The sequence below is a fragment of the Polistes canadensis genome, unplaced genomic scaffold, assembly GCF_001313835.1.
Source record: "Polistes canadensis isolate GaletaPanama2010 unplaced genomic scaffold, ASM131383v1 scaffold_9, whole genome shotgun sequence".
NCBI lineage: Eukaryota > Metazoa > Arthropoda > Insecta > Hymenoptera > Vespidae > Polistes > Polistes canadensis.
In genome coordinates this window covers 112,623-165,434 of record NW_014569556.1, presented here as the reverse complement: position 1 = coordinate 165,434, position 52,812 = coordinate 112,623, and the positions used below count along the sequence as shown (strand labels likewise).

General features: G+C 30.4%; 1 protein-coding gene across 2 annotated transcripts; it reads left to right on the top strand.

The window, feature by feature from the left end:
• The first annotated feature begins 14,748 nt into the window (after positions 1-14,748).
• On the top strand, positions 14,749-41,767 carry LOC106792437. 2 transcript variants are annotated; one of them, XM_014758859.1, is made up of 8 exons: positions 14,749-14,811; positions 16,475-16,544; positions 22,459-23,024; positions 23,236-23,470; positions 26,513-26,775; positions 26,872-27,058; positions 41,426-41,569; positions 41,644-41,767. In XM_014758859.1, the coding sequence occupies exons 3-8, from the start codon at positions 22,779-22,781 to the stop codon at positions 41,751-41,753; spliced, it is 1,185 nt and encodes a 394-aa protein (XP_014614345.1). In that variant the 5' UTR covers positions 14,749-14,811; positions 16,475-16,544; positions 22,459-22,778; the 3' UTR covers positions 41,754-41,767. The 2 variants fall into 2 exon arrangements, with proteins under 2 accessions (XP_014614345.1, XP_014614354.1); XM_014758868.1 differs by lacking the exon at positions 14,749-14,811 and adding an exon at positions 16,069-16,086.
• Positions 41,768-52,812: the final 11,045 nt, after the last annotated feature.

Below are 52,812 nucleotides of genomic sequence, written 5' to 3'. Positions count from 1 at the left end.
GGGGGGAAAAACTTAAAACTAAACCCATACCAACCGTTTCTCACCCATACGTGTAACACCTGGGCACACGCATAGATGAGAACGCAGAAAGTATGGGGAGGAGAAACGGGAGATTAGTGTATTAGAAGTTGAAAATCCTGATCTAAAAAAACATAATTAACATACATAAATACATTAAAAAATTTAAAAAAAAATCATCTAAACGGGCTAAGACTCTACAAGTCATTTAGATTTGACTGTTTAATTATACAAGAATAGTTAAATTTAATTTGTTTTAATATTTAAGAATTTTAAAAGAGACAACTAAATATATATAAACAACCTCGGACGACTCCTTTVATTAAGTTGGCTGTTCTAATAAAAGAACTGGGCTTTGAGCCACCACTTAACTGCTAGAATCTATCCGTCGCGAATGGGTTTGTCTTCTTGCTCATTTATTTATAATATCGAAGTATCGATATATCGAAAATAATCGCGATTAGATAAACTAAGTACGAAGCAATGCATGTAAGACATTTATTACTTGCTTTTCTGGACGAAAACGAGTAAATTAATGCTCGATTTCACCACTACTAGTCACGAACAAAACACGTAATAAAAAAGAAAGTGCATGAATTAATTGCATTCTTAATTAAATGAATTTAACCGGTGAGACAAGAAAACCTATCCTGAACTAATATCAAAAAACATACAATACAATATAAAATACAATATACAATTTTCATGAGTAACTSCTAGAAAGGAATTACTCATGTGCTCGTCATTAATTTATTGAAATAATTACAACCAGTAACTCGTGCCGATTAGGACCTTTCATTCTCGACATGAATGAGCACCGGAGGGACTTTAAATTTTTTTAGTCACTCCGTAAGAAGTTCTACGATGGCTCCAAAACACTCCTACTTCCCAGCAAGTATTGTAGTCTGACCATCAAAGAGCTCCTCGATTTGGTATGGAAGAAGATGATCCATCGAAGATCCATCGAAGATCCATCGATGATCCATCGAAGAATTCATCCCACATGAAAGTCCGTTGTCATATCTGTAAAATAAAATAGAACAAAATGATAAGTTATATTTAATATGATCCAAAATTATATCAAACAAAAACGAATAAAATGTTAATAAAAATAAATACTTACAATGCATTCCCATGGGATGAAACTCAATTGCACCATGGCAATGCACCTCGCGTGAATCTAATAACGCGGTATAAACGAAAATAAGAAACTATAGATGAGTTTCTTATCGCGAAACCGAAATTAAATTATACGGCGAACAACACTGACTCTAATTCGCGTTTGATTTTAATTTTTTTTACGACCGTTCACTGACTCTACAACTAATTCAAAGACTGCTTTGCACACAGTCTATTGAAGCAAACAAATTTCACACTTTATTTTAATCCCGAAACGCGTTGAATTTWAAATCTTCATTRATGCACTGACTCTARTACGCGAACAGTCTGTGCGACTGTTTAAAGATAAAAATACAACTTTACTCGAACAAACTCTAATGCAATTACACTGCATTAGTCGCAGTTAATTTAATATATAAATTTCAAAAATAATTCGCGAACGCGACGGAATTGAAATTAACGAACGAACGTGCTTGTAATCCGTGATTTTAATTATATTTATAAACGATCAAACACTCCCGTATATTGCTTCGCGCACGATTGCAATGCACGAACACTTGCAACACTTCACAAACACTATTCACAACACTTCCAACGCTGTAATATTCCCATGATGATCTGAAATAGAAATAATAACAAATTTATGAATATCATTGTTGTAAGAAAATATTATTATAATTATTAAGTAAGTGTTTAAAATAAAAATTGACTTACGTTTATTCTTCAGTGATGAATGTACGATGGATATCCTATCCTTAAGATGACGATGAACACACACGTTTAAAACGAATAAAAGAAACTTACGGAGTTTCTTTACCCGAAAAAACGAAACTTTTACATACGACGTACAACACTGATTCTACTTTCCGATTCTTTTATATTTGATTTTAACGATGCAACACACGAGTATTTCATTGCCTACGCGCTCGATTGTAATGATGTTCTGAAACAGAAAAAGAAAAAGAACAATTAATRTCATYGYYRTAATAAAAMAYCATTRARRWTATCATAGAAATGTTTAATAAAAAAATATACTTACTTTTAGTCTTCATTGATGACTGCAGGATGGGTGTCCTACCCTTAGGAATATAATAAAATAAAAGAAAAAATCTGTAAAAAGCTGAAACATACTAAAGATCATATTATAATACAATATTTCCTGTGAATCACACATTTCTGAAGGCATAGCACACTTTAAAAAATATTCTATTATAAAGAATTAATGTTAGATATAAAAAGTTGTCTAGTCAGTGCAGTTGTCGAATATTTTAATTAGATAACACGTTAAAAATAAAATTAATCAATAGTTTAATACGTTACACGTCGCGTTAGATCTTAACTCGGTGAAGGACGGGAGGGGAATGAGATACGTTACTGCTTATCCTTCGACTAACGTTCGACTGTTTACGTTTCGTTTCGGCTGTCTTTCTTCTGTTTTCACTTCGAGGAAGTCCTACAAATATACATACACATTCATAATTGCCTGTAGATGAATTTTTTGTTTACTTATTCATTCTTCCTCTTCACTCTCGTTCGCACTCTTTCTATATATTTTTATATAGGTTAAAAAAAGAATAACGCTTACCTCGATGAATATGAAGATAATAAAGAGTAACCACAATTGTTTGACTGAGTATATGTATTCGTTCTAAACTTTCCAATGTTTGGAAATCTAAGAGAAGTAAAAAATAAAATTACATTAGTACAATATAAAGAAAATCAAATATATGAGTGTATGTGTACGAGCTACTTATACTTACGTATATATGTGTATGTAATCACTCACGTATGAAAATCTTGTGTGTAGCTATCGTTTGATATATAATAGAAAGGTGTAAAATACTTTTAAATTATCTGGATTAAACGAGATGATGCAGCAAACTGGACATACACAGTTGACAGATTCAAAATGGTGGTCGCCGCTGCAGCGCTGTAGTCTCCGCAAAGAAACGTAGCGATATCTGCTGCATTGAGGCTGCTTGATGCATTTTTTCCATTTATTATAGAAAAACATCGAATATTTATAAATAGTATATAGGAATATAACAATTGTCGAAATATATACTTTATTAACCTAAGCAATAAAAATTGATCATTATAAGTCGATATCTATAGAAATTATACTGTAAAGCAAGCTTGTGATATGATAATTTATTTATTAAATAAATTAAAAATTTATTCTATTTTTCTATTTACGGTACACGTATCTTGTTAATATTTAAAAAATAACGAGTAAAATAAAGACAATATAGACTAAAAACTTTATCACATTGCAACGTTCTGATTTAAACATTCCTTAATTTTTATGTAATTGTTTAAAATAATGTACATTTGTTTAATTAACGATCCTGTGCAGTGGTGACTTCGGTGGGGGAAATTTTCATCGAAAATAATATCATATCGAAATTATTTAATATTCAAACTATGTTAATAAGTATATGTAATGCTTATACTAGTATATATATGTTTAAACAATCTGAAATATAAAAAGAGTGCATTAGAATATTAAAATAATTGTTAAATAATCGATAGAAGTGTCTATTACTGTTAATAAGCTCGGAGTATATGTTTTGTCAACCGTCTTCCTCGAAATTCTCCTTGAGACTGGCACTTTCTCTTCTATGAAAATTCTTTTATTAAAAGTTGTTTATATGACTTTCCGAACGTTGCGCATGTGTATAAAATCAATAATCCACCTAATCAATAAAATTTATGATTATAACGTTCTCATTTTAGTATTTTTTTAATTTTTATATAACTGTTTAAGCTAATATATATTTTTTTTAACGTTCCTGCGCAGTGGTGACTTCCAGGATAAAATTTTCATTTAATGAAACATAAAATCGAAATTAATTACTATTCAAAGTACGTTAATAAATATGTAATGCCTAAATCAATATATATGTTTTTAAACAATCTTAAATTTAAGAAGAGTACAATAGAGTATTAAAATAATTGTTAATTAATCGATAGAAATGTCTATTGTTGTGTAAAAATTTGAAATATATGATGTATGTACCGTCCCCTTCGAAATCCACCGTTGAAATGAGGCATTGTCCTCTATGAAAGTACTTTTATTAAATGTTGTTTATACGATTTTCCGAACGTTGCGCATGTGTATAAAATGAATAATCCACCTAATCAATAAAATTTAAGATTATAATGTTCTGATTTCACCATTTTTATCATTTTTATATAATTATTTTAATGCTCCTGCGCAGAGATGACTTCCGGGGTAACATTTAGCTGGAATATAAGAAAAGTGCATTAGTGCATTAAAATAATTGTTAATAATTCGATGCTAGTGTCTATGCAATTTTACATTAAATTAACATTAAAACAAATGTACATTTGTTTAAACAATTACATAAAAATGAAAAAAATGTAAAATCAGAACGTTATAATCTTAATTTCTATTTAATACAATTAATATTCTCGTTGAACACACATGCGCAACTTTTAAAAAGCCATGTAAACAACTTTCTATTATAAAAACTTTTTTATGTGACAATGTATCAGTCTAACAGAAGATTTCGAACAGTAAAGTACAGAAGAAAGTACATCCATGTTTTTAAATTACAATATACATTTCTATCGATTAATTAACAATTATTTAAATATTCTAATACACTCTACTTATATTTAAGATTTTTAGTTATACATTGTTTTAAACATTACATACCTATTAAAGTACTTTTTAAAGAATTTTTAGATATGGATTATCATCTTCTAATATACTAATCTCCTGTGTCTCCCTCTATGCTTTGTGTTCTCATTTATGCGGGTGCCCAGGTGTTACACGTATGAGTGAGAAACAGTTAGTATTGGTTTAATTGTAATTGTTTCCATATTGGCAGCTGTAATTGTGTTAGTGGTTGCACGTTGTACCTTGCACCTGTGTGTGCGTATTAGGTAGTATTCATTGTACACCATTTGGGGATAAATATACCGCGAATTTTTAAAAGTTATTAATTAAAGATAAATTGTAGAGTCATATATAGATATGAACTTTTTTATATTTAATATCGCTTTGTATAGTACAATTACCATATTAATTTGTGAAAATTTTCATATACTTGATTATTACTAGTATGCATTTATACTAGTATATACCTGTATATTGGAATTAGTCATTTTTGTAAAAATCACTATCCTTGGTAACCGATTACAGCACTTAGTACGCATTGCCATTAGCATATAAGTTTAGAAAACACGTGGTTGAACTAGAGTGTCGGAGGTGCCCGGGGGGCATGCTCTCTAGATTAGGCTTTTTCACCTTGGTGGTATATAAGAGTTATATGCACTGTATAAATATGGAATGGTTTTTTTCTGAACACTCAGTATATGTTGCATATTATATTACATAATTTATAGCATATATTTATGTTATGTTGAAATTAAAAGCAACGAGTAGAAAATTACAAAGTCGTATATACAACATAATGAATCTTCCAAGTAAATGCGTGATCCAATTAGTATCGTTCATATCGTTTTCATTGCTGTATTATAGTCAAGAAGAGAAGTAGAGAAGCATCCTACGCCCATGGCAAATTCGGCCTCGGGAAAGATAGATGATCGAGGAAGAGGAATCTTTACTTTGTATGAGTTCAGAAAGATGTACGACGTGTGAGATCCACTGTCGGTGCAACGTCAGAAGAACGAAGTTATGCCAACATAAAAAAGTTCTCGAAAAGCGTTGCCACACCGTGCTGTGCCGAGAAACTTCCACGAGAATGCGCGCACCAAAATCATTCTGCGAGTTGGCTCCATTGGCGTAACCATTTATTATGCCCATGATTATGCATTTTTATACTTTCCTTTGAAAAAGAGAAAGTATATGCTATAAATATATTTTTCTTCCGAAGATAATGCAAGCAAGAAAATCATTCTGCAAGTAGGTTCCATTTTTTTCAAAAATTTTCCAATATCAAACTTTCTATCTTTTTCGCATATTTACATACGTGTATAATTAAATCAGATTTTAATTATTAATAGAATGATTTATTTGAGAATATAAAAATGTTTAAGAGATCCAGTATAGCTGGGGTAAATTTCGGAACTTTGTTAACAAATGCTTATCAATAAAAATTAAGTTATACTGAAGAGAAAATACGTTGCAACAATTTTACAAATTATACAACTGGAAATCATTGTCTGTAACTATAGAGAAACAATGAATAAATGATTGTAATTCCATTATGCGTCAGAGAAAATAAGTCATACAATTTACCGAATGTAAAATATAATTTCAATATAATTTCTATTGATTTTGATCAAATTCTTATTACGAAAAACTTGAGAAGTTGCCTAAGCCTGTTTACACAACACGCACCGCGTACCTGCTTAAAAAAGGTCGATCTCAAGAAGATATGGTCCACTGTAAAAGGGTTGGATCGAGTATATTTCTTTCTTTTTTTTTTTTTTCAATCTTACTCGACCGAAAAATCTTCGTTATTTTTTTCCTTTGTCGGGCACGGTTCTGCGCACAAGATTTGTGCCCTGTACTACTGTGTGTTCGTTTTATTAAAATCTTTCCACCGAGCTTGACAAGTTGTCCTGTCGTAATGTCATTGATTATTTTTATCGTAAAGTTGACATACAGTAAAAGACGTCTCTACAGACTTTATTTTTCTCATTTCTTATCTCCTCATTATTTAATTTCTATTAGATACCTAGATAACCAACTTTTCATACTTCTTTTTTCTTCGAGCATCTAACAATGATCATATTCGGTAAAACAAAGAAATTTTCATCAAATTTATAAAGTGCATCTTCTCGAACGTACGTGTATGCTTGATAGAAAAATGCGCGCGCGGTTCTTTGCATACGTCAGAAACTGACCGAGTTTTGTAAGAACTAAGAAAACTTGATATGTATCGGTTGATGGAACGATTGAAAAGGTGGGCTGCCTATGGAAAGAAAGAAAGAAAAAAAAAAGAAAATAAAAAGAGTAAAAGAAAGAAGAGGGAAGAGAAAGAAGAGAGTTGGTGACCGGTTATGTGTATACATGAAAGTAAGAGAGAAAAAAATGATTGCTCTATCTGTCTGTCTCTCTCTCTCCACTTCTTTTGTGTTCTTGTAAGATAAAAAAAGAACGACAGAGACAGAGACAGACAGAGAGAAAGAGAAACAATTGGTAACTTAAGATGCTATATTGACGCATATGAAAATCCTCATCCAGCGTTTGTTCTCCATGGAGAAGCACATAAAGTTATAAAGCATTGACTTGGTAACAGTATTTTACTTTTGTTTCAGTACACGAAGCAATTTGCAGTCGACTACTCTCTCTCTCTCTATCTATCATTCTCTTTCTTTTTCTCTCTCTTTTATTTTTCGCATTTGCAATCACGAAATCGCAAGAGTGTGGCTTCGTGGTCCTGTACCAAGGAGGCGGACGTGTGTCGGCTATCCAACGGCTCCAAGAAACTCGGATAAGTGACGTGAACCGATCATGGTGCGTATCGTTTTCTCATGCGTGAAACACGCATCCTTGCTAAAATACGTTTAACTTATTCTTCTCTACTTTCTTTCAAACCCAACCAACGTTTTGACGTTGCATTTTCGTTTTAAAGATGATAATAAGAGAGTCTCGACGCGAAATTGTTTCTATGTATAATATTTGTGCTGTATGTGCCCCGGAATAATTACCTGTCCTGTAAAACGTTATAGTTGGCACATTCTAGGTATCGTAAAATGCTATAATAACATTTGACAAGGACATATTTTATATTTTTGCATATTTACCATTTTTAAATACTTCAGCAATGATTTTAAGTAATAAGTATTCGATATTTTTCACAAATAACGTGAAGTATCTAATTATAAGGATTTTTGGTTATTTTTGAATATCCCTCTATCGCAAAGGATATTTAATACAAAGTCATTTATTTAGCGGAATTATTCACTTTTGTGAAATTCATATTTAATTTGCACTTAAAATATAATTAACTATCCTATAAAATTAACTATTTACAAAGATAATGTATAAGAATTCACCAATTGTTCTTTCACACTACATGGCTCAAGATCGTGCATTTCCACGAACCGATCAGCCAAGTAATTTGTTAGCTTCTTCTTTTCCCAATAATTTCATATAGACCCTTACACGCAAACCCGCTGGGGATAGTGCATTAAGTATTTTTTACCTTTCTTAACTGTTTCATCAATTTTCTTCGATTAGCGAGAAAAAATTAGGAAAGAAAAAGGAAAAATATTAAAATTTGTTATAATGATGATGTATAAAACAATGCTGAATATTAACAACAAAGCAGAAATATTGTATATTTTTTGATTTTGTAAATTCTAGTTGATGCTAACACATTCAATGGTAATCCTATGTTATTACGGGATTTCTTTTTTTACAATATGTAAGTATGTTTAAACGTTGATATATTCTATTTATCATTGTTTATTTTTTTTCTGCATTTGTCTAATTTCTAATAAAACATAGATAATATTATGTGCAAAAATAGGTAATACAATCACTTTGTAAAAATGAATTTAAAAGTAAGTATCTGTTTCTTTATAAGACAAGCAATATGAGCGTCACACTGTGTGTGTGTTCAATGTGTTAAACAATATCTCCTTTATTAGACATTGATTAATCTCTAAGAAAATATATTCTATCGGAAATGTTATTATTCAACTTTAATAAGCAAAAAAAAAATATAAAAAGATCTCTTTGAACAAATCATTGTTTCCCCTATAAGTAAGACGCAATTTATAGATTGATTCACATCAGATCAATATATTAAAATCAATAACATTAGCTGGTGATAATTATTTAAATTATCATCTTGATTCAATACGTATGTTAAACCGAGATAAAACTCTTTAGATTATTAAAACGTAACTATGAGTATTAGCAACGTATTCTAATATAGTCATTGATAATTTATTATCAATATATTTAAAAAGTAAAATCGAAAGTTTAATTATTATTAGTATCGATTGCATATATGTTGTATAAAATAATTAAATGAAGATTAGAGAAAACTAATTCTTGTCTACGTAGATATAATCATGAAGATTGTTGGGAATCGTGCAAAGTATCTAAATATATCTTTTACCAGGCTACCGTATAGGTATGAAGCTGGTTTTGCTACTCTTTAAGTTATATTGTGTTAGAATGCACATATTAAACGCATCGGTAAAAGGAATATACGTGTGGTATAAGCTACGAGCCTCAGTGGGACGAGATCAGATACGATCCGATCAGCCAGCGACTCGCTATTTTTGCCGGTACATTCTACGACAAAATTTTTCTGAGACTGTGCTAATTTCTTTAGGTAAGAGTCAGCTATAAGGCCATTCAATGAACATTGACCAAAAGCCACAAAAAATACATTTTACTCGTCTCGATGAAACCGCCACGATTACTGTCATGATATATTCACTTGACTTATTGAACTTTAATTCTGCTTCTTACCACTCCCACTTTTCCCCTCTATCTCTCTCTCTCTCTCTCTCTCTATCTCTGACATTTAATTAGTTTTAGATTCAAGTAGTAGAAACAGTTCGATAATTACAAACAGTATTTTTTATTATTTTTTTTTTTTCTATTGAATTTAATCAAACTTGATTGCATCACAATAAATTTTATACTTGTGATTATAAATTAGGAATATAATAAAAAATGTTACTTTGCACAAGTGAAAAATGTGTGAAATAAAACAAGTAGTTATTTTGTTCAGGTCAATGACTGAAAAGAGTTCACAAATTTACTTGTGAGTTAATCAATTTTATAATGGACATGTTGATTAACTTTCTTAAATTTTCTTCATCTTTTTTTTCCCCTCTCTTCTTTCTTTCTTTCTTTCTTTCTTTTTCTCATATTTATCTCTTGACTTTAAATATTCGAGCAAGTTCTTAAAAGTCGACGTCCATCACAGAATATACGTGCATAATAAATAGCGATTCAAGCGATATATTCAAATTCACGATTTTTCCTTCAGATAAATCGAGGGAAAAAAGAAAAAAATTTTTAATGTAATTCAAGATTGACAAAGAATTGCGCGATTGACTATGATAAAAAGATGAAAAAATTGTTAACTATAATTTTTTGTTATCTATTTCGAAAATATTAATAAATATTATCAAGATTTGTTTCATGAAAATTTGATCTATCTATAATTTATCGATTTATCTCAAATTACTAAAGTCAATATTGAATCATCTATTGTGATCCTACTAAAAAACTTGAATCATTTAATGCCCGTCGTTAAAACCGCCCACAAAATGAAACGCGAAGAAGGTTGAGATATACAAACTTAGAGCCACTTATCAAAACGATATTAAGTCATTATTTTTCTGCTAAGTAGAGTGAAATTGTTGCTTTTACCATCGTTTTCACAAAAAAATTCGTATACAGAACTTCTCATCAAAGGGCTTTCACATTGATTGAATCCTTTATTCTGAATAATCTCACTTAATATATCATGTATTTATCAGTAAGGTAGAATTATCGAACGGATCGGCCCGGTTCTCGTAATTCTTAAGCAGATTTTCTTGTAACTATGTACATGTCAAGAGGCAATTTAAATTTTACACAAGATAGTTTCTATTTAAATAAATAGAAACTTTCAAGTCTAATCTAGGAAAATTAACATTAATATTACTCGAAGTAATATGTAGAATGTAAATGATTTGTTTGTTGTTTTTAATTTCACAGTAACACGGATTTTTACAAAGAATCAAGGAAAACCAGAATATGAGTGAACCGGATACGAGAAGTTTTGTTTTATTTTCAGTAATTGAGATTTCAACCAAGATATAATGCATAAGTTCATATTAAATCGACGTTCGACGAATTGTTCAGCTTACGTGAATTGTTTACTCTGTTAAACATCGATGAACTTAATGTATGAGAAAACGAATATATACAGGATATTTAACTTGATTGCTCACAAGAGCAAGTTTATTCAAACGAAACGAGCGTTAAAAAACACGTTTTATTATACGAGGAATCAATAAAATGTGTGTTCAATGTGGACAATAAATATTTTATATGTTGTGGAACAGATGTATTAAATTTACGATCGGTTGAACCTCTTTATTTTTCTCTGAATATCTCTGAATTGCAACCAACTTCGATTTTTATCGTTTGACGTAATTTTCATTATCGAATTAACGTATAACTAATCATTAATCAAAAACAACATTTTTTATATTTTACAATCTTTTTTTTTGAAATAATATTTGGCAATTATATCATTGCTTACGACCGATGTTATTCTATCATTATTATTATTATTTTTTTTTTACTAACTCCATACATATTTACAATTTGTCCATAGACATTTGGTAAATTGTTATATAAGTGAAAAAAGATAGCACGTGGACGGTTTCTCCAATGAAATAGCGTCGCTATTGTCATTTATTTCGATAAGGTTTAATTTTGTACTAGGTCTCCTGGGTGGATTCTTTTGAGCCTTCTAGGGATATATTGGTTGTAGTTATCGTTGGCTAGCGGGTTTATGTGCGTATCAATTCTTCTTTTTTATCTGCAGGTTGTCTTGGTTATTTCTTCTTCTATCATCGGAATATTTAAGTCCTTCCTTATTTCTTGTTTACGGACGTACCATGGAGCATTCATGATTGTGCGTAGGGTTATGGATTGTTGAGCCTCAAGCTTGGCAATGTGACTTTTCGCTGCTATACCCAATAGCGGTAATCCATAGGTCCACAGATTGGTTTTATTATTGTTTTGTAAATTATTAGTTTGTTCTCTATGCTGAGTTCAGATTTTTTACCAGTAAGCCAATCCATTTGTCTCCTTTTTAGACGAATTTGTTCAATTTTGGCATTTATATGCTTTTTCCATGTTAGTTTGAAATCTAGATGTAGTGAAATACTTAACCGAGTGTACTTTAATTTAATATAAATTTCATTAAAATCCATTTGCAAAAAGTATCAAAAATATTTACCAAAACTTTTCAAAGAAATTGCAAAGATGCACAATTTACAGCATTGCATTCTCTGATATTATTTATGAAAAAAAACTAGAAATAATAAATTTTTTAACATCTTCCGCAAATAATAAAGGAGAATTGATTACTGATTTTTTAACAGGTATATTATACAACCCTGACGCCCCCGCCACCCCTACCCCTTAATTCTTTAAGGTGATATTTACTACATTATTTTGTACTACGCAAGTAGTTGAAATTTTCAATAATTAACTACTTTAGTCGCCAATGATATTAAATTTTTTAACTCGGCATACTTCAATTCGTCTACAATTACTCATTCATACTATACCCATTGTCTACACCAGCGCCATTCTGGAAGGTTTTTGAACCATTATTTATTGCATACAACTGGATACTTTTTCAAATTTTCTCCCATATGAGGTGATTCTTCTTACCTCTACACTCCATAACAATCGTGCAACAACGGGAGAAAAAAGAATTAATTGAAGATCTATCAAAAGGAGGTTAGGCAATAGTAACGACGTTGAACGATTGTTTGGGGAACTAGGCAGCGGCTTTTAAGCGCCCAGCAGCGGCTTTTAAACGCCCAACAGCGCGTTCAGGATTAGTAGACGATAGCAGCGACGTTGAACGGTTGGCTGGGGAACTAGGCAGCGGCACTTAGATGCCCAACAGCGCGTTCAGGATTACGATGTAACGACGTAATGACGATGAAGATGTAAAAACGTACGACGTAAAAAAAGATGGATAGTTCAAAAAAAAGTTTAAAAAATGACGGAACATTCGGGGTCAAATGTTGTTGCAGAGGGGTAGAATGTGAGACGAGCGCCTCCATGCCAAATATTTAAATAGGCATTTGTGAAGAGATTGAACGGTGGGCCCCTGAATGGCTCAATGGATAAAGAGGAGTCGCTCGGAAAGCGAAAGATCCGTGGGTATGAGTCCTGGTTCAGTCAGTCCAATGGCCCAATTTTTTCACGAATCCTATACTATTGACATCAAAATAGTTTAAAAAACATCTTGAGAACGATTATCTTTGAATATGATAAGAATTTAAATTATTTAAAAATTCAATCATACAAATGACACGTATATGAATACATTTTAATTGATACGATAATAGGAGCAAGTTTAAGTGAAATTAATCGCCTAATTCGTATCAAATATTTTGCTATTACCTATATTTATGTTTACTACTTTGTAACGATCGTACTATTTGTTGTGTATCAAACAATTACATTGTATTAATGTCTCGTAGATTTTAAGTAAATTATTAGACTGACTATTAAATTCTTTTCAATTTATAATTTGTACTTTCACGTATGTTTACAGATATTTATATATCTATATCTATATATATCTTAATAATCATTTTTTAGAAGTAAAAATATATGATAGTGTTATTTACACGATACTGGAATTCGGCGTAAATTTTCTGATTTACTGAAACACATTGTAGAAGTAGTTATAGAAAGCTCCACTTATAAACTAATATAAAATCTCCCTTCTCGAGAGAACCAATTAAAGGAAACTTTAGAATCTCCAAACCTGTTCGATCATTTGAATCCATGATATAAAGCTTTTGCAGATCACGATGGTGATCTCTAGTCTTAGCTCTTAAAATTAATAGATCTCTGTCAGATATTATCCTGAATGATTAATGTTTATAGAATGGGTGTCTTATTTAGACTTATATTAATTCGAAAGCTACTTTTACGTCTTAGAATTAGAAAATAAAGTATATTATTATTATCCTGTGGTAAATAAATTGTCACCCACTAAAATATGTCAATTTTAAGGAATGAATGTAAGACCTCGAGTTCAAATGAGACTTGAAACACGTAATCAATTTTCTTAAAATATGTATATTTTCCATTAAAGTGTATAATTCAGTTAATACATGAAATAACTGGATATTACTTGAAATAACTACGCGTTTTGGGAAAAGCACATAATTATAAAGAATTTTACTATACATTTTAACTAACAATAAGTATTTTATAAAATAACTTTTAGTAATATTGTATATGTGAATTCACGAGAAACTGATAATTGAGTATGCAATTGAAATTTGATCTGTCCTCAAAGTCTGCTCGTAGTTATCACTTTATATCACTTTTATGCACTTTGAAAACAAATGTTTTATTATTTCTTCTATTTTATCGGATTAAATCTTCGGAGCAAATATGTCAATTTGATATTATAACTTGTCTCTCATGAATTCATATACATATTACATTGTTTAAAATAAATAATTCTGCAATATTTCATACTTCAACTGCTCGGTATAATTATTTCATACAACAACTAATTATTTCATGAATTAATGGATTTCACACTTGTAACATGTTCATTAGATCTTTTATCTAAATACAAATGATTAGGGTATTCTTTAATAATTAATCTTACATTGGAACATATATTTGAGATTATCATTAGGCATAATGATCATTTTTTGAATAAACACCTATCTATGTATAAAATAAAAAAATCTCTCATAATATGAAAAAAACAGACCACCTCCGGCGAACACCTCCGGCGGTGACACTAGCAACGTTGCTGACGCGCACGCTATGCTATGTTCCCCTTCTCGTTTGTTCATTGAGTTCCCACCACCCGTAGAATGCTCCCCCACTACTGTTACTCGATCCTCACTCGCTCGTCATGCACTTCGTCGACGTACCACTGCTACCACTGATTCTTACCAGTAAGTTACGAACCGTGCGGAGACGTATATCGTTTTGTTAGTATTTACTCTTTCATATCTTCTTTCTCGCTTACATTTGACCCACAAATATTCTATTCTCGTATTAGTACCTTCTTCCTTCCTACTCTTCATTTTCCTTACTCTTACATTTGCATAATATTATTTTTCTCGCGTATTATAATTGGCTTATCAAATTATCTTTTTTCTCGCTTTGTTTTCCTATCTGCCTGCCTGTTTATGTCTACCTGTCTGCCTGGCTCTCTCTATCCATATATCTATCTATCTATCTATCTTTCTCTCTCTCTCACACACACACACACTCTCTCACTTTTTATCAGTGTTTTATCTATTTTTTAACATCGAGTGTCTCTTACGTGAAACGTGTTTGCGTGAAGCGAATTACATTCGGGTCCTTACTAGCAGCAAACTGAGGTTTGATTACTGCGGTCTCTCGTCGTTTCCTAATCGCAAAAGACAGTTTTGATTCATATGACTTATCTTTTGGCAAGCGCAGCATAAAACCTGTCGCGTGGCAATACAAAAACGTTTCGTGTGTTGTGTTTCCCCACAGTTATAGCAGAAAACATTTGGTTTACATCGGGAATAAAATCTGGTTTGTGACCACGACGAACGTTCGTTCCCCTTGTATGTCCGTCGTTATTTAATTTAATTGTATTTTATTTATTCCAGCAATACGAACAGCAAAGTTCTTTTATAGTTTTTTCCTAGTCAAACTTTTAAAGTGTTTTGACGAATTCTTAGGCTTCCGCGTTAACGCATTTCCGTCTTCCCTCTCTTTCGTTCGTGTTTCATGTTCGTCGCGCGTTTTATCTCGCATACATTTTAAATTCGTTCTTGGCTGAACTATAACGTTGCTTCTTTTGAGTTTCCGCCAATTAACAATATTTAGTCGAAATATTAATAAACGATACGAATTAATGATTATAAAAATGTAAACGATACTAATAGTTGAATTACTACTAATTGTACAAGTTTCAACAAAAAAAACGGATCGCGCTAAGACGGTTTTATATAAGTCTAATTATATGAGAGAGATTAAAAATATTTTTAAGTAACAACGCAAACTCAAAGATGATTATCGGTGAAGTGAGGTTTTTTCTCGATATATTAATTAACAATTAGGATTTCAGTGTACGCAAATCCGCGAATTAGGTGTCCGCGTTATTCTGCTTTTTCCTCAGGCATGTCGATACATTGCCAGTCATTGTCGATAATAGGAATCAGCGCCGTCGATAGCTGTAATATATATATATTTAAGAATAGCACGGACTATCACAATTAAAATAATACGTATCCTTTCATAATGCAAATTTTTTACGTTAGCGCTCAAGGTGTTAAAGCGAGCGCAGCGACGTCGAGAAACATTCCATTCCATATTTTCCTGTTACAATAGCGAAAGAATTGAAAATGTCGAATGTACGTATAGAGTAGTTGCTGTCTATTTCCTTCTCTTTCTCTCTTTCTCTCTCTCTCTCTCTCTCTCTCTCTCTCTCTTTCTCTCTCTCTCTCTCTCTCTCTNTCTCTCTCTCTCTCTCTCTCTCTCTCTCTCTTTCTCTCTCTCTCTCTCTCTCTCTTTCTCTCTCTATCTCTCTTTCTCACGCACATACATATGTAATTATATTTACTTTCCTTTGTTTTTTTTACTCTTCTTTTATATTCTTCCGATTTTTAACATTAGTTATAGGAGGACATTTTAGTCATACCCAATTTTCCTGCTCGCACTACGTATATTGCTACGCAAAAATATGGTAAGTTTAATTACTAATTATTGTTGCAATTAGATAAATTAACCATTTATTCATATCAGTCGTATATCGTCGTATTCGTTCGTATCACGTATCAAAAATTTTTATCTCATTTATTTTTAATCGTGAAACCTTGTATGTGACCATTATCAAGTCGTAGTAGTGTTTTTTTTTTGCATCAAGTTTTCTAATGAAATAATGGAATTATACCAAGTGGATTTATGAATAGTGTGAAAGTATATACAACGTTTCATTTTGAATATAAAGTCAGTCGTGTGAACAGGTCAATATAAATAATCGAAGTAACGTGAATGGAAAGATTTATTAAATACGACGTGTTAGTTATTTTCTAACATAAGTACAATCATTTTCAAATATTTTTTTGGCGTCTTTGGTTACTACGTTTGCTTTTCGTTGGATGCGCGCGCCTGATACTACGAGAATGAAGCTCACGTGCTACATAAATCTTATATTCTTAAAAGAGACATTTGAGTCTGACTGAAGGTTAAGAACATTGTATTGTATGTAAAATGTATTAGCTAAAGTATTATTTTTCTTCTTTTTCTGTAATTATCTATGCGCTTCCTTGTTTGTCTTGTTCGCAAGAAAATTTTAAATTCTTTTTACGAGAAAATTTTTTTATACATTTTCATATATTCAAAGTATTAAGATGCGTCTTATTTAAATAATTTGCATATAAGTTTCATTTATAACAGTTATTTAATCGTTATTATCAACACGACTTTATTATAGTATTGAAACATTAGCATATTTATAACAAAAAAGATCATTTTTATAATTAATTGATGATGTCAATTTATCCTAATGTCCTCATTATTTTTTTGTTCGCTAATAATTTTACTTACTATTATCACAATTAATTGTTAATACTTTTAACTTTAATATTATTTTGATATAAATATTTTTTCGTTTATTTTTATTTTTGTTGTTATCTTACCGCGTTGCAAAATCATACTAGGCATTACTGTATCTATGTTCAATGTGATCTTACATATCTTCGAAGAGATTACAAATGTGAATTAAAAGAAAAAAGAATATTTTTGAAAAAACTTATTGCTTAGTTATGATAAGGAGAAATGTTGAGTAATGATACTTAGTTACTAGGTGCTCTTAACGCTATTTTTCGAAAAGAAGGAAAGTTTGCCTCTACTCTTTCACGTTGAAATATAAGAACTACATAGAGGATATAATCCAATATATATATAAACATAATCAAAGAGTATGTTTCTATTTCTCTTTCTCTCTATTTTTCTTTTATTATCGAGAATTTTATTGCAATACTACAGATCGATCCTATTGCATGGGTTTCAAATTCGTGCTTTTAAATCGATTTTGTTTTGTTTTGTTTGAGAAAGTATATTTTTATTTCAGTCTCTTTTTAACATACATAAAATAAGTCAAAAACAGTGTATAAATCTCATCATAGTGTTTAACGAGGATAAACATCACATCTTTGCAAATATTCTATTCTAGGGTTTGTTTGCCACTGTGGCATTATAATATAGATAATAGTATTATGGGAAAAATTTAGTAAAGAAAACCACATAAACCTAACATTTGCTTTTAAATCGATTCGTTCGTGTCACGGTCTCAAGGACAATGACTATCTCTTGAACTTTTGCTGTCGATTCGATTCTCTTTTTCTCTCTTCAATTTTTTTTTTCATTTGCTTGAAAAAGAAGGTCGTCCTTCTATTCTTTATGTTGGGACTCGTTGATCTTTTGAACCTTTGATCCAAATAGCTTGATAATCAGAATATCTTAAATCATTCAATTTTTGTATTCACACACACACACATTCGACAAAATTTCTGAACAATTTATCTTTTTATAATTCTTGAGTTTCTTCTTGTTCTTTTGCTGCCTTCTTATCTCTCTTGTATTGAACATATCTGTATGTATTCGTTTCTTCTATAACTTTTTTTCTATATCTCGCTTTCTTTCTCTCTGTCTCGTTTCTATCTATCTGATTACGATTAACTAACATAAACTACAAAACTTTATGACACAGATTTTTACGCTATAGTTGGTTATGTTTCATCATTGACGTTACTTTATAACTGTAACAAACTGCCATATCCGAGATTGAGAAAAGTTGTAGTTTCGAGAGTTGTATTTTAAATGTCTCGTTAAAGTATTACGTGATTACCGGCTTGGTCGAGTTGTATTTTTTAAAGTCCCATGAATAATTGAGAAGTTTTTAACGCGAGCTCAATAGAACAACATCGTCAAGATTTAATGGTTCAAAGCATTAATGGAATTCTTGTTCAATAGCAACAAATCATTTACTTGGTATTGCTTAAATTGTCGAATACGATGGTGTAAATATTGTGGAGTGTATTAAAATGAATTTTAACTGATATAACGTTAATGTATAAAACGGCAGATGAAAAATTTGGCAAGTGCATCCAAAATTAATTTCATATTTAATGATCAACGGATATACTATCGAGTTTTACGTTTATCTGCAGATAGTGATGAACCGTTTACATATTTTATATATTATAATGATAAGTAATTTTGGCGAAAGCTCGACACGATTTAATAAAACGATAATAATTACTCACAATTGTTTTTTTTTTTTTTAAATAAGAAACATGCGTTTACACTTATTTTATATATTCTCTTCAAACTGATACTTTTTATTATTTACTTAGATTTTTCTTGCAAATTAATTCTTCATTCGCTCGTATTATATTCAAAATGTAAACATAATGTATAAATGTTAGAAATTATTTTATTCGTAATTATTGCAAGCAATGAATAATTTTGTTGTTTTTTTTATTTTTTACGTATGTAATTAGTGATCTACATGAATTATTTGATTTGAATCGACTACTAATTGTATCATATCATGTGGTGCATGTAATAATTTCGTAAAATTGATAAGATCTGAGGGATAAATGTGATATACTTTTATAGTACACTTTCCAATGAGATTATAATAATCGAAAATAATGAGTGCCAGAGCAGCCGTTACTCATAATATCAGCGATGTTATTATAGAGGAATTATACACGCATAATAAATAACGAATAGTAGGGATACGTACGAACGTTAGTTTTTATCAGTTCGACTTTTTTTTTTTTTATCTCTACAATATCTACGAAAACGTTTTGTTCTTCGGCAACTTGAAGTATTTCAAATAAATAAAAAATTTACTCTCGAGTAGAATAAATCTACTAGCCAAATCGAAATAATGTCAATCAATTGCGTAGTAAACTTTGTATTTGAAATTATTATCTACAGTTATTTGAATTAATTAACATTTTTTACTTGCTTGTATTCAACTTTAACAGATTAATTTGTTAGTTTTCTTGATAAATCTCACGGTTGACGTAACAGTTAATCCATTAAAATGTTTTAATGTGTTAGATTCGAAAACAGATAATACATCTCTACGTTTCTTGTAGGTCTAAAGGCCAAGGAAATATAACATTATAATGATTTGAATTGAACCGATATAAGAAAATGATAATTTTTCATTAAAATCGACCGACAGTAGCTGAGAGTACAAAGTTCGAGAATTATGCAGTTATTGATGCTGTGTTTATGTAAACGACAATCACAACGTTATTATAAAGTTTACCTTTATATTTTCCACGTTGGAAATGGTAGATAAATTTGCAACTAGTATTGTTTAATATATGAGTGCATAAATTACATGTAAATTTATCTATTTAACCTGTACAGATACATTAATTTACTCACTTTTAATTTATAAAACACATATCATATGCTTACGTTTTATATAATACATGACAGTAAGTTCTAATATAAAACATTATGATATTTATGTAGTTTTATATGAAAAGATCAAGTAGAACACAATCTTGTAATACATATACATATATGTATAATTTTTATTGACACACTTTTGTTTGTTATGCTCGGTCATAATTTTTTATCTCATTCATCACGTTTTTTTAAAGGATAGAATAAAATATTCCTTTTAAAAGAAATAGAAAGATAAGCGCTTTACAAGAAAAATAATTTAATCGAAATTCATGTTTTTTTTACTTCAGTTTTTTCTTTTATATTTTTTAATGCAACCACATAAAAATTCCATTATGTAACATCAGCAAAATGTATATTTTTATTCATACAAAAATAACATTAAAAATAAAAAATAAAATAAAAAATAAAAAATAAAAATTTAATTTATTAAAAACTCTGGCGTGGCAAAATAATTCAATAATAATAATAAGTAAAGAGAGTGTTTTATATAATAATAAGAAAAATTTAATTTAGGCATTATTATTTGGAAAATATAACGATTCCTTATAAGACTATTTTACTTCTCATTTCTTCGATTTTAGTTGTAGATTGATAATACTCCTTAATTTAACATTCTCGCATCTATTATGTCGTAATCAGTAAAGAAAGTAATTATGTCGCTGTTCGCTTGTATTGATTTTTTGTGAATAACATATTACCATGAGAACATTGTCTAAAGACAAAGTATGGGTCAATCAATCGATAGCGTTTTGCAGGACGTATGGTGTTGCCGTCTTTCTGTTGTGTTTGCATTGTAAGTGAAGTTAATGTAGCGTTTGTGTTGGATAATCACGGTTTACTTGCTACTTTCAGAAAAAGCGTTTAAACCACCCTAACTTTGTGTCGATTTCTTCGGCTGAGTAATGCATTCTACTTACTTCCCTTTCTCTCTCTCTCTCTCTCTCTCTCTCTCTCTCTCTGCTTACGAACAAAATTTGTAAATAACTTAGTATGTCTTCCTTCTTTGAATGCTATGCACTTGGAACCCTTTGAATGCCACGCTCTTGTACAAATAATACTTTCATTCTTTTATTTCATTTTCAAATAGAACAAAAAATTTAAACGAAAACAGATTAATTGTCAAATTCGGTACGTTATCAGGCTAAACGCAATCCCGGCGTATTCTTATCTTTTTATTTTTATTCTATGTGTTTTTTTTTTTTTTTTTTTTTTTTTTTTTTTTTTTTTTTTTCAAATTATTCTCGTTAAATATCAACCATCAAGAAAGAGTGATCGTTCACGGCGAATAAAATGATCGTTACTTAACGTCTCTCGAAATTACAAAGTATCTACTAAGAATAAGGCTAGTTCATTATTTACATCTGAATTGCATGGTACGAAAATCGTATACGGATATTGCAGCTAATGTATGAATTTAATCTTATAAGGAAAAGAGTCAAACCTTCTGTTTTTATTAAATGCCAATGATTCATTTGAAATGATCTTTTAGAAGTAACTATTGTTTCTCTACAACTTTATTATAGTCGATGAAATATCTCTTTTACTTCGGATACTTCATTTAATCCTGCAAATTTATTTTGATTTGCTTTACTATTATGAATAATTCAAGGTACAAGAAATGAACGTATGTATGTACTTTAACAAATATATTCATAAATCATACTTCTTCTCATTGTGCTCATTTTTCAGATGGTTATTACTTTTCTTCTCATTTTGAAATATACTTTTCGAAATAAAATCAACAGTTTGCAAAACATATAAATATATATAGGTATATGTATGAGAGTAAATCGATGAATCTTCGGCATGATTCTAATATCACGTATGCAACAAATGGATCGACAAGATTTATCAGAGTTTTATTTTTTATTATAGAACGGTGATAACAACTTGTTGCCTTTCGAGTATGTTTCAATATTGATTGACATAACAAATCAGTAATAATAATATCGAGTCGCGTCATGTTATGTTTTAAATTTTAATGTTTATCTCATAAAAGTTGTTATTCGATAAGATTTGAAAGTAAAATTAGTCTATCGAACTAGTTATATGATTTTTATTATACATTGGAAAGAATTTTATAAGAAAATCGGTGATTAGTTACAAGATATCACCGATAATAGATGGATTATATAAGATTCTTTACGAGTTTGTTTCAGATCTAAAAGAAGATAGCAAGGATTGCTATCACTGATATCTTATGTACGTTTGATAATACAATATTAATTACATAGTGCTTATGAATGACAATAAAGTTCGCCTAAAAGTTCTTTGTTAGTTTTCAATTCGAAAGTAATCGGTGAAGCGTTAGGCAAAAGAAGAACTAGAAAAAAAGAAAGTTGTGGAAAAAAAAAAGATAGGAAGAATAAACTAAAAGTGCAACGAAAAAAATAAATACGAATAATCGTGAAAAGAATGTGAGAGGCAAGAGGAATCGGTGAGTCCAGGTATTGCCCTGTGATTCACGGTCAGTTTTAAAATGGATCACGCGAATCAAGCTGAAACTGACCTTATGAAAAATAACGCGTTTTCGAACAAGTCTACAGGCTCGCGCATAACGAGAAATTGTTCGCGATGTCGAAATCATGGATTAAAAGTTTCCCAGAAGGGCCACAAGAAGGATTGTATGTACCGAAATTGTGTTTGCGTATTTTGTAAACTTTTTTCGCCTCGACGGAGCACGAAGTCAAGACGTATTCGACTAAAAACTCCCACTTTAGACAAGGTAAGACAACCATTTTTATCAACTTCTTTCTATCCTAGGAAATTATCGTTGCTATCGTCCTGCAGAATTTCAATATTTCTGTCAAATCATTCCAAAATAAAATTGTATAAAGTATTTAATTTACAAGCAATTGAAACCAACTCGTAAAGATTGTTATTCCTGTTTTATGATTTTATAATCAAATCGGTGAAGAGTTTTTTTTTGCTGACAGGATTCAACATCACTCTCAATAGACTGGTGGTCCTTTGTCGGCTCGTGGCCACAATCCGCGAAGAATCTCAAGGGAAGTTATGACAGCAGCAGCAGCGACTTGTCGGTCAGCAATCACGAAAGCAACGAAACTCAAGACGGGAACAACGATGTTACCAGAATTACTTCCTCAACGAAACCAGTATCTTCTAAAAAGTTGCCTTCAGCAACAAAGTCCTTGCCGCAATGGCAGAACGGTGAGTTTAGTTAAAATCTTTTTTTTTTTTATCGATTCTGTAACATTGTAACAATGTTATATCGTACAACGTATCAGTCGTGTCTTTAATTTTTTTTCTATACTTTTTTTCCTATTACCTTAACCATGTCTAATCTTTTTTCGGACTAATTATGATTTTAAATTTAACATGTTGATTTGCAATCATGCACGACGCCATCGTGTGATTGTGAAATAAATAATTTTTGATGAAAACATTTGGAGGTTAATAAACATAGTAGAGGTTGAACATTTGAACAAGTTTGAACTGTTGTTTCTCGATTGTTTTAGATTGGCCAACTGGCTTTTTGCCAGTAGCGAATGAACGATTTAGCACTTAATAACATTGTCTACTATTTGGCTACGTTACTTTTTACCCTACTTCTTTATGTTTGTTTATTTTATTTCTTGCGATAAATTACATTGTCTTGTTATTTTTTATTACTTTCGGTTTTGCTTATTAGTCTGTTATTTTTCAAATAATATCACATTTTTTCCAACCTATTTTTCTTTCTTTTTCTTTTATATTAATTATGACTCTTCTCTCTGTAGAAAACATAATAATAAGATAGTCGTATAGTAGAAAATAAAGGCTATCTCATATTGGATAATAACACAGCGAACGGCATGTAATAACTCAAGAATTTGCATCCCAATTTCAAACTGTTTTTGAGCGTTACTTCCTTAATTAACTTTTGAATTCATATGCTCGCCATAACATGGCAGATCTGTTTAATTTCTCTTCTCATCCGTTTATTACCATGCACCTGCTTATCGATGAATATACATATATAGGTTGCAAAGCAAGTTTACCTACCTGTTGCACGCTCTGATTCATCTATTTGCTCTTCTTCCTTGTTTAGCTTCTTCCTCAGCTTATTTCTCTTTGCTTCGATTTAAATTTACCTTGAACCGAAGATCTTTTTCTTCTACTTTATTTTATTTCTTTTATTAGTTTTAATTTTTATTTCGACCAACGCGTTAATAATCTTTTCATAAAAAATAGGAAAGAAAGAAAAATTTCAATATTCCAGATCCTTAATTGCCTAAACATATTAGAAACAACTTTGAATATTTTTCTAAAGATTGATCGATGATGTATTAGATTAAGAATTAGTAGTTTTTCTTCTAATTGGGTACTTTCATACGTTTAAATGGTTGTACTATGATTATTATAATTTGTAACACGATTTAATCTTTTTTACGATCTACACAGTTTGCACGGTAATCGTTCTGAATTTTTTTCTATGTAATCTGTCGGATTTTACTGTACGACTTTACGGTCTGAATTTACGTTCTATGTAATTAGTTTATTGCGAATTAATATTACGAGCAATGCGTACGATTCGTTTGATAGAAATTTAAAAATACGTCAAAAACATAATTATGAATAAAGAGAATATCTATGAATACACTTAATTCTGTTTTTACACGATAGATACGTTCCCGAAGACTACGTGTAAACAAAAATTCATGTAAAAAAATATATTTGTAAACGTCACTTTTGTTGAGAATCAAATCCAAAAGAAATTAGAAAGTTAGAGGAAAATTAAAAGAAATAGAATTAAGCGAGCGTTATGCATATATTTACTTTCGTATCGTTGAGCTGCATAATTCCGTTGGTAAAAACTACATATTTCATCCGTCTCGTTAAAATACAAATTAGGAGCTGCAATTTTTCCTGCAAATCCGGTCGTTACTTAGTTTTAAGGCATTCTTACTCCATATATATATTATAGTTTTCTTTTTCTCCTTCTAACGTTCTTTCTTAATCGCTTATCTCTTTCTCTATCTCTATTTTTTTTCTCTCTATCTTCCTTGTCTTTTTTCATTTCTCAATCAAGCCATCCAGTACGATTGGTGCAATTGAAAATAATATTCTACTTCAAGTCAGTTTAATTACATTTTTCGGAAAAAAATTTGTCTGTAAATCATATCGCTATACTGAAAAGTATAATAATAAAGTCAAATAATTACTGAATTAATTATAATGATGGAGATAGTGAAATTTCTTTCATTACAAACCAATCAAGAACAAAGGATAGTATTCAAAGAGTCTTTTTTTTAGTTAAAAAGATTTCATAATTTGCATGCAAATTCATCGTTATATATGATGCTCATAAAATATTTAACTCAATTTTATCAACTTTTTTTATTAATTGTATTGATAAAAGGAATTTTAGATATGTGCGGATGCATAAATTTCATCTCTGTGACATATAACTATTATCGTATAACTCAACATCATAAGATATAACTCATTCAATTCATAAATCAATATTTGCAAGTTTCAAATAAAACGTGCCTATTTTATAAATACTCACATCTTTAATGAATTGCTACATACGAAATATTCTGTAATGTTGGACGATCTCAACTGAAAGATCATCATTATTCAATGAACAACGACGTCTTGTTTGTCCTCATTCAAATGTGAACTCGGTTTCGTTTTTTCCTCATTTTCTCCACATTCAATCAGCTATTTTCTTAATTTATTTCAATCGTCTTTGAGTCTTAAGAAGGGAAAATATTATGCGCGGTAATCGTGTACGATGAATGATTTAGTTCCCGTAGAATAAAAATGTTGCAGTTTTACACTCATATTTGCCGCGTGACGAGAGACAGTTATCGTTTTTTCAATCTTTTGAAATCGTTTTCTCAGATCATAAAAATTAAATAACATATTTTAACGTTCATCATTATAATTGTTATTACTAGTATAATTAAGGTAATCAAGGTTCTTTACAACTAAACACACACCAAATTTATACAAATTAACATAATTAAGAAATTGCATAAAAATATATTATGTACAAAGTAAAATTTTGCAGTAATTCTGTAGCAACGAATTCGGTGTTTCTTTAACAAATTTAATATTTATCTATAAAGTGTAATATCATATAACATTTATTTTGTATTATTTAAATTTTTCTTTGAATATATTTAAATATATTAAGTAAAAATGATATAATTAGTTGATGTTGATAGAAACAAGATCGATTTATATCGATGATATTTAATTCAGGGACGGATTCTAATGTATCTTCGGATGCATCTTCTTCGACTTCGAACAACGGCAACATCTTGCGTACAGCAAAGACGTGCTCACTCTGCCGCAATCACAATATTGTCAATATTTATAAGGGTCACAAGAGGTATTGCCAGTATCTATATTGTTTTTGTCCACCTTGTTGTAAAACCCGTAAGAACCGGAAAATAATGGCGGCACAAACTGCAGTTAACAGGGCACGTATCCAAGACGAGGCACAAATAGAAAAGTTATATAAGGTGAGTAACGTATTGATTCGGTTTTTTTATCTATCCAATTTTATTCCTATTAAAATGTACGTTAAAAGTGTATATTGTTTATTTGTTGACTTATAGCTGATGAAGCCGAAAATACCTCCGCAACAAGTAAATCATGTACCAACTATTTCACAACCAGCGTGGAGCGTCGAAGGCAATTATGGTGGCGATGGCATTAACAATTTAGTTAATACTCCGACTCTGAGAAAAGTGCCAATTGATCCAATGAATCCTTTTTTGATCGATTCGATTCAATCAGAACCTGGTAAGTTGATTTTTTTCATTCTTTATTTTAGTGCTTTTTTTGTTCTAAGAAAAAAATATTGTTTATTTGACAGTAATCTGTTAACACTGTTAATGTATATATACTTTGGGTTATGAGATAAATTTTAATTTTTGTTATGATCAGTATATACTTGTCATACGAAAACAAAACTACCTTTTGATATTTTACTAAAATCTGAGGAAAATATTCATCAATTTAAGAAATTTTAAAGTATTTCCGATAACAACAAATTAAAAAGATTTGTCTCCTGTTCTGTTTTATCTTGAAATTTCATTAAAAATATTATTAAGTATATGCCAAAAATTACAAAGTTTTGCATTTATTAATAAACATAATTCAATTCTAAAACAATTGCACATACATATTATGTGTTTGACAAGTATATTAATTTTATATTATAAAACATAAATATATATTTTGAAAATAGAGCTATAAAGTTAACAAGTAAACTCGATACGTTAAATAATCGAGAAGATCAAGAAATTAAAGATATGTATTTATAAATAGAAATCTTGAAGAGTGAACAATCGGTTTTAATTCGTACGGAAGTTCCAAACCGTGCTCGATTCGTGCGAGTTTGTTGAGGAGGGAGGAAGGGTGCACACTTATAACGTCGTTCACAGTGATCCCAACGAAATTCAAGCGACTCTTTCACTTGACAACCCGACCGAATGTTAACCCTGCTTTTACGAGCGTCTTCATTGGTTGCGGAGTCGTTCGAAGCCGGCTAATATAATACGAACTTATAACCAAAGCCGAAACCTAGGAGCCTCGATTTTTGCTTTTACGAGCAGGCTCGTTTTTAAAAGTTATCGTTATTTTGCTCGTTCTCGGTTGAAATAGTTTGTTCACGGACATATAAATGACCTCTTGAAGAAGTAGCAAGCGTGGAACCCGTATTCGATGGTGGCTTCGTCACGATGTCACGGAATCTTCATTTCAAAAAGATTCTTCCCGTCGCGTTTATCCAATTCTTTTTATGTCGACGATCGAAAAGACTTTTTACTAAAATCAAGACGTTTCGATGGGTAGGTGTCCTCCCATGAGTATCTTACTTTTTTCTTAATAATTACAAATTAACAGATAAGTTTCATAAATCTTTATCAAATATTCAAGATTTTATTCAAACTAATACGACCAATTGAACAAAAACGCGTGTTAAACAATGAAAACTTTATATACCCAACTTATAAATTTTAAGTATTTGCGAATGAAAATATATCAGTTTATTTCCTTGCATATATTAACGAAGTAAGAAGATCATTTAATGTTATACCTTAAGCAGGACATTTTCAGATTCTTTTCCGTCTGGTTTGTTTTTGGTCTTTAAGTTAGCTATCGGAAGAGATTTTATGATAGCTGTTCGCAGGAACCCTCGTAAATGGCTAATTGATTTACAATCGACGCATTTACACAGATTCGCGATAATGAAATTGATGCGAAGTCTCGATGTCTCAGTTTTTGACATCGTTGGGCAAATTTACCTTTAGGTGGAATACTAATAGTAGTAGTAGTAATAATATTAATAGGAAAAGTGCCATGAACGTAGATAATACGTCGAAAAGTGAAACAAAAAAGAAAGGAACAAGATTATTCTGAAGTGTGCTGGTTTTATATGTGTAATAATTGGATGTGTGTGTGTGTATGGGGTGGAGTTCAACTTGAGTGCTTGCTAGTGTTAGAAGGGTGTCGTCGCTGAGGAGATGAGAGGATTTGAGCGCGTGAGGGGTGATTACGGGAAAGTATATGGGACTGTAAAGTTTCCATTTACGAGCTTACATTTCGAGACATCGAGTAGGCGCTTTTAATAATGCAAGAGTCGTTTGTTATTATGCGAGGAATGTCGCTTTCGCGTAAACGTTACTCATGTTTGTGTGTTGGTACTAATCTGTCGAGTGCTCGATAAGTATCGGAGAATATTTTTTACTTTTCACGCTATTCGCATCGTGGAATAATCGTTTATGTCAAGACAATGTTTCTTTTTTTCTTTTTTTTTTCTAGATTAGATATCTCTTATTTCTTTTTTTATTTTACACCTTTATACGCAGCTAACAATTGCCTTTTATTTACATTGTTTCACATATTGTGCTTATTCGACAAACATTGTTTATCGTTTTCACTTACCAATGTGTTCATCTCTTATGTATTTTCTTAGAAATACACACGTTTAACTTTCTTAAAGTGAAAAAAATGAAAGTATAAATGGCATTTGTTTATTTAATTACATCCTATTGTTTTTTGTGTAATATAATGTCGAGTTTATTTAGTAGTTAAATCAGAGAAAAACGGTTAAAATCGTTTTCTAGTTTTATTTTCTTTAAACTATCATGGAAATTTGTACAATAACCGAAGAACACTCTTTTCATTCTTCGGTTTTCAAAAAAGGCTCGCTCGTAAATCACTACAAATCTCATAATCGGCTTCCTTTTTACCCCAGTTTGATTATCGAGGCGATGGCTTCTCGTTGACAGGCGGTTAACTTTCGAAATTTCTAATTTATTTTATACGATACTTTCTGTGAATATATATAAAAAAGAAAACGTTAAAAAAAAAAAAGAATAGAAAGAGGGAGAGAGTGTAAAAAAAAATTAAGTACATTTAGTGTTATACGATACGATAGCCTAAAGTTTTTGAAATCACAGGATAACATGGGGTATTATTTATGGTCTTCTTGAATTAGGGACGAACTATACACAAAGAGTTCACGAGTTTGTTCGCGGGTAGGTCAAGATCTTAAAGGATGAAACCCTTAGGTTATCGTTCTGGTCAAATGACTTATTATATGTCGCACAATGTAAAAATATTTCATTGGACTGTGATAACATTAAAGCCAATAATTGTAAGTGACATTCGCTTTTATTTCGCGTTAATTATGTAATTGGGATAAGTGATCAAACGAGTTTTTCTTGATATTTAAATATAATACTTTACTAGTGTAAATTATTTAACGTTTTTTTGGCTTTTGAAAAATGTAAAAGAACAAAATTGTAACATTTCCTTTGAAAAATACCTACATCCTTTCTTGTATCAACATATTTTTCTAAGTTAAGCGATAAGTGAACTGACGTTTGAATCACTAACAATAAAATAGAAATATTTTTCGATACATTTCTTGTTTTTTTTTTTTTTAACGATAAATAATGTCAATATATATTTTGAAAAATAAAAATCTTTATGAATAAATAATACATCCCTCTATAAATTTGTTTTAATCGTATTTGTCCATTTAAAAATACAAATTCTTATCGTTTTATCGCATTTGTATGATTGCTCGGATAAAATTGTAAAAAAAAAAAAAAAATTATAAGACTCGTTTATTTCTATATAAGAGTATTGCATACATTAGTTCGTATATTTGTGTATAAATATATAAATATATGCGGTTTTTATATGCTCATATGATCGTTCGAATTTTTCGACAAGTTTAGTGCGTTACTCTCTTTTCCCTCTTGTCTCGGACTTTGCTCCTCCGATAGTGAAATGGTTCGTTCGGCTTCTCTGACTTGGTTTATCCCAGGAATTCAGTTTATAACCGCTGACTCCACTAAGTTTTATTACATCTTTCTCTATCTGTTTCTTTATCCTTTGTGCTCCACCTACTTTTTTACTCTTTTTTTTTCTCTCTCTCTCTCTCTCTCTCTCTCTCTTTTCTATTCTATTCTATCATCACCGTTCCTTTTCTAATGAATAGTTTTCTCCAACTTATCTCTCTTATTTTTGTTCGCCGAAATGAAATTGCTTAACCTTAATTTAAAATCAAATAGTGATCTTACCGAACGCGTTTGTGTTTAATTTATGTATTTACCTTTCCATTGAAAAATCGTTGTTTTTTAAACGAAATCGATACCTCATCGATAATTTATATCTCATAAAATAGAAACAATCAAGCCTAATAAATGTGTTTAGATAAAATAAGTAATAAATTATTTGAAAGAGTTTTAATAAATCTATCCTACGTAATGTATAATTTATTTAAATAAATAATAATATTATTACAAATTTTTAATCGATAACAATAATAATAATAATAATAATATTATTATTATTAAATTATTATTTATTAAATTTATTCGACATTTTGTTTATTTAAATCTCGATCGAAAACGTTTTTCAATGAGGGTCTAAGATTATAATGGTTATTTAAAAGTAGATATTTTTATAGAAGAACGTCATTCGTCTATGAGACATCAATTTGATTCTCTTCGGTCTTTAGAAATATCGTCCGTTTATTTTCAAGACGCGTCGTATCTTCGCTTGGAAGCATAAGATAGTCCAGGATCGTTCAGTCGAGCGTGAGAGACACGATCGTAGCCTGCGTTGAGGTTTTTTCTTTTTTTTTTTTTTTTTTTTCAATTTTACGACGTTGCTTCGAAGTAGTTATGCGAATCCGTAGTGTTAGTCACTTGGCCGGGCCGGGCTGGGCCGGGCCTTTCTTCTCCAGCTACTTCTCCCTTTCTTACTCTTTTTGCTTCTCTCTTTCTCTTTTCCTTTTCCGCGAGTCACCCTTTGTCTGATTCGCCATCGGCATCGAAAACGAAGAAGACGACACCGGCGTTGGCACTGATGCGTAAGTTACGATTTTCCAGAGCATCCTGCGATACAATTCGCGAGACGTAAAGAAAATTCACGGCTTTTAACGGAATAACGAATAATACCACGACGATGGTTCGACGACAACGATGACGTGACCTTTCCTTTTCTCTCTCTTTCTCTTTTTTCTTTTTTTTTTTTTTGATTTACATCCCGATCGGTCGTCAATGCTCCTTACTTTTTACCTACCGCTGCTGCATCTTTTTTTCTTAACTTCTTTTTTCCATTTTGATAAAATTAGAAATATATTATGCATGTAATATGTATTTATTTATTATATAGAATTTATTCCAAAATAATTGTACTATTATATTACATTATATTTAGTTATTTTATACCATATTATAATATTGAAATTCTGTGAATAGCAACAGGACCTCCTTATTAATGGTTTACGTTGAAGTTATTCTCAATTGGCAATCCTATCTGCACGAAAGCCAATGAAAAATTGTTTCCAGGGATCGTTATTACTTTCGATATAATCTGTTTGAAATTTCTATAAGATGTGTATACATATTTTCTTTTTGAACTTATCACGAGAGATGGACCTTTTTTCTCTACACGTTTTCTTGACACGCAACAAGCAGATCTTCGCGTTAGTCTTCATTTTTAAGGGGGGAAAAAACAAAACAATAAAATACAAAGTAAGGAAAAAATAAAATTGCAAATGAACTTCGAGTTGATTTAACAGCAGATAAATTCTCTCGTTGTGTTAGTTGTGAATCGTTTCCACGGAAGCAGGTAATTTGAAAGGTGAGTCAACTTACGCGACACCCAGCGAGGTCAAATGAGGAAGGAACAAAAGGGAGGCCAAATAGAAGGGGTAGAAGTTTTTCGAGGGTTAATAGTAAGATGGCTATGGTCTAACAAATTGCTACTTCCTCTCTTTCTTCTTCTTTCTTTCACTTTTACGATGCACGGGGCTAAATGATGTGTCACTTTTCTTCCCCTCGTTTTATCCTTTCTACTTTGACGAACTTATTACTATTGTTACAAAAATGTCATAAAATATTATGACATATTCGGCATTTTCTCATAATAATCTTTGTTGACGTACTTTTTGTTAACGTATTGTAATATTGTCTCATATCTAAATGAATGAATCTTTTATCGGAAAAATGTGTAAGTTTTGTTAACTCTCCCTTTTACAAACTCGAGTAATTCATCTACGAACACTTTTTCACATTTATCTAATAGTATCAAAGAGGTCGCGTCTTTTTATCGTCTTTCTCAAGTCAATAGCACACAGTTTTTGTTTTTCCGAACGGGTAACCCATCCATTTTACTAACCTTCCCATGGAAGCTAGTAAATCCAACGTAACCAGGCAGTTGACATTTTATCGGCAACATAATAGTTAAATTTGCTAAGTTTAAGAAAAGAGGATAGTAGTAAATAATTACACTATTTATATTATAGAACAAGTTGAAGAAATTCTTGTTAAATCGAATATCTCTTCCCATGACCACACAAAGAGATTTTTTTTTTTTTTAGTCTCTCGCGTTCTTGAAAATCTTTACAGATCTTCTTTTTTCTTCCTCGCAATTTCTTCGAGAGGGCAACGATCTCTTTGGCATCTCGAGTAATCTCTTCAGGGGTGTTAATAATATTTGTCTTTCTTATTTATCTATTTCTTTTTCTCTATCTTTTTCTCTCATCTTACCTCATTATAAAGACACATGAATGCACACGTCTAAGAATACGAAGAATTATATGGAGAGAGAAAGAGAAAAAGAGAGAGGGAGAGTGCGTGACGCAATCGTTTTTCTTTTCTAGACCGGAGATTCATATTACAGAGAGAACACGTTTTCAACAAAGTCTCTTCTCGAACATGCAACGTGTTCAATATACTCTACTAACCTTTATGAGATTCGCATGATGTTCCTTCGAATCAAACCACAATCGAATCACCGTCCAATCCTTTTCGAACTTTTATCAACGTTTTATGTTACAATCGATGCATGCATCTGATGACTGTTCCGATAAATCTGGTCTCGTCTCGTCTCGTCTCATCTCTTCTATATTGTTTTTTCGTCCGTTCATTTTATTTCATCTGTTTTTTTTTTTTTTTTTTAAAGTATAAAAGTGTTATCGGTAATATAAGCAATCACATTGACAGCAAGTTCGTTATCGGAATAAAATAGATAAAAAAAAATATGTTGTCTTGTACATTGCTGACCACCTACGTAGCATATTTTTCTTTCCATCTTCTTTTTTCACAGACGTACACATATGTAGACTCGCACGTCGTGTTTTCATGCATGAAACGTCGCTTTGCTTGTTTGCTGGCCAGCAAGCAAGCAAGCAAGGATTTTATGGGAACGCATGACAGGATAGAATTTTACTGCTTCCGAAATGTTGTGTCTCATAAAAACCGACCACACTTCACAACCGTTCCTATATTCGTCAGCCACTTCCGTGGAAACTTATTTAGATTTTACATTGACTATTTTTATTATCGAAAAAGAATTGTTTTTTTTAAAAGAATCATCATTATTTGCAGTTTCTGCAATGCTATATATGTATATATATATATATATATATATATATATATATATATATATATATATCATTTTTCTTATTTCGACGTGTCATATAAAAAAATATCAAAATATTTAAAATGACTTATGATGCACAGGAAAAAGATAAATATTACATTTTGTTTTCTTTCTATAAGTAGCTTTAATATAGTACCATTTATTTTTTAATTAAAATTAATAGTAATAATAAATATTAACGAAGAGACTAAAATCGTAAGAATATAATTCAAAAAAAACAAATATTTCCTAATCTGTATTAATTTCGTTGGCCAGCGAATGACGGAACATTCTCTCGGATACTTTTTCCTCCTATCCCTCTTTCTCTGTCATCGAAACGATCCCTCTCCTACGTCCAACCAGGCAAGAAGGCTCCGATTACTCGAGTACACAACAGTATCATTGATACAAAGCACTGCTTCCAAGCACCGGTCATCCATCCATCCTCTGTCCTAGCATAACGCAATTCGCAGACTGTTCGAACAGATTCGTGGTAGGTAGGAGAGAGTTGCGAGGGTCAGGGGGCACAGTTTCTGGCTACGTTTATCTCGTGCAATATGAGCACCTTCCTCAACAAGCCTCGGAAAATAGTTCTCTCTCTCTCTCTCTGTCTCTCATTTTTTCTTATTCCTTTTATCTTTATCTTTCTCTCTTTTACGAATTTTTTTGCGATCGTTGATCCGTTTTTGTGTTACCAAGAGTGTACATTTCTATGTACTAGGAACTGCTTTTCCCCATTTACTTAGATCTCTTCTCATACGATTTTATTACATTTGCGATTAGAGACACGAAAAGATTATGATCTTTATATATGAATATATACATATGATTGTCTGATCAAAACTAGAATATATGTTTCGTATGTAAAACTAATTTTTTCCTAATAAGGAAATGTAGTCTCGTGGATTTGACGCATTGTTCATTTGGATGCTCGTTAAATAAAATTACGTTTCGGATAATATCAGATGATTAGCTATCTTGAATTTCTATACTTTATATTCATTTTTCGAGATCGTAAAATAAATCTTATATTTTTAAAGATCTTCTTCTTAATGAGTTGTTCTTAACGTATCGAAGTGTTACGTATCATAAGATCAAAGGTTATGCCATTTAACGAAGATCTAACAGAGTCAAAGTTGTATATCAATCAGGATGCAAGCGATGCACAATCAAGTTAACAAGTAATCTCCATCTTGTGCACTCGGCTGTAGAAACATGCGTGTAAAAGTTCTTTAACCTCCTTTGTACTGTTATCATCCCCATAAATATGTTTGAAATGTAATACCAAAAGTATTATCAATTTGATTTTCAATGTAATACGATTCGTCTTACCATTATATTATTTATTCTTTGTAACTTTAATCTCGATAATCAGTGGAAAAACATCATGAGACGTTATCGTAAAATATTGTACGCGAAATGTGGAAGTAATAATGAAATTTTCAATCATATCGATTCCAATTCGTTATTTTTATCCTCTAATACTCATCTAAATTTATACGAAATTATTATGTCCAGCTCTTTTGATAATAATGATTTTATTGCAGCCGATAAAAATGTAATTCTTACGTTACACGTTTAATATACTTAAATAGAAGCAATAGTCGAGATCTTTAGCATTAGTATATCATATTAAAATTGTTTTTTTCTCCAACAGGTCATGTCCTTTCAAAGTTAATTTTTGTTCGGTTATTATTTTGATTACAAACAAAACCCAATTTCCGGTTTCACATGACTTATCGTAGTTTCGGTTATCGGACACCTTCCGTCGAGTAAAACGTTTAACTTGACTCCGTTGTATCGAAAAGACCCACATTGAAGTCGATATACATATTTCGTTTCTTTTGGTCACCGTGAGCTTTTATTCAATCATAGTCGAACTTCATTTTCTTTTCCTTTTTATAAATGAAATGTGTACCATCGAAAAAATGCACAAGTAGCAAGTTTTGTGTTAGTAACAGGGGTTATTCGGTATAGCAATTCAGACACGATGCGATCAGTTTAACGTGTAAATACATATGACTCTAATGCAGGCAGGTGGATGAGTGCATGCGTGTCCGTTTACTTCCGTTATGTCGTATTTATGACGAAAAAACTTTCTAAGAAACTTCTTAACTCGTATAACTCGTGTAGAATATAATTTTATTATATTGCAATAATTTTATTTCGATACTTTTTTACGTGTCTAATATTGCATTTATAAATTAATTCAAATCGAACTGCAAGGCTACGTTAATATTTTCTTATTATGAAATGTGAAATAAAATAATCAAATGATAATCAATTTCTAAGAAATTTTCATGAGCACTTTTATCTACGAATATTGATTGCGAGTTACTTTTATCGCACAAACCTTGGAAACGACGTTTTCTAACTTCGTTAAAACGTATTTCTTTTTTATTGAGTTATACGAGTTATTACATCATCCGACAATTATAAAGTTTATATCTCTTAAACGTTATTCGAATAGAACAAATGCACATTGTCTTTTAATATTTTTTAACTCCTTTAATAGGAGTTAAATATTAATTTAATATAATATAAGTTTCCTTATAATATATGAATTTCCTTGACGCATATAGTAATTTAAACGGGTAAAATAATAATTTAATAGTTATTCTATTCTGTTTATTTTAGAAATAAATGTTATGTTTGTGTTTATAGTTGCTTATGTTCACATAGCTTATTATAATAATTTTGTAAGCATATACACATACGTGTGTACATAAGTACGTATAGCTATGCACGTACCGTCTCATTTATTTGTTTATCCACGGTCATACTATATGAAATAAGAGGAGCAAGCTCGGATTTTATCTTAACGAATTTTCATATCAGAGATCTTTCGTAAACGAATGAAGAAACGTATGCGATCAATTTATCATAATCTTCTTGGGAAAGTAAGCATCGAATAAATGACACAATTGTATTTTATAAACATTCTCTCACCCACGCAGTCTCTAATATTTATCGTCGAAACTTTTTCCAGTTAATCGTTTCGAGGGTGTCACGCGATTCTTAATTTACCTTCGGAGAAATGGTATATTTATCGTTCGTCTTTTAAAACTTTTATGACGAGCAATAGAATAAACTTTCCTAAGCCCTCTTTTTTCACGATAGGAAAGAAAATCAATGTGTGTGTTTATATTATGAGATTAATGTGTGCTCGACTAATTAAAGATGTACAGAAAAATTTTCTTCGATAAAGTTACATCGTTTGAAAGTAAAAAAGAAAGAAAGGAAAAATAAACAAAAATAATAATCGCAGAGAGAGAGAGAGAGAGAGAGAGAGAGAGAGAGAGAGAGAAATTATTTCTAGAAAATTTTCCGAAAAGTTATCGCGTATTAGTAGAATATTCTATAGAGATGAATATTTTAAAAAGGGGTTAAAACACGGATTACTATTGTAAGTTAAACGACGGAGGGTTGATTTACGGAGCGCACAAAGAGAAAATAATGTTCAACCTATGAAACTTATAATGCGAAAAATACGAAAGAAGAAAGAGGTGTGTGCACGCGAGAGAGACGTAACGTGGTTATAAATAATGAGCGACCAGTATTCAAGTAGGCAACAGCAGCGTGAGCACATCGTGTTGCATGTTTAAAGAAATGTGTAATAAGTATGGGGTATAAAATTCCTAACACGAAATGTAAAAAGAGGGTAGCGTGTATATTCAAATAATGTGATTGGCTCGTTTTACGTGTGCATACAAAAATGGTATGATTTTTTCAAAATGATTTTAATCTTTTGACCTATACAATATATACGAGAATGGTCACCAAGAAACTAAACTGTATTTTTTTCCCATAATATTACACATTATTAAACTATGTAATCACAACGGTTTAGTTACATTAGATTACTAGTTTCTGGCCGATCACTAAAGTTAAAACAAGGTGAGCACGGTTAGTAACATGGATAAGTGACTATTCATAGAAACAAAAGATGGAAATTGCATGCTGTTTGACTCCAGCGAGGCGGGAAAAAGACACTTCTTTGATAGTATTGAATAAGCATAGAGAAGTGATTCGATCCCCTAAAATTGAGAGTAAAAGAACAATATTATTGAGTTAGGTCAATTTTTTGTTGTTGCTTGATATATCATTCAAAAAGAATATATTATTTTTAATTATTATATTATTTTGGATTTATATGCTACATTATAAATTTAAACAAAAATATTTACTTATCGATTAAGCGCATCTATGTCATAAAAATCTAAATGCATTTCAAGTTTCATTTTAGCATGGTATCATTAAATTAAATTTTGTTCATAGTATAAAATGTCGACTTATCGATGCAATATGCTGTTACTTCAGTACCGGCAATGAAATGTTACTTGCTGCGGAATAATAAAAAAAAGCGTATATATTGGTTCGTATCGGTAAAAAAGTTAATAACGTGTTCGTTAAGTGACGATCTTATGTACAACAAGTATGATAAAGTCAGCTTGCTGTGTAAACGTGACACAAACGTATTTGTTCGCAGTTACTTTTTAGCATACTGAGTCGGTGTTTTTAAAAGCATGTCTAATTTAGAAATATATAATAGCAAAAAAAAAATTAGATAATAACTAAAGAATAAATTGTAGCTAGAAGGACGGGACGAATAAATATATATAAAATAAAAGAAACGACTTAAATATTTTTCACGAAAGCAAATCGACAAAGTTATTTCAACATTAATTTCAATATGCACACTCTATATAAATGTATCACTATAAAGGTACAAGATTATCTTTTGAAAAAAATACAGGAGGATGAAATAACAATGCCTGAACAAAAGTCACGAAATCCTGATAAATGTTTTCTCGTTAGTCGGGTTTCGTGACGAAAGGTATCGTTAGCTCACAAGATACTCGCACGACGTGTCTGCTTAAAAAATGCATTTTTATATCGGAGAACTGTCAAAATACCATAATTACAACACAGAAAGATGTTAAATAATGCTTCAGGGATTGAAACTCTCTGCAGAGAAAATGACACCGATTTTTGCACCTTTAATTCGAACTTGATGAATTCCATCTTAAGAATATTGAATATTTTTAAATGATCACTTGTGTTCATTTTTATAACAAATTTCTTCAGAAAATTAACATACTTATAATATAAGATTCGTGACTCTATTGCTAATATTCATTAATATTTATCCAATACTACCCTTTTTGATCAAGTTTGAGAAAGCAATTGCAGAGTCTCATTCCCTCCTTCATTATTTGACAAATGTTTAATATAAAATTAAGATATACAATAGGAAAACTAAGAACAATTGATCGAATATATTTAATAATTATAACAAATAACATCGCCGAATATCAAATATCTCTCGTACATTTATTATTCGATGTTTGTTAATCAATATTGACAGTTAGTTCGATGCCCCCCCAGTGTGATGTCATGTTTATAAAATATCACATGGCGTTAAAATAAAATTGCAAAATAAGAAACAGACTATAGTGTAGAGTGTATAGAATGTGTCGTAGTTGGAGATGATGGGGAAGAAACTGGTAATAAGTTGGTAGGAATAAAAGAAAGAGAAGAAAGTAAGTAAGCAAGCAGGTATAGAGGTGGATACTGAAAAAAAAAATGGACATACTGCAAACTCGTGTCTTTTCGTTGTCTCCTCCATGTTGTCTTTCTCCCCTCCTTAATCTCTTCTCTACTTGCTCCCTTCTCTGTAAAATTCTCTCTCACCTCCCTCCTTTTTACTATCTAGAAGGAAGAGAATGGATCTAAGAAACTTATATTAAAGAGAGACAGAGATGGAGAGAGGAGGTGGAGGGGGGGGGGAGGGATGTAGGGAGAAGTAGAGAGATTTCCACCTACTAAATGAAAAGGACATGGAGTAGGGGTTTAAAGCCAATAAGAGAGATACATATAAAACGGGGAAAAGAGAGAGAGAGAGAGAGAGAGAAAAGGGCGGGAAAGATCGTTCTAGCGCAACGCCGTCATTTATTCGACGCCCCTCGATGTGGTACCAACGACGAGTAAGTACGACATTTCCGCCTTTTCAAAAGGTTAGCAAGAGCATGAACGTAGGCGGAGCTACGCCACCACGCTACTTATTCATTGGTCGACCTAATATTTAATATATCATGTCATAACGATCGGAGTACTGTTGCTATCATTCCCTCTCTCCCTCTCTCTCTTTTTCTTTCTCTCTCTCTTTCTCTCTTTCTTTCTCTCTCTCTGTCTGTCTTTATTTTCCTCCCTTATTTTCGATTTTACTTCTTCCCTTTTTGTATTTTTCATTTTCCATTTCCACCTTTCATTCATGGCCTTATCCATTTTTGTTGGATTATTATTCGCAAATAAAATATTTGTCTTTGTAGATAGGGTGTTTCGTGAATATTATTTCGGTTAGTATATATCTATAGATATTTAAAGAGAGGTAAAAGTTGGAATAATAGAGTTGCGCGCGCAGAGAAGGTTGACTCGTCTGACGAGTACACGCCTTTTTCGTTTACAATCCACCTGGTATTTGTTCTACGAAGAACATGGTCTATTGCATAAATTTGTTTGTTTCTTTCTTTTTCTGTTTTTTTTTTTGCTGGAAAAAATATTCAAACAATTGTCTATTGTCAAATGTCGCCTGGTAATGTGACATATGAGGTTTGGTTTGGGTTGGTTTAGTTTTGTTTCGTTTAACTTTTCTAATAGAGGTCTGATCATTGGAGAATAAAAGTTGCGTTAAACCGAAGTTTAACGATAAGCCATGTAATTATTTTAAGTTCTATTTCTTATCAATTTTCTTTCTATTCAAGTAACGCGTTCTATTCTACGTTTTTTTTTTGTTTTTGAATGTTCATTGTAATTTCGCACAAGACCATAACTGTTTAATATTATTTCTACAAAGCGGTGCCAAAAGACACTTTTCAAATTTTTAACTTCAAATTATTCTTTAATTGTAAATTTAATTATTTCTTCGCGATGAATTTTTGGATTTTTCGTATAACAGTTGTTAAATTTATTTAATGATATCATTTTCCTTCAGCTCATTCTGGATTTAATAAGACACCTTTTTGTCGAAATAGATATATACAAAATCGCGATAGAAATAGTGTTCAAATACAAATTCAATATCTTTCAATGTATTTGTATCCTTTTCTCTTTTTTTTTTTTTTTTAAATGAGAATCAACGAATATAAGCAATGTTATTTGTATAGGTAAAAATATATTTTCAAAAAATATAAATTTAATAATCTTTGTTTTTGTTTTAAGGCGTCGACGTCGAAATTATATTAGCACGCAGCATGACTCTTCTGCAACAATTCCAAAATCCTTGGGATATTCTGACACTCTTGTATGTTACTGTGAAGTATGCCGGTGCAAATCTCTACGAGGCTATCAGACGTATTCATGAAGGTGAGATATTTATCGATTATATTTTGAAAAGTGTGAAACTTCATAAATTACAATAATTTTAATAACTTTGACAGTCGAACAATGGATACTGGAGATTTATTCTATGCTAGAAAGATATATAAAAGAGTATATTTTATTTGTTTTATATAAAATTCATACTATTTATATACTAGTCTTAAATTAATTCAAAATTTAATTAAAACTTGGAATGTGATTTTTCTAACGTTTTAAATAATTTATAAATCATTTTCTAAAAAGAACCATTTATATTTGGTAATTTATTTATATTTAACGTTATAAAAAGTAAATTAACTTTCATTTGAAAAGGTAAAATCCAAATAATTATATAAATTTATCAAGAAATCCAGTAATTGTAAATATAGAAAATAATATTTCATCGTTCTATTATCGCATTACTTAAAAGCAAACAATATTACAATTGTTGTTGAAGTTGGCAAAGTCTCGCGTAGAAGTGTAAACATTTCTGTCATTCGGCTAAATTTACTGGTGCACGTTAGTATATAATAATCAACTATCTTCACATATGCATATGTAGTCCAGGCAAATTAGGGTTTCACCTCGGAATGAGAAGATAGTCGGCTACAAACTTTTATAAACCGTATAGTCCAGGCAAATTAGGGTTTCACCTCGGAATGAGAAGATAGTCGGCTACAAACTTTTATGAACCGTATATTTCAACACCCTAAAACTTGTCTCAAAACCTACTTATCGTAGGGTGTCGGCGACTACAGATATTCCAAGGTCAAAGGTCAAAAAATCGATTTTTTGACCTTTGACCTTGGAATATCTGTAGTCGCCGACACCCTACGATAAGTAGGTTTTGAGACAAGTTTTAGGGTGTTGAAATATAYGGTTYATAAAAGTTTGTAGCCGACTATCTTCTCATTCCGAGATTCATGCCAAAATATGACTAATTTGCCTGGACTAATGATGATACTGTTCTTTCTGAACTCATATTCGTGCTTCGAGAGAGTAGTTCACTTGGTTTGAACGATCGCGTTTGTCACGTTAAAAATAACATTCAATCATGTATGTTAGCAAGTATGTTGTTATATACGCATATTTATAAAATGTATCAAGGAAGATATAGTTTAAATCATTGAAACTCATTGTTTTAATAGTCGCATTCCTATTTAGATAAATAAACGCACTTTAAGGTTTCAGTTACAATCTTAATCGTGATCTTTATTTTTATGATATTCTGTCTGTAGTAATTGCAGTCAGTAACGTTAATAAAAAATAACACTTTTATACGCTGTTAAAAAGGCGTAATTACTGAACAACTTATACAGATTTGATTTATGTAAATGGAATATCTTACGATTATTAAAAGCAATTATCTATAACGTGACAAACAAACATTCATATGCATTTACGTAAAGTATGTTTTTTAATTATTTTTTTTGTTCATATTTTTTTTATATATTCATGTATCGCTAACAGAAGCAGAAAAACATACATAAAAACGTAAACAAACGAATGGAGATATATAGATTCATAAATTAAAAACTATCGTTAAGATAATATTTTATACGCGCGTTATGTGAAACGTAATATCAAATGTTCAATATCGAATTCCACCGATGATTTCACGTGGATTTGACGAAAAATAATAATAAGTATATGAGCCAAATCTATTTACTTGAAGCGCAAATGATTAATTGACGATGAGTCTACTAAAGTGCACTATTTATATTTTATCGTTTAGACTTATGAATTTATTTACATAAAAATATGCAATAGAATATATTCAAAGGTCTTATTTAAACAATAACTATGCATTATGTTCGTTATTTCGCGTATACAAAATTTATTTCATAAACTATACTACACTATTTTCTATTATTTAAATAACACGAGTCACTGTAAATAAGTTTTAGATCAATGAAGAATTTATAACGTACATTCAATTTCGTTATTTTTCATTACTTGTAGACGAATGAACAAACGTTGTGAAGGTGTTTACTTTTTATAAACATTTAATTATTGGTTATTGAACGAACGATGATTGAGTTCAGAAAGCGTATCGTATTTTGTCATAATCTTTGTCATAAATCTTTGCCATAAATCTTTGCCAACTTCAATACGATTGAGATTTATATGTTACATTAATTTGTAACGTTTTCAACTGAAAAGAAACGAGAACGACATTGTCTTTGAATTCGTTTGTCGAACATGCGGATTCGTTTTTTCTTTTTTTTTTTTAAAAAAATTCGACGATGAATCAGTATTTTTGAAGATTCATCTTCTTCTGAAGATCAGCGTTAATCCAAAATTGATCGCTTGGGTTTATCATCACTGAAGAGACTCGATTATAAGAAGATTTTATTTAGGATTATTTCTATTCTTCTTTTACACATTTTTATAATTAATACTACTTCATTCATCGTACGGACTTGCATTTCATTAATAACTATTTATAATATACGTCCACAAATCGTTAACTTTCAACATTTGAAGACTGCGGATGCCAAAGAAATAGGTTTTTTAAGATTGGGATCAAGGTATGATATCTTTTGAGATAAAATAGGAGTACAAACGGTTAAGACATAATGGGAAATTATTTAACGATTAAACGAACTTACCTATGTGAAGTTCTATCCTAATTGTATTACGCGCCTTCCCCTTAGATCACTTGGTAGATGTTTTTAATCTATACGGCAGCTTAGCTACAGTATATCAAAATAAAAATGTATAACATTTGTACAATTGGGCAAACAATTTTTTGTCTTGTTCTACAATCTCTCGATCGTAAAACTTTGCAAAAGTTTTCGACTACGCAATCCATCCTGACGTGCTTCTTGATGAGATTTATATTAATTCCGCTTCTCTTGGCTGATTATGTTGCCGCGTGACGAGTGCTGTATGCTGCCAAAATGTCTGTATTAACTCCACTGTTTTTTAGAACAGTCTTTATCCAACGACTGAGTGTTTGAGACGTAACCGCCCTGTGCGGTTTTTTCCAAGATATGAACAGCTTATTTTCTCGACGTCTCAACTCATCAGTTTTGATCAAGTATTGCTTTATAGCACTAACTACACAGATGGAAGGGTCATCCCTGAAGATCGATAGAATTAATGACGGTTTTTTTTTTTTTATGCTTTAATTGATTTTAGAAATCTACATTTTATCGAAGGTCTCCGTTGACTTATTTCCTCATTTATTATAAAACCTAAATTTCTTAATAACTTACTGGTTTGGTTTAAATTATCTAAACACCCAGTATCTGATTCGCTCATAAGCCACGCATCATCTAAATATCACACAGAGATATAAGCCTGACTTTTTTCTCAGTATTGCAAAGACTGATTTTAAAATCTTTGTAAAAACGTAAGGTGCTGTACTAAGCCCGAAAGGCAAACACGTGAACTCATAAAGTTCACCATTAAATATAAATCTCAAATATTTCCTATATTTGACATCTATTGACACTAAGTAGTACGCATCTTTTAAATCCAGTGTTGCCATATAACAGTCCTAATATCTAATATCATCTAGTCGTGGTTGTCAACCGCTCTGATCACTACAATTATCACTAGATTAGCTAGTGTCATCTTCAGTAAAGATACGCGAATTAAACATCACGTCTTTAATTAATGCACAAAAAAAAGGTTTTTGATACAAGTAAAGTGTATTAGGAGTTTCAAAAATTCAAGAGATATACTGTGTACGTTGTATACTAATTGCGCGACGGCCAATTTATTAGCTGTGTATTGATGACTAGTTCATCCGTCGCAACAAAATTGAGGATTAAAAAAAATATGATGCGCGAATAAAGAAATTGAAATGTTTCACTATAACTAGTATCTATATAATTTATAAGAAAAGGTGATAAATGTTGATATCGATTATTTAAAAAACATTTGGAACCATCAAGTTAACATGATTTATTTTTTTTTGCTATTGTTATTTTAATTTTAACGACAATCAATCAATTCAATTCGATTTGGTTGATAGTTTATCGAATTATAATTTATATTGTTTTAAAATTTTCTTAGCCGTTTTCTCGCGGCTCGTATATCGTTGAATCTTATTTTTAATCATGAATTCAAGATTTACTTTACAATGTATTCATTGTAAGTTCAATGTGAGATTTTACATATGAAATAAAACATGAAAACATGATCTCTTTATTGATAACCATTATAAAAATAATATTTCATTCGTAATGTTACGATTATATAATTCCCTCTTCTATAATGCGATAATTATTGTTAGTCATAATAATTCTCGTGTTAGGAATAAAATGTACAACATTATTAATATTGATTATATAATTTTGTCTGAAGAAAAAAACAGACTTTGAAACGTATTATCATAAAAAAATATTTTAAGTAAATTTAAATTAATGATGTAATATTCATCGTCGATGATTCAATGCAAAGCAATTTATTGATAGTATGATGATGAATTATTAAAAAACTAAACGTCATTAGTTATTTATCGGCTGAATTAACATGTAAGAAAGAATTGAAAAGAATATAAAGAAGATAGTTGAGTAATTCGTTAGGACAGCTGGGTGAATGTTAGCTACTACCTAATGCTAAAATTTAATCGATCGTTAAATATCACTTGAGTAGTCGTTCTATTAAACGAAGTTAAAAAAAGGGACATTATAGATTATTTTTTGAAAATAATTGCATCCACGTAATATATTGTTTAATATTACAATTTATAGAGCCCATTGTGTGGTAGTAAAAAATCTAATATTATTATTAATATCTTATACATTATTTTTTAAATGAAAATACTGTTTTTATGTAATACGGTTAATTAACACAATTAATTATATGTAACAGAAAATAATACAATATGCTTTTCCTTTTGATAACAATTATAAAATAATGAGAATATGATAAACATTTGAATGGTTGTCTTATCAAGGTGTCAGAAATAAAAAATTATTATCTATTACGTATACACCGTTTATTAGTTTTTTTACATGCGCAATACATAAAATAGTGTGGAAATAATAATAGTGTTAGAAAATAAAATACCTTGTGAGAGAAAATAGAAATACGGGGTACAATTGATCTTTAAATGTGGAATGGACAAATACATTTTTTAATCAAATTAATTCACTTCGACGATGAATATTTTTATACTTTTCCAATCTTTCATACAAATTTCAATAAAATAGAATACAAAAGCGAGAATTTCAAATGATATCGGATTGGTAATAATGTTTGAATTAATTAATAGTAATTTATTAATTTTGATTTCATGAATTTTTTCGATAAACTAAATTCTGTTTATAATAAAATTTAAAATTTATTTAACAAATATCTCATGTCTAAAACTTGCAATACACTTGCATGAATTTATGAATAATTTAAAATGTAAATGCTACGAGGCAGGTAAAGTTATCGATCAAACTGACGGATAATATTGTCATATAAAATTTTCTTTAAATACAAGATATTTATCATGAATTTTTATTAACAAATTCCGAACAAATTTCAGAGCTAATTTAATAAAATATCAACAAACTTGTTCTTTATTTTTACATACGATCGATATTATTAAAAAGTAGTTTGTCAAGTGTATTTAAACTTTATAAGAATGAATCCTCAATGCACACCAATTCCATTTTGATGTAATTCGATGAAAGTAAAAAAAAATTCACTTTTACGTGAAGAAAATTGTAGCAAAACTTGTTCGTTAAAAGCTCAAAAATTATAGTCTATATTCTCCCTTGAGATTAATGGCCTTTAAATGCTAAAATACTAATATATATGTGGGACGAGTGCCTCCATGCCAAATATTTAAATAGGCATTCGTGAAGAGATTGGACGATGGGCCCTGGATAGCTCAATGGATAAAGAGCAGTCGCTCGAAAAGCGAAAGATCTGTGGGTATGAGTCCCTGGTCCAGTCAGTCCAACGGCCCAATTTTTTTCACGAATCCTACATATATATAAATAAAATAATATATTAAGATGCCGTGGTGCTAGCCACGCGAGATTCACGAACGTAAGGTGAAACGCGACAAAGTATTCGGACCAAGGCATCAGTTAATAAATTAGGCAAAAGTATACGTTTTTGGGTAACCGAGTCAATGATAGAGAGGCAAGATGATGGAAGAGTTTACGAACAATTTGTGGAAAAAAATAATGATCTTAATAACGAGAATCAGGGAGGGTTATGTTGCATGAGATCTAGGAATTTATTGATGCAGCTAAACCACGAAACCATGTTCCCTCAGGCGATGGCTCTAAGGATAATTTGGTCAAATTACTTACATTAGTATCTAAAATGAGACTACTTATCTTTGCTTGTAAGTAACGGAATTTTTTTTAATGAAAAGTTTTTTTTTTATTACAGTTCCCACGTGATTTGGTCGTATATTTCTTACCGTATCTCTTTTAATTAACGAAATATTCTTTCTTTTCTCTTTTTTTTTTTTTTTTTTTTTTTTTTTTTTTTTTGAAAAATTGTCGAGACAACAAACATTTCCAGCGATAGAATTAAACCAGTTTTTCAATGTTTTTTTTTTTTCTTTTTTTTTTTGTTAGATATGATCAATCGATCGCCTGAGCAACTATAAAAAGAATGATCATTTTTTCGAGTAATTTTATAACTTACGTAATAACTCATTTACCCTGGAAAAATACTGTGAATTCAATGAATTAAATAGATCTTAACTAATACTCCAATCCTTATACAAATAATGCAATTTAAATCAACGCCATAATTTTTCGTTTTATTTATACCTGTTTGAAAAAAACTATTACGACATTTGCCAATGCATTCTCTCTCGCTGACCAACACGTAGGCAATAAAATTGTACAATAATTATTTTGAAGAACTTCTTCTTTGCTCCATCTGTTTAAACAATTTTAATAGTACCTTATACGTGAGATACAAATATTTTAAATATTTCTCGTCAGTGTTATAAATTTTTTACAACAATTTATCTTAATCTTAAAATGTTTTTGCCATCATTTCATGGGTTCGTTAATTAAGGTAAAACTTCTTAACCGTAATTCATATACATGGCGTGTTTCTCAGGAATAGCATACGACGGGTTATTGATGTTTGTACCGAAAAATAACTTTGTCACGAAACATGAAATTTACGTGAACGTGTCTGAATGAAATAAAAATCATTCATCGATTTACATATATTTCCACGTCTTTCTAGAAAAAAAAAAACATGATACGTCGTGTTCGATTAATGTTCGTCAGCATTCTAATTGGTGTTGGTAGTAATATCTTGGGAAAATGCACGCACAGTCATTGTCCAATAGATATAATGTAAAGAAACGTGAGTTATCTCAATAGACAAAATAAGATTAATAAAAAGAGAGTGTGTGAGAGAAAGAGAGAAAGTAATCCTCTGTTTCATCTATTACTATTCCTTTCTCTCTCTGTTTTTTTTTTTGTATTAGCGGGTGTACACAGCAAAAGAGATGTAAGTGTCGTTAAATGATCGGATATTTTCTAAAAGTAAAAGATTCTTTAGCCAAAATATTACTTATTCATTTAAAAAGTTACTACACTAATGTGTGTGTGGAACTTATACAGGGTGAGTTACGTAACGTTTGCACCTCAAATATTTTTGTTATTTTTTAATAAGATACGTCAAATGTCTTAAGTATAAAATTGAATGGTTCAATGGGGCTCGCACGATGGTAATATATTTTTGTTTTTATGCTATATTTTTTACAAATATCAAGGTTACTTTCATTTTTTTTAAATAGAACAACCATTTTATAAACTCCTACAATAATAGTCCCTTTCATTAGGAATTCAGTAATTATAATTATTCAAGGCCATTTAAGATCACGGACAGAAAAAATGTATAATATTTAAACATCGTTTATATATTATGTAATATAAATACAATATTATATTATAGAAAAGTAATTACATTTAGAAATAATTATTATTAGAGTATATATAATGCGAATATAATATATAATATATAAAAAGTAAGAAAAATAATAAGAAAAATGAAAAATAAAACACAATGATTTTCTGCTCATTGAATGACATGTATGTAGATTAAGTGAATTTAAGTAGAAGAACTTAATATCAAGGTTTCAAAAAATTGTAGGGATATCGAGATGAAAAAAAGAATAAAAAGAAGATCGATCAAATCGTGATCACATTAACTATGATCTTCTATGTAGCCTTTTTCGTGACAGGTAAAAACAAATGAACAAATCATTTGATTATCGAGTTAAGTCACTTAAATGGGTCTCTCCTTGAAACAGACTTAAAGATAGCTAGCTAGTAGCGACCCTCGCGAAACGTGATGTTGCGTAAATTTGTACGTTTTGTTCGTTCTTTTCTGATCGTCGTTGCCCTCTTCTCACTCTTAAACTTTTTTCATTCTTATTCTACTTATTCCTTCGTATCGAGGAGATATCCAAAGATAGCGCGAACCATTGCATCCAACCATCAACGTGTTTGACGTTTCCAATGAAAAGATCGGCCGTACTTCTTTTTTTATTTCTTTCTTTCTTACCTGACGTGGGATCTTTCGTGCATGACCGCACGAAAACCTTTATTGAACGGAAGTACGCATTAACGTCAAAGCAAGAAACCTGTTTACACCGAGAAAGTGGTTCGCATTGTAAGAAAACCTACCGTATAATCGAAAGCTCTTCGACTAATTTCGCACCTCATATTCTCTTACATTCTTTTTGCTTTTTGTTTCTTCTTCTTCTTCTTTTTTTCTTTATTCTTATTTTTATTTCTATCATCCTTCCATTCGTTTTCGTTTTTCCCTTTTTATTTTTTTGATTTCTTTCATTTATAACGACGATCCGTTTAAAAATGTATCGAACTTTTTACATGTCCGAATACTTGCATTAAAATTTTAAGATACTCTAAGAGTCAGATCTTTTCTTTTGGATAGGTTTATATTTTTCTTTCCAATCCGACAAAATTGATAATCAGCTCTTAATGATTTTCTAATAAAAAAAAAAATCTATTAAACATTTACCTTTACATTTTTCTCGGAGTTACTGCATAAGATACAAATTAAATAAAGATAATAATAAAAATGATATGGAGTAATTAGCTATTAAATCGATACTAATTTGGAAAATTACTTGAATTATTTTACTGTGGAAAAAAAAGCTTTGTAGAGGCGAGACTTTTTTGTTACTATCGTCTTATATAATCGTGATAAATAATCTTAACGCAATTAAATGTTGTTACGTTACTAGAAATAATGAATCAACCAAAGGTTTTTCATTATCATAGTTATAGTGCGTCGTTCTTGTTGACAACAAGAAATAAAATGAAGAAATCGCTACGTTATATGCACAAAGTCAAGATCATGAGCGTTTAGAAAAATAAAATAATAATGACTACTTCATTATTAATCATTAAAAAATCCACGATTAATTATCGCTAAAAGAAATCATCTTGTTATGTATTTTACATTTTACACTTTTTATATATACCTCTGTCCAATAAATTATGATGGAGGAAGGATATTTCGATCAATAAATACATACTAATCATTCGACATAATTTCCATGTAAATAGTTGAAAGGTAGATAAAGAGAGGAAAGGCAAGTGTTCGCGTAAAGAAAAATTAAATAAACATTAAATGAGATCAATTATTATCAATGTGGTAAACTGTTTCGCAATAATCATAAATATTCCTTTTCTTTGCTCTTCTGCTACACTTTTTGCTCTTTTCATTTTATATTCTTATATTTATTTGCGTGTCATGTCTATACGTGCGCATGTATTTAGGTGCACCGTTGACGCATAGAATATTTTATCCGCATTTCTAAATATATAATCGTACGAGTCATTTAAGTAAACACATTTACAACAGATCAAGTAAATTATTCATTTGATATTACACACCTTAATTAATTTAATTTAATTTTATGCGTAAAAGAATTAAATGTATTATAGATAAATAATTCGATTTCTTGCTATTAAAATAAAACAAAATTATATGATACGTTTCAATAATTTTTCGTTAAAAAACATAGTCTCATAACGATTTTACATATTATAACAAGGACAAATATCAACTTACGAATAACTTTAATCTCGACAAAGATAAATAATAAATCAAAAATGTATGCAAGGGTACTTAATCATATGAGATAAAAAACATGAAGCATTGACATTTGCATAAAAATATGTACTTTCGTCATAAATCAAAAACTTTCCCCTTCAAATGATATGTAATTAAAGTACATGTAAGATATATTTTTCATTTCCAATTTTTATTTGAGGGGTAATATAACATTCTTTTTCCCTTGGAACGTGTTCCTTAGTGATTCTCATTTATCTTGAGATCAGTCACGTAAAGAATTAGACTGACTCGTGACTTTCTCTGTCGACTGTACTCCGTTATTCGCTATCCGGATCCTATTCTTGTATTTTATATATATATATATCATCTGATGAGTGACACTTGCAACTTGTGCACAATGTTGTAAGCCGCCGATGCGCTGCGTGGCCATTCGTGCCATAAACGGTCAAAGATATGGTAGATAGTCCGACTGATAAAGATTGCAAGAATATAGAAGCGCAGCTATCGTTTACAAAAATTTCAATTTACATTTTATTTTTACATTACTTCTATTTAGCTTTCCAAAAAAAAAAACATTTAAGTTTCAAGTAGAAAATTTAGAATTTTCATATTTTCATATTTGGAATTTCAATGTTTCCTTAGAACGATTGTTGAAAAGATGTATGTACGTATTAAATTATTCATTTGAAATTCATTAATAATTTCGTTTAACAAAACCTTTCATTTCTTTAATCAAAGTAATTGATTTTACGATAAAATTATTTTGATTCGTCAGTAATTGTTCTAAATGCAGTAAAATCTTCTATATCCGATCTCCCATTATTCGAAAATATCTTAATACCCGAACAGAATGTCTCTTAGCAACAGTTGCCTTCTTCTGTCACAATTAGATTTTTAAATTATGTCGGTGTTAAATTGTACACTTCAAGTTCAATCGTGGAAATTCTAGATCTTACCTAAAATAACTAAGTATTTTTAGAAAAGTATTATATATTAAAAGAATTTTAATGCATACAGAAACTAATAGTTTGAGAAAATAACAAGATTATATGTATTTGAATTCACAAGAGATGAGTAATTAAAATACAGGTACATTCAAAGTTAGTAGAATATCATGATTATTAAAATAATAATATAAATATAAAAAGAATTACTAAGTTTACTCTTAGGGAAGTTGTTTTTTGGACGGGTTTAATTAAGATGAACAC

Bases quoted from the DNA above. Each gene is read 5' to 3' on its own strand.
- LOC106792437 (XM_014758859.1), top strand. From the start codon at position 22,779: ATGGATCACGCGAATCAAGCTGAAACTGACCTTATGAAAAATAACGCG. The intron at 23,025-23,235 runs GTAAGACAACCA...TTTTGCTGACAG, and splicing joins AAACTCCCACTTTAGACAAG to GATTCAACATCACTCTCAAT. The intron at 27,059-41,425 runs GTAAGTTGATTT...TTTTGTTTTAAG, and splicing joins TTCGATTCAATCAGAACCTG to GCGTCGACGTCGAAATTATA.